General features: G+C 38.0%; 5 protein-coding genes across 5 annotated transcripts; 3 read left to right on the top strand and 2 right to left on the bottom strand.

Moving 5' to 3' along the window:
• Positions 1 to 1,806: 1,806 nt before the first annotated feature.
• LOC139712895 (protein-serine O-palmitoleoyltransferase porcupine-like) lies at positions 1,807 to 7,710 on the bottom strand. Its single transcript, XM_071624673.1, has 6 exons — positions 7,580 to 7,710; positions 6,485 to 6,828; positions 5,414 to 5,612; positions 4,945 to 4,988; positions 2,677 to 2,858; positions 1,807 to 1,917 (listed from the first exon to the last, which is right to left on the bottom strand). The coding sequence occupies exons 2-6, from the start codon at positions 6,804 to 6,806 to the stop codon at positions 1,807 to 1,809; spliced, it is 858 nt and encodes a 285-aa protein (XP_071480774.1). The 5' UTR covers positions 6,807 to 6,828; positions 7,580 to 7,710.
• A 913-nt stretch (positions 7,711 to 8,623) lies between these two features.
• LOC139712893 (pre-rRNA-processing protein TSR1 homolog) lies at positions 8,624 to 27,151 on the top strand. The gene is made up of 22 exons (XM_071624671.1): positions 8,624 to 8,820; positions 9,270 to 9,340; positions 10,780 to 10,863; positions 11,639 to 11,754; positions 12,269 to 12,461; positions 13,141 to 13,211; positions 13,823 to 13,979; positions 14,353 to 14,499; positions 15,315 to 15,468; positions 16,095 to 16,231; positions 16,780 to 16,887; positions 17,499 to 17,566; positions 17,749 to 17,841; positions 18,594 to 18,738; positions 21,258 to 21,309; positions 21,980 to 22,038; positions 22,603 to 22,665; positions 23,345 to 23,428; positions 24,163 to 24,268; positions 24,894 to 25,034; positions 25,891 to 25,965; positions 26,979 to 27,151. The coding sequence occupies exons 1-22, from the start codon at positions 8,718 to 8,720 to the stop codon at positions 27,149 to 27,151; spliced, it is 2,400 nt and encodes a 799-aa protein (XP_071480772.1). The 5' UTR covers positions 8,624 to 8,717.
• A 6,509-nt stretch (positions 27,152 to 33,660) lies between these two features.
• On the bottom strand, positions 33,661 to 37,060 carry LOC139712883 (uncharacterized). The gene is made up of 3 exons (XM_071624662.1): positions 36,944 to 37,060; positions 35,379 to 35,816; positions 33,661 to 34,320 (listed from the first exon to the last, which is right to left on the bottom strand). The coding sequence occupies exons 2-3, from the start codon at positions 35,806 to 35,808 to the stop codon at positions 33,899 to 33,901; spliced, it is 852 nt and encodes a 283-aa protein (XP_071480763.1). The 5' UTR covers positions 35,809 to 35,816; positions 36,944 to 37,060; the 3' UTR covers positions 33,661 to 33,898.
• A 5,928-nt stretch (positions 37,061 to 42,988) lies between these two features.
• On the top strand, positions 42,989 to 44,119 carry LOC139712892 (uncharacterized). Its single transcript, XM_071624670.1, has one exon. It carries the CDS (start codon positions 42,989 to 42,991, stop codon positions 44,117 to 44,119), a length of 1,131 nt encoding a protein of 376 aa, XP_071480771.1.
• A 5,909-nt stretch (positions 44,120 to 50,028) lies between these two features.
• LOC139712896 (LHFPL tetraspan subfamily member 3 protein-like) lies at positions 50,029 to 61,612 on the top strand. The gene is made up of 3 exons (XM_071624674.1): positions 50,029 to 50,780; positions 59,203 to 59,448; positions 60,006 to 61,612. The coding sequence occupies exons 1-3, from the start codon at positions 50,336 to 50,338 to the stop codon at positions 60,308 to 60,310; spliced, it is 996 nt and encodes a 331-aa protein (XP_071480775.1). The 5' UTR covers positions 50,029 to 50,335; the 3' UTR covers positions 60,311 to 61,612.
• The last annotated feature ends 791 nt before the right edge of the window (positions 61,613 to 62,403 follow it).

Raw genomic sequence — 62,403 nt, 5'->3', positions numbered from 1 at the left:
GTATGTAGCTCTCCCAAGGTCCTCTCGACCGAGTCACATTCAGTCATCAATTCGAACAGAAAGGGACTATTGGCAGAACCAAACGTTGTTCGAAGTCTGTTTTCAATACTTCAACTTAATTGGTAAGTCTTCAAATCGAAGAAATTTTTGGATTTAAGTTGACATTTACCCGCGATACTAATTCTGTCATGATCCTGAATGCTACAATGCGAAGCCCCATTACGCTATGCGTATGGGGCTGCTGGTCGCAGTTAGCTATGCGTACAATGGGCTGCACGCTGCTGGTCGCAGTCAGAGGTTTCGTACAATATTTATCGACGCTGTACAGCGTCGGCTCTGGTACGAAACCATTATTGCATGATTACTAAGACATGAGAGCACTTTGGGGCGAGTAATTCTCACAGACAACGTACTTTAACCTGAAACACAAACCAAGACAAGGAAATTCAGGGAAGCTTTTGAGGTACCAAAACTTTTTATTATCTTTAATTTCCAAAGCGAAAAAAAAAAATATAGCTACAAACGACCGCTTTTGGACTGTACAATGTCAAAATTCATGATCGCGTTCATGATCTTCAGTGTAAGAATTAAGACAAGAAGTTTCTCTAAATGATACCATTTATAGGCAAAATTGTTCAATAATAATCTACATAAAATGTACTGCTGCCTTAAACATGTTGGACTGTTTCACGTCGATAGAACACGCAAAAAAAAATGAATCAAATTGCACCATTTACAACATCAATATGCAAAAAGTATTCACTGTGGGAGGGGGAAACCCCCCCCCTCCCACACCCTCCCCCCTCGCTCGCATCTCTCCCTCGCATCTAACCGCTCCCCCTAAGATCAAATCCTTGCTACGCTGGTGATAGGCCCCGCTATTTAGGCCTTCACAGTGATGTCGCACAGGCGGAGCAAGAGATGAAATACCATGATGTAGTCATTCAATTATCTATGAATATTTCTTTTTCTTACTTGTTTTTTTTTATAGGAAAAAATCCCAAATTTTACCAAAAGTGTGCACCAGATCGCTGAATTTGAGGTCTGAAAATGCCAAATTTTCCTCATGTGGGAGGGGGATACCCCCCATCATTAAAACGGAACGATGCCCCTGTGATGATTGCTTCACTGACTTAAATCAAGAAAATTGAAGAATACAATTAATAGCTACAGGAAAATATCTACTACGTTATTCAAGAAATGGATATCCTTATTAGCATTTCATCGAATTTATTTGGCCATTATTCAGGGCTGCGCTACGTTTTTGAAAGGGGGGGGGGGCAAAATCGCCTGTCAGTCAAGAAGAAAGAACATCAAAAGACAAGAGAAACAACAACAAAAAAGTCTTCATACTTTTAAGGTCTGATTTTCCGCCGAAAGTTGGCTGACAAGAAAAAAACAAACAAACAAAAACAAGAACAAAAAGTCGTCATATTTTTGCTGCCACTTTCCTCCCACTTTGCATGGAAAAGAGTGAGACATTCGCTGATCCCTGTAAAGTGTGTGTGTGTGGGGGGGGGGCAAGCTTCCATCCCCCCCTCCCCCCCCCCCCCCCCCCCCCCCCCCCCAGGGCTGCGCCGGTCCGGTTATGGGCTTGTAATCGTGGTGATGGTGACTATCGCCAATCATCCCCCCCACTCCTCAGTACGGATTTACGCCGTTGGATATATCACTGTATAAAATCTTCTGCCTGAATCTTGCACACAGTCAAGTGGTACCAATATGAATGGTTTCTCTACACCTTTTTTTTTTAGCCAAGAAAACATGAGAAATTATTTCTTATTTTGGTAAGTTTGTATTGCATACTCACTTAGATTTAAACTGGACAAAGAGAAATGGGGCTATGCAGACTGAGACATTCAGGCACACGAGAGCCAGAAAAAAGTTGACAATAACACGGAGAATCCACATGAAACTCTGCATGGATTTACAAGAATGAAAATAGACAGAATACAAATTACAAATTCAGTCAGTCATGGCATAAAAAAAATATTAAAAAAAAAACCTCACCCTGTATATTACTCTTAACTGCTGCAAATCACATCATTATTATATATACAATATCACAATAGTCACTAATTCACTAATTCACTAACATGTGTGATCAGTCAATAATTATTTCATGTACTCATACATCTTTCTTTTCCTGGCTCATAAAATACATTACAATATGGGTCATATCTTTGTGACTGGTGTAGTCTTGTTCCTATGGCACAGCTGTATCTAACGTGTCATCACTTTAACTGACTTTATGCATAATACATGGCACACAGCACAGACAATAACTGAGAGAATGATCTCACTGATATACTGGGTGTTGTTTCTACAAGTAAGTAAATGCCTTTGGAGGAAACGACAGACAAAGAAAAAGCATGCTGAAACCTATGTAGACTGAGACAGTTTGTCCAACAACATTCACAAACAATGTATCAACCTCCAAACATAACATACATAACAACAACAAAAAGCATTTACAAAACACACACATAAACAAAATAAATTGATTGATTGATCTAAGAATCAATCAATCAATCATTCAATCAATCAATCAATCAATCAATCAATCAATCAATCAATCAATCAATCAATCAATCAATCAATCAATCAATCAATCAATCAATCAATCAATCAATCCACAAGAAAAACAAAGGAACATGTGACAAAGTGATCACGTACCAGAGGGTTTGGTTGCAGCATGGACTTGTAGCTGTTGAAACTGACCCACGGCCCAAAGAGAACTGTCCCTACACAGAAGGTGTAGCCTAGGTATTCTTGAAGGCCAATCATAGCAGGCACAACCCCATGGTCTAGGTCGAATCCCAGAGATATTACTTTCATTACAAGAATCATTTGAGCACCTATACAAGATAGAAAGAAAGAAGAGGACAAACAAAATGCTCAATACCTATTGCCAGATCGGAAGTACCAAGATTATATTTCAACATAAATGCAATGTTTTTTACATTTAGAAAGATTAACAGATGGACAATAGAACCCTTGGTAATAACAAATAAATGATACCAAACTGAGAGGAATTGAGTAAGAACAATTTTCCTTTATATTCACTAACATTCAAAGAATAATCTAGGTATATCTTTTCTTTGTTTCACTATCATGAAGGCAGAACATGAAGAAAGTTATGCATAATATACACCAAAGAATGAAGGCAAGAAATAACTACCACACAAACTACAGTGTATTTATTTCCATTTTTTAACCCGTTGAGGATGAGTCCCGAGTATACTCGGGCAAGTGTCTATGGGAAATGCGTGTTGTAGCAAAATCAAACCATCCTTAACAAGTTAATACTTGTAAAATTATGTGGGTTGACTGATATTTGCAAAACTCGCCAAAGTATTGCCTCCTGTAACAGATAGATCTCCACTGTAGAAAATTGCTGATTTTACTCATATAAAGATCATGAAAGCTTGTATTTACTTTTCTTTCCACTGCCATTGTTCAAATGGCAAATTCAGTCTTGATTCTATTTTTTTTCCACAAAGTGCAAATCACAGAATATATGGCTTTGAATGCAATATCTAAAAATAATCTTTAAAAATAGAATAACCTCATGTACACTCTGAGCTATCAAGAATGATCATTTCCTATTTTGAAAACTCACGGGTCCCCTTTGCAAATTTTCAAATGTCACCCAAAGTCCCATTTCTATTTGACACACACTTGGAAGGATTACTCTTTGCTTGAAACTAGCAAATTGTCTGTCAAACTAGTATCCACTGTGATCCACTTAATAGAGAGTGAATAGTTTTACACATTGTACTGAAGCTCATCAAATGCAATACAATAAGAGGATTTAGAGACTACAGATTAATCAGGTGCACAGCTTGCCCGATTGCAAAGTCACATCAAAGGGTGCATGAAAAAACGCCATTGCAAGAGGTATGTGACTTTGGTATCAGATTGAAGTAAAAACATGGCACAATGACTGAACAATGTGGACTTGTGATTGATAATAACTTGTTGCATTTAGCAGCCTCATGACAAGCTGGAGAGGAAGAGAAAGAACGACAAGACTACTGTAAATGAATACAGAGAATGGCTTTTATAGCCAATGTCAGGACTGCAGTATCATATTGTGAGAATATTTTGATTTCCCCTTTTCACTTGGATATGTACCTAGTGTTTTCATGTTTTCTTCTCAACAGAGCCAATTTTACTATTTATAATATCACTTGCTGCTATCGTTGCTGTTTTTTCTACAAAAAAAAAAAATGAATCGCTGGAGAGAAAAGACTCCTATGTATCTTAAAAACCAGCTGTTTGAGATGACTGTGAATATCAGGTCATTAGGCTTTTGATACTGACATGGACACAGTCCTTACAGTATAAGTTTTAATTTCACACAACTCTTGAATTGAGAAGAGCAGGTCATTTACAGGCATTATTTCCCATTTGCAGATGAAACAAAAACCCTGCTTTAGTGCTTCAAAATACTTCTAATATGGAAATTAGGGATAGAAACAACCAATGTAAAAATTGTAATCCTTATAATCATGTTAAGAATTGCTTAAATATAAAAAATGTGAACTGATAGTTATAATAAAATTGTTCTCAACCAAACCGTCCCCAGTTCTGGTTTATTGAGAAAAAGAATAACTCCTTATACTAAATGATGTAGGCTTTTATGTTGCAAAATTTTTATCTGTAGGATGTTTTGTGATACAACTGACCTACACATATGCATCAAATGTGATAACTTGGAACATTTTTTTAATCACTGTTCCTGATGGTAAAAGTACCTTTAACTGCTTCATTCAAAATGCAATCCTCACATGGCTCATATAGATAACATAAATTCTCCTCTGATTATATCTTTTTCAAGGGTATCGCTACTCTTCTACTTCTCTGCATAAGAGAAAGAGTGCAAACACTTTCCTAATTCATAAATCACAGCATGGTGTTTCAAATAAGCAATATTCTCACCTCTGATTCTATGCCAGTCCCTGGGGTCAGCCAGGCACAATTCCCTGGTAGATAACAGAGAGACAAGTTGTATCTGATTTCAATACCACATTGCTGGAAATTTTCTTACACGCATTCTCTGGCAATGATTGAAGGGTTTGCCGGTAACATACCAGCCTGGTATTAATACCGCTTACACAAAGATTTCAAAAGTAAAATATAATGGCAACAATTTAACTATCTGACTTCACTGATTTTTGGCTTGGATGAGCTAAAATATAATTACATACCTTGCAATCCTCAGCTACAAAATTGCTTGCATTTTATTTTACAAGCCATTTCTCTTAGAACAGACCCTCTATTAATGGGAATTCATGCAATTCCAATGCCCATATCAGAAATAGATTGGTATGATTACTTTCAATGTGATACATGATGCTGTATTCGATTCAATGACAGGAAATAAACAAAACCACAACCATGCTCTTACCATAAAATGAGTGTTGCAATGCACGCCACACCTGTTATCGGCCCTTTATGTTTCAGCCCTTTGTAGCTCAGCCACAAGAGCAGGATGTACGACAGAAGTGAGACGCCCACAATGTAAGCCGTGAGAACCCCAAAGGTATTCCAGAGCAAGAACAGTCCGGAGGCAGCGCAGACAATATGGAGAAGACTCATCGGAATATCTGGCAGAGAATAAGAATAACAACCATTCATATTTCATTACAACGTACGTACAAATACTTGTCCCATACAACTGATGACATTAAGTGTGTTGACAAGTTTTAGTGGACATGGTATTCAGCAAGTTCCTATCCTTTTGTTTGACTTTGCTCTTCATTTCCCATTTATATTGATTTAATAAAAAAACTAAATCAATTATTGTAATCAATTAAATGCTTAACACGGGTGCTGGTCCAATGGTCCCACATCCGCAAAAATCATTGTCAGGCCAGTAACTGTTCAGGAAGTGCCAAATATACTGGTCCGACATGACTGGTATTAGTGGGTTTTTTTAAGAAAAAGAAGGAAATTGTATAGGCCAGTCGGAAAGAACAGGACCAGTAAAATATGGGAACTATCTACTGGTCCAACAGAAATAGGTTGGACCAGTAGAAAAAAAATGAGCTAGTGTGCAGCCATGCTGTAATAGTGGGAAATTTTTGCGTATTTTGCATGACCAGAAACGAGCACAAAACTAGAAGAACACAAATTTGTATGCTTGCTACACATATGTATACCACTAAGTCTATGTAATGTCTTGATTCCATGGAAATAAAAACATACAAAATTCATCTTACTCGGTCAAGTACAAAAAAATTACTCGAGCACAAATTTTTAAAGCATGGAGTGTAAGAAAATTCCATTTATTATCCACAATGTGTTATCAATCTTCTGGAAAACAAACTGATTCAAGCACGCAAATGTATAGCGTAATGAAGACGATGTTAAGTGCCTAATTTTTCCATGACATTCTTTTACATGCTATCCTCTATCTCTCCTTGTCTCACAGGTCTCAAATTTCTTATTAAAGCTTCCTTCACTTGCTAATCCTTACCCAGCAAGGCCGACACTCTGAGACTACCACACAGGAGCAGTAATGGTACCATCATATCTAGCCCCTGGCGGGCCACGGGCCAGCTGCACTCCTGGATGTGTTGTGCGAGGGAGAATTCGTCGTCGAGCGGCGCCTCCATGCCAGCCCTGTAGTCGGCCTCATACTCCCCCATCATGTACTCCTGAAGGAGCTGGTAGAGATCCTCGTCCGGCAGATCCTGCAGGTCCTCAGGATCCAGACCCATGGCCTGCAGGTCCTCCAGGGTGGGCAAGTAGTCCTCCATCACTTCGTCGTAGTCCTCCCAGAACATATCTCCCTCCATTTTTGGGCAAACCTTCTCTGCTCTATGAAACAAGACGATTTCACAATGATGTGTGACTGTGAGGGGAGAACATGGATGAACAATCATAATACTTACACTATATATGCATGGAACCACCAGGTTGACGATGTGGAGACATTCAAACCATTGAGTAAACCCAAAGATCAAACACTTAAGTCCCCTAAATCATACATAACAACTAAAATTTATAACATTTCATTTACATGCAAGTCTCAAACTGGTAACAGTGGATGAGTGGTTATTCATTATTTTTGCGTGCATTTGGCAATGGCAATTTAGTACACACATCATGCATCACATTACTTATTTTACTTGAGGTAGGCTAAACGTTAAATAGTCTGCAGCATGCAGTTTAATGCCAGTCCTGTAGCTGTACTGTAGTGTCGGCGTTGTTCATGTTGTTGAGCCGCAATCACTAACTTCGTTAATGGGTCAACCACTATTAAAATTTAACATCATGACCATGACAAGTTATCGACTTGTAGTTTTTAGCCTGTACGTATGTACAACTGTGAATGTTGACTGTTGTGACTGTAATGTAGTACTAGTAGTATTAGATACATTACATTAAACATAGAATCTATAATTGGTCCTAACGTTACATGTCATTGGACATTGATTGGGTAAATTGTCTCAAACACTCTCTGATCTGTCTCAACAACGTGCTGGATGAAGAACTTTGATTATCAAGTGCCGTTACCATAAAATGAAACTTCTAAGTTCTATTCAGTAAAATCTAATTTTTTCCTCACCTTATTCCGTGTGTATGATCATCCTATGTAGGTCGATCTAGACCTGCATAATTGTGAATTGGTTCCTCCACAAACACCCTTGGCTTTAATGAACAAATTCGGTTTTTGTGTAGGCACTGCACTCTAGATCTCTCCCTCTGCTAAGTACAATTGTGTACTAAGGAGGTAATAGTACGTGTACCTAGCAGGCAGGCCGGTTGCGTGTCAAATGCAATGCAAAAGAGTGTTGAGCGGAGCGTGCGTAGAAGAACCTAGTCTTTGATCAGAGCGTTCTTGACTAACAACTCCACTGCATGTAGTTTCAAGAAAATCGGGAGAAATTTTAAAAAAAAAATGTTGATCTCCTAATTACATTAATCGAATACCCATACAAATAAGTTGCCACGTTGTCAGGCAAGGATTTTCTTAAGTCAACATTCAGCTTTGTTTTGTTTTTTTAGATCTTTATTGACTCTTTCGACCCAATCTCGGGGCCTATACAAACATAGGTGCAAAAATAACAAGAAAACAACATACAACATGCATTGATAGATATATGGATACAGTCTATTTACATATCTAAACGGGATGGTTGTGCCACTACCCATTACTACAGTCAATATGAGAAACGTACTTCTTTCAGATAAATTAATTTACGCTTAGGCCCCTCCTTGATTTTGAGGAGGAAAATGAAGTTTTTAAGATTGATGGGAATAGGGTCTAATCTTCTTTTTCCTACTGGTTATTTAATAATTTGACCTTTCCGATTTATAGTTACATGTTATCATTGATTAAAGGCTCATCATATAATATTTGTGAAATCATCGTCACAGAAATATTGAAGAGGTTTTGGGGGCCTAGAAAATATTTTTCATCTCAAGGCCACTGTCCTCTAAATTCACAATTTCTCTTTTCGCTTGCCATACAAAGTGCACACGGCAGTGCTATGGACACGTGCGTGAGCCACACACTGGAGCCACATCACACTGGATAAAAAACGAGATGCGATTACTAGTACATTGTATTTTGGCAATCAGTGCAGTTGTGCAATACATGTGGTGTTTAGACACGCATTTTCAGCCAGTGTATAACCCTGCCCTACACATGTGTTTAGTTTCCAAGTGCAAAGCAAGTCACCCGCTGTACCCGTCAAATTAAAATGGCGAAAACATCACACAGAGCAGGCCCTTTAAAGCAACAAAATAAAGGACACAAGACAGGACGTCACCGTAGCAAGGGGAAAATAGATGTGCAACTAAAAGGTAGGTACATTGTACCAAGCATAATCACTGATAACATGTAACCAGTTAATTTGCACATAATTTACACCACCACTAGATCTACCAGTAATAATATAGACTATGCAGTAAAACTTCAGCATTCAACATCTAAACATTTTCAATATCAGAATATCTGAATATCTGAATATTATTCAGAGAATCAGTCTCCTCTTTCAATGTTTCACTTTCAAATTTAAATCCATAAATTCTATTCTACCCTGAGTTGTGTGAGCATGGCAAGTGTTTCTACTGTTGAGTGTTGACATTGTTTCATTCATTTCTTTAGAATAAGTGAAAATTTACTTTCATACTTATCGTCAGTGGTAGAAATTCAGTCAGTTAAAAATTTTGTACAGTGATATCCTCATACTTGTTAGTGTAATAGTGTTGGATGACATGGCATGCCGCATTTGCTGATTTGTTTTTTGTAGGAAAAGTAAATGCCACGACCATATCGAGGAAATGGAAGAGAGAACTAAGCAAAGCTGATCGCAGGAATAAGGTAAATATGGAGCAGTCTTGGTAATAATGACTGTGCCTGAGGTTACTGTGTGGTTTGAATTGTATTCGAGAAGAAACTAGAGTAAATCCCTAGTTTTCGGCCAGCCTCCAAAATGCGGACACCTTTCACTTATCACAAGCCAGCGAATTCTATTGTCACAAAACACACATCGTATCGTTTCACATACTGGCACCGGTACTGTTGTTCACAACAGGAGAGTGCCTTAGTCACCTCCAAAAATCCATCTGAAATCCCAGATTTTGCTGTCAAAAGCGCAGAATCGGCGCAATTTTTCCATATAGATCTAGTTCGAGCGAAAATAAGTCCTGTGTTTAGAATCGGGGTCACCATGGTCACCGAAAAGTGCTAAAAAAGAGGAAATACGCCAATCTCTTGTGAGATTTTTTTCGCTCATCACAAGCTCAGAGTTTGATGGTATCCTCAAAAACACAATTTAAGAAAAACAAAATCTCTGTATTTGCTGATGCAGTGACTTTTAATGTACAGTCAGGGGTTGAATGCAAGTGCTGACTCATCAGAATTCGCAGACACTAACGGATGCCACCACGTCCCCAATGCAACCTTGCACCAACAAGGTATATGGCATGGCACATTTTCAGCAGTCTTGTACACGCATTGACATTGAACGCGTATAGCATGTGTCCGAATTCTGGAGAGGCCGGATGGGTTCTGGGGGATTATCAAGGTGATAGGCTACTATAGTATAAATTTTATGATGTATTTTACATAAATCAACATTGAGAAAAAGTAGTTAGATATATTTAACATACATTTTGGTAGATATTGAATGTTGTATGTATTATTTGAGTTGAACAAATATTGCAGAAAAGCTTCAATGTCCGAAAACTGGTGTTTTTACTCTACAACTATTTCAATTTTCAGTAGTAAGTACTCGACTTAAAATATATGCTGATAAATTATCTTTTCTCAAGAGAAGAAGTTCAATGTGGGAAGTTTTGTGGACAGTCAGTTTTGGATGAGAGAAATGAGTGTACGTAATGCACAGAATTCACAAGCTTTCCTCTCCCCCCCCCCCTCCCATTATATTGAATAACATTCTTGTATGGCTGTTCCACTTAAAAGAAGATAAAGCCACTTTTACTTGCTCTATTTCTGTAATTCGTAACTCAAAAGTGGAATTTAACAGTTTCGAACAGCTAGCTTTCTGAAGAGTATTTTCTGAAGAAAAAAAAAAAATAATTTTCTCTTTGTCTTCCAGTAATGTTTAAGTGACAGTATTAGCGTGTTCTCTGATTATAGAGTGATTCATATCAGGTGTAGAGAAATGAGAAAGTAGGGCCTACTCACATATCACGTTACATTTACATCTACCGGTGTGATGTCTTCACAAGTGACCCTGTGAAATGAAGGTAACCAACAAACAAACATGGTTTCATGGTTTCTTCCACACTGTGCAGGCCTTACAGCTACGGAAACAAAAGCGAGATGAGCTGCTGAGCCAAAAGAGAATGGGCGGTGTTGATGCACCCCCAAACTTGGTGGTAAGAAACTTACGAGGCTACAGTGGACTCCCGTTATAACAAAGTCCTTGGGACCGGCAGTTTTCTTTCGTTATATTGACATTTCATTACCACTGAACAAATAAACGTAGGGCCGATTATATTGCTGAATATGTATTACTTCGTTTTTACTGGAATTTCATTTTAACCATGTTCGTTATAACGGGAGTGCACTGAACTTCATTTTGCACCATGCAATCTCATGTATTGTTCATTGCCTCTGTTACTATTTGATTCACAACACTCAGTGTTTTTTCAAAGCAGGGTTTGAGGAGTACCGGTATTACAAACTGTGTTTATGGAAATAGTTCTGGTGACTAAACTCACTGTTTCAATTTTATTTGTATGCAGTTTTATTAGTCTGTGTAGAGTTGTATTGTCTAACATTGTGAAGCAGGTAAAATATATTTGTGTGAAAAGCAACCAGTTTACTGACTTATGATTCAGGTTAATTCTTTGTTGCATTAACCATGTCAAATGATGGATATGAGCATATGTGCAGAACTGTATGATTGCTCTAAAAAAAGATAACTCCCAGAGGAAATAAAGGATTACTTGGTGGTGGCATCTTTTCCTATATCTGTGCTTAGAATGATGTTGCAACACAAGCTGAAATTGGTAATTGGAAAGTCCGCTGTAAGTAGTTTGGCAATAGCTACATATGACTGTGCAAGATACACATGTTCATTCCTTTACATGTACAATTGTACATCACCAGATATGTTTCCCCTCCTTCTGTTTGATTCTATATTTCTAGATGGTCCTACCCCTCCACGGTGCTGTGGATGTGGACCGTGTCGTTGGCTGTCTGAGGGCAGCAGACAGTGATGCCGTGGAGTATCCTAACAGCAACAGTAATTTGCTTCATATCTGGTATGATCTGTTGTTTTCATATTTCTCTTTGTAGGATTTAAATTCCCTTTCTTACAGAATCTTTCCAAAATCTTAACAATAATACTGTGTTGTGCGTTGATGAAATTTTACTTTTTTTGTGTGATTATGGAATGTAAACATGATATCTTAATATGTTCCTACTGTCTTGATCAATGGATAAAACTTTTGAGAATGGCTATTAGTGCTATCGTATTTGTTGTCAATCAAATCAAATCAGCAGTTATATCATAATGTGAGCTGATCTGGTTCAATTCCAGGTGATTTTCAATGATCAGCAATTGTGTCATGTATGTAAAGAAGAAGAAAAAAATCATTAAAAAATATGTCATGTAACTTTAGGCCTCTCTATTGAACATTGTTGTATTTAGTGAATCAGTTATTGCTGTATTGAGTTGCACTGCAACCATGCAAATTATTAATTTCTCAGGTCCAGTGCATGCTCATAAATAAGTACTTAGTGACATTTCAATGATTTGATTAAATTTATTTCCAGCCTTCCCCGATTCAAGAGGAGATTCAGCATTGTCGTGCCTTCCAGCAACCTGTCGGCCATTCTCGATACGGCGAAGGCGGCGGACACCGTGCTGTGCCTGGTCGACCCCAACGCCTGCTGGGATGACTGGGGCGACCTTTGCCTGTCCTGTCTCTTTGCCCAGGGCTTGCCGTCCGTCACATTTGCCACCCAGGTAGGCATTGTTAGGCTATTGCAAAATCAAAATCAAGTGTGACTGTTCAGTTTCACACATAAAATTTGATGTCATCATTTTCTTTGAATTGTAATGAAAATTTCACAGTGGAGACAGTGTCAGAATTGCCAATTTACACATATCAGTGTCAAAATTCCTATGGTAATTTACACATATCAGTGTTATAATTGCTAATTTACACATCAGTGTTGAATAGAAAAAAAAATTAACTTTGTACTTTTTTGAAAATGATTTGAAAAACAGATGAAATGTCAGATACGGATAAGTTCAAAGTGGACAGTTCTCATTACTGGCTTCAAATGCCAAGCCAAATCCCCAACCAAATTGAGACCTGTGAAACCCTGTTGACTGAGCATTCATGATGGTGGTCTTGGAGATGTTCTCACAGGCAAATAAAAACCAGTGATAATATTGTAGTTGATATGAAATCTTTCATGGGTCTATGGGCTGGTGGTTAGACTGAACATATTAAATGTGTTGTCGGTTTTTGTGCATAGTGATCTCAGCCTGGTTTTGATTGTGTATAATATGCACATTGTGTGCCTTGTCATCATATATATAGCAGGTTCATATTCTGTGGAGGAATCAAGGTATTACTATTCATGTATTGTTCTGTTAATGATTCCAGTACCACTTGTCCTCATTCCTCTGCCAACAGGGACTGAAAGATGTTCCGCTAAAGAAACGGACTGAAGTCAAAAAGTCCCTGCAGAAACAAATTGAGAGAAGGTAATTGAATTGTGCGCTAAAATTTGGAATGTTGGATTAAACATTGATCTTGTTCTTAACAGATTTTACTTTATTTATTCTCCACATACCCCTTGAAACACATTCACACTCTTGGCTTCTCTGAACTCTTGTTTTGAGCTGTGGGAAGCAATGTGCAGTCCGACTGCGCTGAGAAGTTGCACTGAAAAATGGGAGATAAAAATTGCACTTGTAAACTCAGAACTGATTGATAAATTCATGCTGCAATTCGAAGCGATGATGTTCAGAATTGTCTCGCCTCTCTTCCTGCAATCACGAGAATCATACTCGGTATGTTATTTTAGTGCAATAAGATGATTTAATCTGATATCTCAGTATAGGATAGGCTTTATATATGTATCTCGGCTCTATCAAGATGACACCGTCAGTATACACTTTTTGGGGCCACAGAACTATTATGCAGTTTATTTGTGTGTCTCTGTGTGTGTCTGTGTGTATGCATTCTTGTATTTGCTTTTATGCTTGAATAAAATTGTAGTGCCACTATATTGGTATTCTAAGTTCATAGAAACAAACTGAGTAAATCTTGTAAAGTGTGTCTGACAAATTAATTGTCATTCACTGCTTCTCAGGTTTGCAGATGGCAAGTTGTATGCCCTCGACAGTGACCAGGACAATGTGCTTCTCTTGCGACACTTGGCAGAGCAGAAACTGAACCGGGTCAAGTGGCGCGACATTCGACCCCACGTGTTGGCGGATGATGTGACTTTTGAACCCAGCGAAACGCAGGTATGCTTGTAGTGTACCGACTCATTTGTGATAATCGAAAAGCAAAAACCAAAAACACTGTTATTACTGAGTGTATAAAGGTTTAAAAATTATTTGTTTGGTTAATAAATGATATAATAAATTATGAATGATACATGAAATTTATGAATTCATTCTCATCATATGAACTTTTAATGTACCAGTATATTTACTAAGTGCTCTTGTTTTTGTGGATTCCTGTTTAAAAAATCACAGTGTGTAAAGGAAAGAGGGTGCATTGCTTAAACTAGAGCAGTAGTTTGTTTTTGCAATATAATTTCAAGCACTTTCCCTCACAGCACTTCAAAAGAAATATGTTCACTTTCATTAGCTAGTCTTTGTGTTTTCACTGCAGGAAGGGAGGGGAACCCTGAAGGTTACAGGTTTCGTGAGAGGAGCATCCCTCTCTGTGAATGGACTGGTCCACCTGCCTGGGTATGGCGACTTCCAAATGGCACAAATTGATGCCCCCGCTGACCCTTGCCCTTTGAACCCCAGGAAGGTCAAGAGGAAAGCCAAGAAAGATGGCGATGATATGGCTGTTGTGAGTGTGAACTTTGTTGCTTTTTTGCCCCAAGTGCAAATGTTTATTGTGGGCATTGTTACCATGTTTTGTTTTTTGTTTTGTTTTGTTTTAACTTATATTGCATAAATTCATTTGCAAAGTCACTGATGCTATTTACAATATTATTCACCAATATTATATGAGATTTTTTAATGTCATATGCATGTAATTCAATGCCTATGTAGTTTTGGGTCAGCTGTTACAGATTGACCAGTATGTGTATGCCATTATGAAGACATAGTATCGCAGTTTTTAAATCCAAGTTACGGAAATGATCTATATTTGGTCTTCTATGAGATGTGCTTGTTAACTCTCCGCCAAGGGATTATTGTTGGTCTTGCCAGAAATTATTATTTGAGGATGTGCAGGACTCTTCAGTTGCTCAATGAAAGCCTGCCTGCCAGTGGGTGTAATATGTGGCAAGGGAGGACAAAAGCTTGAGCTGCAAATGTTCTGCCCCTTCCACTCCCCCCCCCCCACCCCCTCATCAGTGCAATATGTAAGAGTGCACTCCCTTTATAACAAACACGGTTATAACGAAATTCTGGTTACAACGAAGTAAATATTCAGGCCACAAAATTACCCACTCTTTGTGTTTTATTGTTTATTTGTTCGGTTATAACGAAATTTTGATATTGTTTATAACAAAAGAAAATTGCCAGTCCCGAGGATTTCGTTATATAGCAGGAGTTCACTGTACTAACTTCTCGATGCTCAGTTGATGACTGATGTGGTCCCATCCCAAATCACAGGATGATGATGAGACGGAGACCATGGAAGAAGGTTCCAGGATACTGGAGGTGGCGGACAGCCAGAACCAGGAGTCCCTGCAAGCAGAGGCCGAACCAGACCCCATGGCTGGGGAGCAAACGTGGCCGACAGAGGAAGAACTCGCTGAGGCTGAAGGTGAGAAAGGATGTGGTGTTTCCTCTGTTGTGTGTGTGGGTTTGTGTAGAAATGCCATCAAAAGTTCAAAGTGCCTGTCAAAATGACCCATCTCAGAAGTGCCCATTTGTCAACTGAGGACAGACAGTCCCCAAAGATGTTGTGGCATTTGAATGGGTGCAATAGGCTATTGATCACATCAAAGTGTGCTTCAAATTGGTCCGTAATACATCTGTTGGATGTATTGGTGTATGAGTCCTGAGGTATTTTGAAAGAGTCAAGCGATGAAACTATGCTTAGATTTTAAGAACTCACCATTGGAACCTGTGTATAAGTGTGTCTGTTCTCGTATGTAAGTGTTTGTGTTTGTGTGTGTGTGTGCTGGTATGATAGTGTGGTGTGGATTTTTTTCCCTTATATGTGTAATTTGTGTATGTGTGTCTGTCTGTCTGTCTGTCTGTTTATGCTCATGTTTGTGGAGGTGCACGGGGTTATGACAGGGTGCAAAGAACTTTCCAAAAGAAGATGTGTCAATATTGTGCAGTTTCTGTATTGTTCGTAAGAAGATATATTCACAAGAGTAATTTCATTCTTATCTTAGGTGAACTACGCATTGATGTCTATTTTTCTCTTCCTCCATGATGTAGGTGCCCTACAAGAGGAAAATAAGAAACAGATTATGAAGAGAGTACCAAAGGGCACGTCGGACTACCAGGCGACTTGGATCGTTGAGAGCGATGATGATGAGGAAGATGATGAGGATGACGATACTGGAGATGAGGAGGTAAAATGGCTGCATTTCTCTATCTAAATGTCATCTACATGATATCACATTGCTCCATTGAATTCCATAGGAATTCAACTTGAGTATTGCACCACAACTCTGTGGCATTGTAACAAAGGGTATAAAAAGTTCTGTAATATTGTAAAAGTTATGTAATATTGCAGAAGACATGATTTATATGTGCAAAGTTGATTGTTCTCCACAGTCTTTGTGCAGTTCAAGACAGGATACATATTGGACTTCAAACATATCCTGAGTTATGAATAGCATCATTCTATAAACATACCAGTCCTAATCTTTTTTTCAGGCTGGGGTTGGAAGTTATTCCGGATTAGGTCGATTGTATTTGTGCATTCACCAGCTTTCAATCTCTGTTTACCAACAAGTATCTGTGAATATCAATGCCAGGTAAGAAGTCATTGATACCAGTGACATATGATCCTCCGAATCTCAAGAATTTGATGTTATCATTCTTGACATTGTTTTTTTTTTTCTATTTGGTGTGATTATTTTGTAATATGGTCTCCATCTATTTACAAACCTCATAGGACAGTGAAGCTGAGGATGATGACGATGATGTTCCTATACCAGATTCAGCAGACTCGGAGTCAGTGGTTGGAGGTGGGACGGAGGCAGATGATATGGAGTTTGACACAGTGAGTGGGGACATTTACAGAGTTACATCTATGTGTGCACATATCCTTGTGTGTATATTATGTATCTTTGTTTTGATAAAGGTAGGGAATAGGTAGGTAATATGTAGGTGGGTATGGACAAGCATAAAATCTATTTTTGTGTAAGTCTGAGAGAGAGATAAAAAGTATAAATGATGGATATGTACTTTTTCTTTTCAAGTTTTGTTTTCGTTCATTCTCTTTCATTGAGGCTCATGGAAGCTTCTGTTATGTTACATCTTGGCATCCATTATACTGTGAGTTATAGGTAGAGGGCCTGCCTGACAACTGCCATTGAGGTCCATATCTAAATCACTTCACAAAGTAATCCTAATATATTGTTACCTCTAACATAGTTGGCCATGGTTATATTCCCTGCATTTTCATACATGTAACTGAAATGCTGTGTTGTAAAATGAGACTTTAAAAAAGAGTTATAAAAAGTGTTGGTGTGTTGTGAAAATGAAGACAGTTCACAATTCGCAACTATGCAGCACTGTTATCCTTTACTGGTGATAAATGTTGCTGCTGACAACTGACACATGTGCATGAATAGCCAAATATTTTGCCTCTTGGTGCATTTTGTTTGATAGGTCAGCATCAGTGGCGGGAGCAAGGAGAACTACGATGTCCATTTTGACGAGGAAGCGGAGCGGAAAATGTAAGCATCGATGCTTCAAGTGTAGTCATTATCATTTGTGTTTAGTCATGACTTTGGAGATTTTTGTGCTTTTCTAGTCCATTAAGAGTAGGACTATAATTTTGTCGTGCACCTCGCAAGTTGAAGACATTTGATGGGGAAATAATGGTTTTTGTGTTTTTCTTGGTCCCCTTCTCTGATAGGCTCGAGAAGTACAGAGAAGAACGGATGAATGAAATGTTCCCAGACGAGATAGACACTCCAATGCACACAAATGCCAGGGTGAGATTTGCAAGGTAAGAACAAGCATTTTTTATATAATGACAGAGAAAAAAAAAAATCAGTGTGGTACTTACCTATGGCTTACTGGAACTCCATGTGCCATGTATCAAATCTACAATAAATGATTTATTGTCAGAGGCAATGAGTTAATGCTCTTGCTAAACAGTAAGTATGTATAGATACTTTCATCATGTCAGTTTGTCATTTTATGGCTTTACTTGTAAGGGTGGTGGTGACTGGACTGTTGATTTGATGTGATCATTTAAAAGTGTTCAGTCAAAGGAATTTTAGATTTCAATGAAAAAGACAAAGTATTTGTGTTTTGGAATGAACTGCAATATTTCAAAAGTAGTGTCAGTTTCACTCATTTCTATGATTGTGGGCAAGTAATTGCAAAATTGTGTAAAAGCTTGTAGCCTCATGTGTCTTGTGGATGTCCCAGATATTTTTGCTAATACATACCACCTCCAGTAGCATTTATGCTCTCTGATTTCTATGCTTTCATAAATTATTAGTATTTATGAATCTAAACCAACTTTCAGAAGAGTATTCATGGTTTTGATTCTGCCAGGAACTTATTAATGTGCAATAAACACTTGATTTTAGAGAGACACTGTGCGGTGGTTTTTACTTTGAAATACAACGTCTGTGGTGTGCATGGTAGAACATTTATCGGGATACGGTGTCAGAGATTTCAGTTCACTTTAGCCTCTTCCAAATACCCTCCCCTTCCTTAATGCATTTTTCCTCCTCCCTTCGGTACCAGGTATCGGGGGTTGAAGAGCTTCCGCACGTCGCCATGGGACCCGAAGGAAAACCTCCCCCATGACTACGCCCGGATCTTCCAGTTTGAGAGCTTTGACAGGACCAAGAAGAGGGTGCTAGCCACCAAGAGTGACAGTTTGGCCGAGGTGAGTCCGCAGACGACAGCACCGTCACTTGTGTTCCTGTAGTAATTGGTGATTAATTGTTACACCTCTGACTAGTGTAGGAAGGTGGCAAATTACATATTTGTGTGCATTGATCAGCCACAATTGCAATATTCTGTTGGCCTAAATTCAAAAACTACCTGCAGATGTTTCATACTGACATTGCAACAATGTGTGACCATGGTATCAGCTTGTATACGTACGTAGAAAAGATAATGTCTGTTTTATGACACAATATGTAGGGATCGCTGTGTACAGAAGTTGCATATATCCATTCGTCTTCTGATGAGACTTACTGTAAAACCTGACATGTTTGCTTGCATGAAACTTTTGCAATTTTCGCAAGGAGCCAAGATTCACGAAAGATTCGGTATGTACACAATGCATTGAATGCCAGTCACCAATTCATGAAAGTTACATGCCACGAAAAAGGGCGTCGGCCCACATCCGCAAAAGTTTCATGCCGCAAATGTTTCTGGTTTTACAGTATTGTTTGTGGGATAACCTGTGACCATCAGGCAGGTATTAGAAACTGTCATCCATGATCAAAAGTCACTCTCTACCATGCTTTATGCAACTAGCAGACCGGTGTAATTGCCATGAAGATGCTATAGCTGTTGTTGAATCTGCAGTCGATAACCACTGTGGCAGCATGAGGAATAAGAATTATTTGTATTCGAGAGAATATTAAGAGATTTCCCACCTAAGAGATGATGTGCACGACATTTCTGTTAAGGCAGTCAATATTTCCATGACTTGTTTATCTCACATATATTGATGAACTATTGAAATTCACAAAAACAAATAGACTGTGAAATGTATGGCATATGCAGTAGACAGCTATGTACATTTCACCTCAAACCATGATATGACGGTATGCACCCCTCCCTGCTTGCTGGTATGTCAGGATGTGACAGTGGTTTAGTTAGATGTTCTTGTGACATCGTGTACAAGTCATTCTTGTTTCGACCACAGATGCATTATATTCTAGTGAAAGCACTACATTTTTTTATACCCCCGCCAAACGAAGTTTGAAGGGGGTGTATAGGAATCAGCGGACGGTCGGGCGGTCGGGCGGTCGGGCGGTCGGTCGGGCGGTCGGTCGGGCGGTCGGGTGGTCGGGCGGTCGGGTGGTCGGGCGGTCGGTCCGTTGCAAATCTTGCATCGCGAACTACTTCCTCAGTTTTCAACCGATTCCCATAAAACTTGGCACAGATGTGTGCCTTGGGTTGTAGATGTGCAAGACGTATTTTTTTACAGTACCCAAAAGTACGTTGCCATGGTAACGGCATATTATGGGCAAAAATGGGTACAAATCTTGCGTCGCGAACTCCTCCCACAGTTTTTGATCAATTTTTATGAAATTAGGTACAGATGTTCATCTGAATATGTTAATGTGCAAGACACATATTTCCGCAGTGGCAAAAAGTGCGTTGCCATGGTAACGGCATGTTATTGGTAAAATATAGGGCAAAATGCTTCATGGCAAAACTGCTTCATCAGTGTTCTTCCAATTCTCATGGAATTCATATTGAATGTTTGTCTTAGGATATAGGTCAGCATGACTTATTTCTTGACAGTGACAAAAAGTATGTTGCCATGGTAGCAGCTCACATATTATGAGCCAAAATGATGGAAAACTTTGTGTTGCAAACTACTTCCTCAGTTTTTGCCCAATTTCCATGAAACTTGGTACAGATGTGTGCCTTTGGTTGTAGATGTGCAAGACGCATTTTTTGACAGTACCCGAAAGTACGTTGCCATGGTAACGGCATATTAATGGCAGAAGATCAAGGAAAGATCTTGCGGATTTAACTACTTCCTCAGTTTTTTGACCAAAGCTTATGAAATGTGGCACACACCTTGATCTTGGTGGGAAGATGTGGAAGACATATTTTTCGGACGTGTCGGAAGCTGCGTTGCCATGGTAACGGCATATAAATGGCAGAAGATCAAGGAAAGATCTTGCGGATTGAACTACTTCCTCTGTATTCGACTGAAGCTCATGAAATGTGGCACACACATTGGTCTTGGTGGGAAGATGTGCAAGACATATTTTTTGGACGTGTCGGAAGCTGCGTTGCCATGGTAACGGCATATTAATGGCGGAAGATCAAGGAAAGATCTTGTGGATTGAACTACTTCCTCAGTTTTTGACAAAAGCTTATGAAATGTGGCACACACAATAGTCTTGGTGGGAAGATGTGCAAGACATATTTTTCGGACATGTCGGAAGCTGCGTTGCCATGGTAACGGCATTTAAATGGCAGAAGATCAAGGAAAAATCATTCCTTGGGTAAGACTGTCGTCACGGGGCGGGGGTATTAATCACCTTAAGTGATATTTCTAGTTTTTTTTTGCTGCCATGGATTGTGAAGTTGCTTTTGTTATATATGCTCGTATTCTCTATTGCTGTTTCTTTATTGATGGGAATCAACATATTTGTGAATTTATTCACTTTTATTCACTTGTTTAGTAATATATTTGTCTTTGCTTTCCAGGTTGGCAACTATGTCACTATCCACATATCAGATGTGCCTAGAAGTGTCTTTGGTGAGTATAAACATAATCTGTTGTATGAAATTAATGAATTCTTGCATTTGAGTTGGTTTTATTGCAACTGATTAACAAATTAACCTTACAGTAGACCGCTGGTTTGAATCCGACACGAGTATATATTCCCATAATTTTTAATCACGGCTACTAATAAAAAACTGAAAAATCGATGGATAGTTACGTCGATAACGGCAATTTGCCAATCAGTTGCAATAAAATGTATTGTTTACCTTCTTGAATGTTATCATGAAAGGATATTTTGATGTGCAGCTAAATATGCTAAACACTTTCTTGAGTTTTCTTTGCAGTAGGATATTTAAATTTGCAGCTAATAAAGCTGAACAGAATTAACAAGTGTTCTGTGAGGTGAGTGATGGACAGTGCATTGAAATTTCACAGGAGTGGACTTTAGTGTTTGCATTGCTTTACAGTCTGTCTTCTGCTACACTTTGCACTTAGTAGTCAGGGTGTGTAATATGCTCTTTATATCTAGATGTACTCTAGAATGCTCAGTACTGTCCTCTGTTCATCATTTTCATTATCAATCCTATGGAGTGACTGTATTATCTTATTTGTGATCTCTCTCATTTCAATATTGCTCATTTTGATGTACCCAGTAAAGATTAATGCTCTTGGTCTCTTTTGTTTGTGACGATTGTATTTGCAGATGACTATGATCCATCACATCCCCTGGTGGTGTTTGGCTTGCTGGCTCATGAACAGAAGGTGTCTATTTTATTATCTGCAGTATATATCTTTGTCATTATCTCAGTATAGCCCTTGAATTTTATTATATCTCTTTCATTTTCTTCAGTATATCTCTTTCATTCTTTTAATTATGTTTCTTGTGTATTTGCTGTGGTATATCTCTTTTATATGTGTAAATATATCTCTTTTGTTCTCTTTGGTGTATATCCCCAGCCATGTTTATGTCCAATGTCTCATAAAAACGTCGGTTCGGTTGTGGTTTGTACCATTTGTTTATTTCAGCTCTAACCCTCTGTAGTCGGAAAAACTTCCCTTTGCCTGAATTGTAACAAATTTGAAAGGCATGGCAATTTATCCATCTTTCACAGTCACATACACACCTGTTCATCAAATTAAAATATGAAGAAGTGCATTCAAATGCCAATTAATAAGTGTGCCTTAAAGATATTGCTCTAATCATCAAAAGTATGAACATTTTATTTTCTTCTTTTTTTTGTCACTGCCTTACCACCAACATATGCAAAGTTGAGAAACATTCATGGAAGTTGTAACCCATGTCTGCACCATGACTTTAATTTGCAGATGTCTGTACTTCACTTCACCATCAGAAGGCATCCAGATTTCACCGATCCCATCAAGTCAAAGGTGAGTGACAAAGTGTGCTTACATTGTTGGAGGTCGAGATGAGGCACAATGGATTTAAAAGCTGTACTGAAAGTTTACTAAAAAGTCACAGAAAGGAGGAAAACTTGAAATGCTGTTCCTCTCCCCCATAACATTCTGCCCCTCTGTCAAAAGAAACCCAAACCCACAGAGAAATGTGGATTTAGTGAAAGCAGTAACATTAGTAGAACACATCAGTGAAAGTTTGAGGAAAATGGGACTATCGATGCAAAAGTTATGGATTTTTGAAATTTTGGTGTTGGAACCACTGGACAAGGAGACTACTAATGTAAAGAAAATATAAAGGGAATTCCACAAAAATTCATTTTTCATGAAAATTACAAATTCTGTCTACTTGATACTGACATATGTTAAGGGTAGCAATTATTCCCCCTCCTTTCTGAAAGCGGTTAGTCAAGTGCTCTTTCATCGTGCTAGAAAAGTGAATTTACTTTTTGGAATTCACCCTTACTGAATCATAGGTATACTTTTAAAAAAGTTTTTTCTTTAACCTGTTAGACCATAAAAATTATGTTGCCGTTACTTATGGGTGACATGCAGATTTGGCTCTATACTTGGTGAAGGAAATTTGTGAAACTAAGTTTGTGGAAGTCCGAGTATAGTATATGTTTTGTACATGATATTTAAATATGCATTGCAGGAGCCGCTGATCTTTCAGGTTGGGTATCGGCGATTCAGGGCAGGACCCATTTTCTCCCAGCACACGTCTGGAGGCAAGCACAAGGTAGGAAGAGCACAGCTGCCACGTCAGTAAATTACATAGATTTCTCCCTTTTTCCTTGTGTCTATCTACTGCAGTATTCCACAGTGTTATGTTTGTGTCAAACAAACACTTCCGCTCTCGGCACCTGCATAATCATCTCTCCTTTTTTAATCCCACAGCTGTGTTCAATGTAGGTTTGATGTAGGTTCCTTCATGAATTCTGGTGCTTTTGCTTGGTTGGTTATCACATGATGCTGATATAGCACAATTGTATGATTATGTTCATGTGTTTCTTTTCCTTTCTAGCACAATGTCATATTTGTACCATAATAAGTGTGCATACACCTCATTCCGTTTTGCAGTTGCTGGGAAAGAAAAAAAAGAAAGAAAAATAAGCACCCTATCAGCAGTGCTGATGGGCACCAAAATTGCTGACATATTGAATGAATTAATTGTAATGTTTTGGAAAGAAAATTTGCTGATTTCTTTACAGATTTAAAAAAAAGAGAGAAGAAGATGACAAATACACAGTAAAGTCCCTGGTAGAAAGGCAAAAAAATGGTAACAGCTGAAGAAACTGTTTGCTGTTTTCTGCTCTAATTTGTACTTCTTGTACATGTACGTGCACTGATGCCAGGATACGACATGGGAGGACACAATAGTGGGTGATGTTAATGCCTGCAGCGCTAGGTATACAAAGGTATAGTGGCTTTTTTGATATAACTTTCTTGTCTTTGCTTTTGATCTCGCCACAGTATGAAAGGTTTCTACCCAAGGACTCTGCTGTCACAGTGGCCAGTGTGTTTGCCCCCATCATGTTCCCACCTTCCACCGTCCTGGTCTTCAAAGAGCTCCCAGATGGTGAGTGCAGAGTATCAAATTTCTGCCAAAAAAAAAAGAGAAATTCACTCCTGCATCTTACTGGCTTCATGGGTAGATTTGCTCATTTCACAAACAAGAGCCCAAAACAAGGAAACATGCTTTCTATGAAAAACAAAACAAAACAAAAGATTGTCTTAGATTTTGTGAGCATGATTCATGTTTAAAATTTTCCCACTTTTTACCAGAATATGATCATTACCTTGGAAATGACTTCTTTTTTCTATGGCGGGGGTCTTGTTGTTTTCACTGTGTAGCTGTATGTGTTTTGATATGCAGAAGTATGCAGCCATGGCTCGAGGTGTGCTCTTCATGTGCTTAAAGAAAGTTAATCAGTATCCTCACATGGCCACACATGTGTATGTTTCTAGATTCTCCATGATTATCCCACCTTCAAAGTTTCCTGAAATATCTGCTGTAGAGATGTAGTTAGATTTGGCCTATAATAATGGCCTTAATGTAACTTAATGTACACTGGAATGAATGGATGAATACCATCAAATCCCAATAAATCATTTAAAAAGCATCACGTGATGTGTACACCATCGTGTTTTCTCTTCCTGATGTGAGTGTTAAAATGCAGCTGTTCTCATCCTTCCACATTCAGGTACGCACAACCTGGTTGCCACGGGAACCTTGCTGGGGGTCAATCCGGACAGGATAGTGGTCAAGAGGGTCGTCCTCAGTGGTCATCCCTTCAAGATCATCAACAGACAGGCTGTGGTCAGATACATGTTCTTCAACAGAGGTTAGAGAGGAAGAACATGTTCATTAAAAAGATCTTTTGACATAAATGTATGTAGAAATGGAGACAATGATGAAATTTCTCTTTTCATATAATGCTCTTGAAAATTTTGCATCAGTTTCCCTATATTGTCTGGCTGCATAATTATGCTAGGATGACTTCCTTAATTGGCTTCTAGGTGTGTGTGCATTTGGTAGGGTTTCCTACAATAGCCAAGTTTCATAATGCAGGCTATTGTCCATTTACAGCTCACTAGTATAGGAAAGCATTCAATGTGTATGTGTTATAGTAGTGTCAGTCCATCACTCCTCTATCCTTCTTTCAAGGAAGCCAAATTTACCTTGTACATTTGAAATCAACAAGCCTGTATTGAAGGTCTATCACACAGGACACATTGACCATGTTTTGTTATCATTCAGACCTCTTTGATCTGAATGTGTTTGCCTTCAGTGGTGTACGTACCAAGTTGAGTGTGCGTCAGTTTTTCTGTGGTTGTTCATATCCTCTTGTGTGATTTGTGTTTGCATTCAGTGTTGTATGTACGAAGTTGGATGTTGTCTGTTTGTCTGTTTGTTTGTGATTGTTCATATCCCTGTCTGGCAGGGACGTGCTAGTAAAGATTTCTAATCTCTCATTGCAGGATAATTACCGATATGCTTATCACAGCAACCTTGCTGTGCAGTTATCATTCTGATACCTTTCCACCTAACGTGTATACATTAGGGTGTATGTACCAAGTATATAGGTGTGTGTCTGTGTGTTGTGATTGTGTGTGTGTGTTTGTGTGTGCCCATGTCTCCTTCTGCAAGGGACCTATCTCTCATTCATCACTGATTTCTAATCTTCCACTTCTTTACAGAGGACATCATGTGGTTCAAGCCCATTGAGCTGCGCACCAAGTGGGGCAGGAGGGGCCACATCAGAGAGCCACTGGGTAAGATTTATCACCCTCCCCTCCCCCTCCCCCCTTGTCGTCCATATCCAAAGACATTTCCCCCACTTAGCTCGCCAAGAGGGGCATTTTCATAGGGGCATCATACTTGTGATAGGCAAGCACATTATCACCTTATTTGTCAGACATTGAATTGTTTTGCTAGGCAAGAAGGCAGGTGGGTTCATAGCACCTTAAAAAACTGGCTGAAAGAATGTGGCAATTATTCTTCATTAATCATTCCCTCTGGAATTTTCACCATATTTCATGCTAGAGTTAAATTTGCTGTCAGAAGAAAGTGTGGCTGAGTTTAGCTCAAACTGCTGCAGTCTTTTAAAGAATTGGAAGTGTTTACTGAATTTCCTGTGAACTTCTCTGAATGTTTGCGGACATCTGCTTATTTCACTCTTATCTATCTTTAGTATGGAAGGCTAACAGTGAATACTAAGCATTGTGATAAAAACATACAGTGCCATACCATGGAAATGTGGTTACTGATACATACTGTATTTACCATGTATTTAGCAAGTCTAATTTTTCATGAATCGATACTTCCAGACATTTTCTTGAGTGGTTAAATTCGCGATCTTGTAGTGCAGTACTGAATGGAAAAAATGTGTGTGGGCTGTCCCACTCATGTCAATATCAAGAGTTCATATTTTCGTGTGTTTTTAATTTGCAAATAGCGCCTTACTCGCGAAAAATGACACACACTAGTCATAATACAAAGAGTCGGTTTTTATTAGGGACACCTGTATAAAACATTGGCCTGTGAGGTGAAGGTGTTGGGTGCTACAAAACGTGTGACCCTTCTTAGTTCTAATTGGAGTCCAAGAATAGCTCATAAGGTATGTTTTCTCCACAGAGTGCTCGAATGTTCCCAATCTGGCATGGCATGGTATGGTATGGTACACTAAGGTATGGTTTGGTTTAGTCAAGTTCACTTCTGAGCACTTGAACAGGACCAATGTCACTTGTTTCTACTCTGACTCCCCCTCTCCCACTTCTCCCTCCAGGCACCCACGGCCACATGAAGTGCATCTTTGACGGCAAGATGAAGTCTCAGGACACGGTACTGATGAACCTCTACAAGCGCATGTACCCCAAGTGGACCTACGACCCGGTGGGGTGGCGCTCACTGAATGTGACAGCCCCTGTCCCCATGACGACGGAGGATGAGATGGAATAGCAGCTGCCCGAGTCTCAACTCCTTTCCCAGCCACACTTGCTTTTGCTTCCAGGAATTCCCCCTTTCATCATGCATATCCCAGCAACTGCAACCTTGGAATATTGGAATATTACCATTCACTGTGGACATAGACAGGCAACGTCCGTTCACTACGGAGCATTTGAAGTGTTGCCATGGGAACTGCATTGATTGTAATGGAGATCAAGTCCTATAAGTAGTGAAACTTGACTCAGAATTTGTGGATTTTTTTCCTCCTTTTTTTTTTTAAGAGCCAGGTATCTGTGTGCATGATTAGGCTTGGTATCATTTTGTATCTTTTATTCACACTTCATCATGCATGCGAAACTTGAAAGGCCATTGCACAATTTAGACAAAGGACTGGGTGACTGTGTCTACATTGTAACCAAATGATATATATTTATATGTATATAATGTATTTTTTTTTAATCACCTCTTTTGATAGAGATTGTTGTATTAACTGACACTGTAGCAATATGCTTTAAGATGATGACAAAGAATTGCCATATTCTTCATGTTGCTGCTGCTGCTACTGATGATAGAGAAACTGCTGTACAAGCTGCTACACCATACTTGTTGCGTAATTGATTTTAAGGTACCAATACCTACGTTCCATTGCCACATAGGAATATCTTTCTGGAATTTAATAGAGTTTATGTCATGATGTAGCATTCAATAATTGTGGAAAGAAAACTATTTTTATCCAAAATCACTTTGTGGATAAATTGTTGAGATTTTCAGTAGACAGTTCTGTGCATGTGCAGGGAGATTTGACGGCTTTTTAAAATAAACACGAATGGTTCAAACATAGCTATTTGTGAGCAATTTTTAGCATTATTGAAGGAGACTGGCTGTCACAGAGCAGTTGATGTCTTTTTTATGTATATTTTTTCTTCTTGCAATAGTAGCTCATACCATGGCCAAGATTTACATCTACCTATAATCAGCAAGAACTGGGAGTAGATCTTGCTTTACATTGTTGTAAAATTTGTGAACAAACTTAAAAAATAAATAAGAACTTTACCAGTTTGGAGATTCCGATATAAAACAAAGAGTTATGATGCAGTCACAGACGTAGCCTGCAAAGTGTCTTGATATGTATGCCCAAGGTGTCAGCAAACTTGGTCAATAAACTCATGAATATACAATTTACCTCATGAAATTAGAAGAATTCAGATGGTGAAGGTGTGTGAATTTCTGTGTCTTGTGTGAGCATATAATTTTCTACTCACTCTGGTTACTTTTGTGCTCATATTCGTTTTTAAAGCGTGTGCTGTGGACTGATTGCATTATAAATCTTAACTTTTGCTTGTGTGCCAGTCAATGTAATGTTCAGGACATGCCATCTGCTATCCACAAGACTGTTTCTCAGAAAAATCTAAGCATGAATTTGCATTATACAGTGGAACCTGTTACAATAGCAAGATGCTGATGTCACAAGATAAAATATAGATTCTTCATTTTTATCTCTGATAAAACAAGATACCAGATGCGATGTGGAAATTTCATTGGTCCCAAGCTGCCTGTTTATAACAACCGTCCCTGTATATCCAAGTTTAGTTATATTTGTACACTCAGTGATGCTATACATTCTGTCATGAATCAGATGTCTTCAGCAAAAATATCAAAATAGAGTGGGTGATATTACAGGCCTAGCCGCATACCTTGCATATTTTGAGTTCAGTCTGTGATGTCTGTGGTCTCGATTCTCTTTTTATCAGCACCCCTGTACCTTCAGGGAAAAGAGAAGTCCAGACAGCACATAGACACAGCATAGTGGATACTGCCACTCTGCCCGTGTTTTAACTTGTTTAAGTGTTTTGGAGGTATTTGGATGATATTTAAGAACATTTTTTCCCAACAAATCCACCAAGAAATTTTGGCTATCAGAATTTCATTTGTTGCCAATTTAAGAATCAGAGATCGGAAATTTATACAAATACAATGAATAATATGCATTGTCTTTATTTGCTCACAGGGAAAAACAACAACAACAACAAACATGTTAGTAAGTGTTTTCCGGTTTTCCACATCATTTTATTGCGAGGATGCAACAATTAATTGAAAAGTCAACTTGACCTATATTGTATAATAGGAGAAAAACAAAACCAACAAAGAGCAGTAACAGCTGTACGTCTAGAGAAATATGATCACAGGTTGGTAAAGTGTGCGATTCTTGCCTTGAAAATCAAATGCAGTCATCTTTGTGTCGGGTGCAAAAAAGAAGTTTCATGTACCTGTGAATTCTGCATCAGAATGCGCAAAAATGGTGTACTGGAAAGTGTGAACATCAAAAAATCAACATGGCAACTATGGCAAGTTACAGCTTACAAAGATGATTTTGCTGGATGGAAATACATCATAGATATATACTGTGCATGTCTTAAACTACATATAATATAGAGTATGAAAAAAAAAATCACTTTAATGATAAATCACAACCAAATTAATTGGGTAGAGAATAGAGATGAAAACATCAGACGATACTGCTTAGTCCCTTTTTCATATAATACTGAAAATTCAAAGAAAAACTAGAAATGTCGCTATGGCGACTGGTATGCCTCCGCCATAATGCATGATTTTCCTAATAGGTCTAGATAGTACATGTGGACAATGTGTGATTACATTTTCACAAAACTGGCAAAATATTGAAATGACAACTTTGTCACAAATGTGTTGAATGTTCACCTTCCTTGACTTTGGTTTAATTGGATGAATAGGAGAGCATGTATTTGGGGATTTAGGACTTTAACTTGACTTTGACCCATTCATACATTTATGCATTGAGTAATTTTCATGGTACCGGTATGGAGAAAAAGTGCAATTTCTGTGCTGGATAGTAAATTGTTACCATGTTCATCTGGCCTTTGACCCTAAAATTCAGACGATACTAGTAATCACTTTCAGGTAGAACATGCATAAATATGCAGTAAGTTTCACAATAAATTGAGCCACTTCTGAGATATGGAGGAAAAGTTAGTTCAGCACTTTCACTTGATCTTTGACCTTTGAGGCAAAAAAAAAGAAAAAGAAAAAAAAATTATATTAGGTTACACATGCATACACCAAGTGTAAAAAAAAAAATAATAATCCTGCTGGCATTGCATGAACATGAGGGAAATAGTAAAATTTTGAAGTGCTGCACTTGACCTTTGACCCCTGACCTTTGACCCCATGAACCCTACATTCTCTAGATAATCACTGCCAGTCAGTACATGTATATACTATGTTCCATGAAGATACCTTGAACAATTTTCCAATTTACAGAGAAAAAAAAAGAAGTTTTAATACTTTTACTCGACCTTTTGACCTTTGACCTTTGACCTCATGACCCAAACTTTCACCAGAGAAACTAAATTGGGTAATACATGTATACACTAAGTTTCAAGAAAATATCTTCTGGCATTGCATAGATATGGTGGAAATAGTGAAATTTTATGTATTTGACCTTGACCTTTTGACCTTTGACCTTGAGCACATGCACCCAAAAGTTGATAGGCACAACTTCACCCCCTAATACACATACATGCCAAGTTTCATTAGGATACCTCAACAGGTTTTGATAGTTACCTTGTCCACAAAATTCATTACGGACGGACGGACGGAAGGACGGACGGACAGACGGACGGACGGACAACCCGAAAACATAATGCCTCCGGCACCACTTCGTGGCGGAGGCATAAAAAAATGATACAAGAGTTAAAGCTTTTATCACCATTATGCAACATTCACCTAGCTGCAATCAGCTGCCATTCTAAAACCAACAAATTTCTTACAATGTAACACAAAATATTTGCTGCTAAACACTTGAGGGGATTTCTGATTTCCATTTCGAGCCACAACCATCAACCATCAAGTAAAGTGTGCTCCTGCCAGCAAAAGGGTCATAACACAGGGCACACACAGATTCATGAATACCAGTAACACTGTTTGAAAGGTATAACATAGTTCTCAGAAGGGTTCAAAGTTTATCTTCCACCATTTGAAATTTGCTTGCAATATACAGCAAAAGGGTCTAGATACCAAGAAACTTGTCTGGCTGACGGGATTTGCCAGGATAATGAGCCATCTAAGAGTATCTTGAGATCAAAAGTGTCAAATACTTACACAGGAGTACCCAACTTTTATTCATGAAGCACCCTCTCCCTGTTCAGTAGTGAGTAGGTAGAACTTCACGTGACCATAGACCATGCCCTAGCAGTAGTATTTCCCAACAAGTCACATGCAATTCACTCGTGCTTTGAGGATCGAACGAAACTGCTATTGCCCAATTTGTCATCAATTATGAAACATTATGTTGCAACCACAATCGGGCATGTTCTCCGAATGCAATACTGTCAGCATACTTTTTGGGTAATATTTCACATTTTTGTCATTACCCAACTGAAATCACATGCTAGTAAGTACTGCATTATTTCACACATTTTATATGTGTCAATTTTAGAGCAAAAATCAACAGCTTCTGTAGCCATATGGAAACTGTGTTTTACTTTTAACCTGTGCCTCATCAGACTTTGAAAATCCTAAATGGCTTTGTGCATATGGCAGTGTCAATATACTACATATATAACCAAGGAGGTTCAAGAGAGGGAGCCATAACGGTCTTATTTCCTTTGACCCATGTTTGATGTTGCCACTCAAAAATATTTGAAGTATGTGCCACACTGGATCTGCTCCACACATAGGAAGATAATTGATTTATATCTCATTGCATAATGGCCAGCCACTCTCTAAAGAAAGATATGTCTTTATGACAGCAATTACTTTTTGTCATCCCTACTTATAAAATATGAGCAGTACATAGCAGTAAAGACACAGGGACGCAAGAAGAACAGAAATTGCACAAATAGTGCTGAAAACAGGTCATTTCATGTTAAAGTTGACTAACCTTTGACCTCACAGGATTTTGCCCAAAAGCTCTACATCTACACCTCATGTGGCACACACAGGTCAGGTTCCAAGAAAATTATCCAGTGTTTTTTCTTGAGATGCCATACAGTACAATGTAGCACTATGTGTGAAGAATGAATGGACTACCAAAAAACATCAAGACTCAGACACCCTCTAGCAGAGACAGAATTATAATGACTACCTCTACAGGGGCTTCACAACTTTACTACTTTAGAAGACTTGGAGATTTATGTCATCTAGAATCGGTGCTTCAAATTTTCTGGCATTGTTATAGGAGGCACAGATCCTGCAACCACTGCTATTGTCATGAACAACTTGTATTCTTCACCTGTGAGAGTATCCACTGGTACTGGAACTAGAGAGGATCCTTGGAGAGTTACCAGGTACAGTTGAACCTCTCGTATCCGGACAAGTCGGGACCGGGGCTCAATCGGATAAGGGATTTGGCCTGATACAGGAGACTCAATGCTTTATACATGTACATGTACATACACATGTACTGATGTAGCCCATTGTAGTACCACATGTAGTAATGTGTATACTGCAACCTTTTCATTGTTACACTCAGTAACAGACCCCAAAATAGAGGTTCGTGTTTGCAAGAATGAAATCATTTTCTTTTATAAATTCTTGCGATGATTTACCTAAATAATCATTAAGAAATGCATCAAGTAGATCTTGAAAATAAACAGTACGAGTCGACGAAACTACGCTTCAAAATTCGATCATCACGGCTCGGCAAAGTCGACTGTAGGTCGCCATTGTTAGATGGTCTCCCTCTCTCTCTTTGCGTGTGTACTGTGTGTGAACAATTTTTGAGTGTTCAATATCATTCGTTGCTCAGCCAATGACTCGAAACAATGCATGTCTATCTAGTCATATCGACGGCTGTGTATGGACCTATATGTGGCAATGCGATATGAGAGGACTCGAGCGCATAATCTGTCCATGTTCTTGCAATGATTTGGGGATGTTTGGGGATGTTAAAATGTCTGAAGGTAAGCAATTTGGAAGGAAATTTGATGTAATGTATGTTAATCATGTTGGAAGTAATATGTAATTCATGTGTGTTTGTGTAGGAGATCTCAAGGAGTTGGGAATCCCCCTTTCCTCCCGTAATTATTTTTTAAAAAAATCACGGCGAGATTGCGTCCGTATAATAGAGAGATCCGGATAAAGGGAGGCCGGATAAGAGAGGTTCAACTGTACTCACTTTGCAGACTTTTCAAACCCAACCTGGGCCCCAATGGGGGCCACCCGAACAGCTTAATTAATAAACAAAATTGTATCCCTCGGCCCTACGAATGATATCATCCGAATTTGATTAAAATGGGACCATGTATTTTACAAAAAGAAAGTAAAGATGTCAAATGGTCAAGGAGAGATCCCATTGCATGAAGAACATCACACGGTGGTTGACAGATAAGGCATGGCAAACAACAAGTGACAACAAGAGCTCACTTTATCCCTTCGCTCAGAGGAGACAAAATGATTGTACTACATGTACTTAAAAGTCGTATATATCCATATCCCTGTTAATGCATTATTATAATTTATTTTGTCTTTTGCAAAATAAGCACTTTTTAAATTTGGTTTATAGCCTGCTAGTCCTGACCCTCATTGAGTATATGGTCATTTGTTTAATCAAACATTTCAACCAAAATGTTTATAGCATCAAACAGAGTAATCTGCAATCATCAAAAACATACGGTACTCAGACATTTAATATCACAACCAGTCGAACTCTGCAAATGCTTTGTCAGTATAGTATCGGATGCGCTTATACCTCTATTTTCCCTGTTTGCTTCCGGGAAATAGCTACATCTCTGTTCCTTCCTTTGATGCAGATGCCAATTCAGCTTCAATGTCATTGCACTCTGTTTGTAGTCCCGTCTTTTCACGAACAGCCGATCGTTGGTGACCTTCCGAGAAAGCTCTCACATAATCTATCAGTGAGAGAATCCAGTCCTTAATAGAGATGAAGTAATCTAAGCACCTTTGGGCGAAAGATGGAGACTGATCCAGTGCTGGCTGAGTGTGTACGAATCTGATGGCATCAAGAAAAGCCTGGGCATCGTCTACCGACATCTCAATCGAGTTGTCCAGTTTGCCGCAAACGTAGACCCATTTTGCATTCTCAAATGTGGCGGGCTGTGCCTTTTTGAAAGTATCGTAAAATGCTTCTTGGTTACTCACTGGCCAGTGAAAGTCATGAACTATGACAAACACCTTTAGTGGACCTGCAAGGCAATGAGACAACAATAAAGACAAAAAGGCACAATATTTCAATCTGCATTTCTTATTCACCTGAGGTCCAACAACAAAGGCACAATCAATCAAAATTCCCCTCAAATCCCATCCCAGCACAACAAGAATAAAACATACTGGCATGATATTCTGTAGATTTAAATCTAAATTCAGATTTTTTTTTCTCATGTTTATATACACATTTTTGCTTTTTCCATGTATAAAAAACACCTGAAAATTTTGATTTTCGATTTGTTCAACAAACCTCTATATTATCCCTGAAACATACTAAATCAATGTACTGGACACAATTTGTTATAAAGCAGAGAGTATTTCCATAAATCAACCTCTTGCTATCACTGAACAGATTGTTCACAAGTTAAAATCAGCAATCTCTGCTACTGAACAGAATCCTAAGCAATGCAAGAGCCAAGGATCCTGCAAGTTATGTTAAAGAAGAGCATCAGAATTATTTTTATAGTTACAGCATAACTTGCATGTTCCCTCGCCATGTCTTTTGTTAGTCACATTAATATTACAGAAATATGCAAGTTATGCTGAGTCGAAGGGAAGGTGCATTCCAATGTCTTTTTTTAAACATATGAGTACTTCAGCAATGATTGACAGATTAGGTCACAACAGGAATATTGGTTTGGAAGGATTTTTTGTGGGCGTATCCAAGCAATCTGAAGAAAAATTACTTAAAAATATACGGAATGTTTCTAGATATTCATTTCACTGCAAAAGTGATGTTGAGGGTATCATCCCTGACATAAACCAACACAAAAATCAACATGCATCGATTTGTATTTCAGAGAACCTTTAAGTCTGATTTTAGTCTTTTTATCTACTAGGTTGATCAAAAACTAACGTACAGTAAACTGCACTTTAAGTATGGATTCAGACATGATTCTGGGGTTGGGTTTGGCGAGTGTGTGCGTGTGAGTGCGGGTGTGCATGTGTATAATAAAAAAAAAATTGTCAAATTTCTATTCAGGAATTATATGTAGAGTTTGTTGCTCTGGAAAAATCTCACTGGATATCTACTCACCAAAGTGATTTCTGGCCTTTGGTAGGAACTTGTCATAGAGAGCATCCACAACATTCGTAATAGCAAAACGTCTGTTGTGGATGGAGTGGCAGAGAATGACAGCATTGTAGTCTTTCCAGTCTGGGCGGAACGAGTCAAGGTCGTTGTACGGCAGACGCACGAACTCTACCCTCCCCACGTAGGGCTTCATCTTCCCGTCAGTCTGGAGGTACGTCAAGAGTGCTTGAACTGAGTTCTGACCGGATCCGCTGCAGACACACAGAGAGATGCGCTCCGCCACCACCTCCTCTGGTTCCTGCACCTCCCCCTTCTCTAGATCTTCCTCCTCCTCCTTCTTTGGTCTGTTGTTCTCCTCTGGTGGTAATGATGCATTTTCATCCCCAGAGAAAGTGGTATTGGTCTCCATGGCAGCCCTTGTCCCTGTGTTCATGTAGCAGTCTGTTTTTATGGAGAGAAAAAAATCATCAGAGCATGATGCTAAAGATTACAGTATTTTGATTACCATGCTTAGTAATGAGTACACCTATGGGTGTATCATTAACATTCAATTGTTACGACTACTACCACCCCTGTAATTATCTTCTTTCTTTTTTTAGTAAGTGTTATTTTGGCTGTGAAGATTACATATCTTTATTACTATTACTCAGTAGGTCTACAGGTCAGCAATTTACAACGATCTTTGAAATCACAACCTGTAATGAAGAGGAAAAATAATGTGTACATGATATAGACATGTTGATAGAAATATCCGTCTACTCCAGACAAGTTTTTTAAAACAATGTTTTAACGTTTACTTTTACAGCTCTACTCTGTAGACATAGGAGGGAAGTCCGTGAAGCCAGACGTCTACGCAGAACATATCCCTGAATTTAAGATACACATCGATCATTCGGTCAAGCAAGCATGGTATCTTGCACAAAGCAAAGGCACATTTAACAAACAATGCGCCGCATTTATCATCAGAACAAGAGGGTGAGATGAGACCTCCTTGCTCATGTCATATGAATCAATGGTCCCGTCAGCTCAGCTGGTCGCAGTTCACTTAGGGTCACCGTCAGGGTACGTACCATCTCTCATGGCCATGCCAGTTGGTGCAAAATGCACCATGCAATATCTGATATTTCAAAGTAACAACTAAACTTTTACCTTTCTTTCATTCAGACTGCATTAGCGAATCTTCAAAGACTGTTTTTTTTCTTTAACCACTTTTAATTATTGAAGATGAATTGGGTAATTTGCTTCTATTGGTGAACACAAACTTCACAAAGACACGAAAAGGATAGCGATAGATCTAGTGATTCTGCATACGCCCCAGCATGCAGCAGCGCGTTTCTTATTAAAATCCTCTGGGCTCTTGCTACTGGTCACTAAATCACTGCTGAAACGGCAATATTTTCCAGTCATTGTCAGATTGACGGAAGAGACTTGACCTTCACGGTCTTGCTTCCTAACTCAGTAAAATTTAACTACGTATTTAGCTACAAACCTAGTCTATTAATCGTACAAAGAAAGATCAAAAGGCCAGGTCAGGATGAGGTTAAACATTAGTAATTATACCTACTTACCATTAAGATTAATATCATAGCAGGGGTACGGTAGATTAGCAGTCGAAGTCCAAGTCAAACCGGTAAATCATCTCATTCGGAGTCATACGCTATATGTTCACTTGCTGTGCCCACTGCACTGCACTGGCGATGTTTTGGCTGTGGCGTAGGTGTGAGTGGTGTATGGTACGACGTAGAGGGGGCAGCAGACACCCGGGGAATCCCCACAGAATCTATGGGAATCCCCACTAATCTCCAACTACCGTAGTTACATAGAGATCATGAGAGGCCGGGAATAAAGCAATATCCCTGATAGTCCAGTCAAAATACGACAAAAAGTGGGTTAACCCACAACTAATTGCAACAGAAATGATTCCACTTGCATTTGACCCGGAAGAGCTATCAAAATAACATATTAAAAGTTCCCTAAAATTCGAGTGGTGGATCAGTGTCTAATTTGCATAAATTCAAAATGGCCGCCATACAACCTGTTTATGCCTATATCTCGGGATACGTAACCAATAGAAAGTAATTTCCGGTGTCTAAACCTATGTTTTTTAGGTCAAGGAATACAATTATGTTATCTGTAGCAACTTTCAAGCATCCCTTTATATAGTTTTTGCATATATTTGCATATAATTACATGCAAAATGGCCGCCATATTGCCTGTGCAAGCCCGTATCTTCATACCATTAATGTAGTACACTCAGGAATAAGTCGCTATATATCTGGACATAAAACCCACAAAAAATATATTCTGGTGTCTAAACCTATGTTTTTTTTTAGGTCAGGGAATACAATTATGATATTAGCAGTAACTTTCAAGCTTCCCTTTATACATTTTTTTTTTTTGCATATATTTGCATTCAATAAATGCAAAATGGCCGCCATAATTCCTCTACGGGCTTATATCTCTATCTGGAAGTAGTGTTGGTGCTGAGTGTGGTCTTGTAGTGTTGTCTGTGTACAGACAACACTTAGAAGACCACACTCAGCACCAACACAATCCTGAAGAAGGGCTTTTCGCCCGAAAGCTCGATGATTAAAGGGGTGCTACCCAACACCAGCCACGTCTATATGTGCAAGATTTGCTGTCAATATATATATATATATATATATATATATATATATATATATATATATATATATATATAATGTGTAATATTTCGAAAACAAGTTAAATTGTGAAAGTAAACTTAAATCTATATGCAATCTCCAAGATATTCAACTTTGTACATTATCCCTAGATCTGTTACCCTTGGTTCTACTTGTGTGTGTGTGTGTGTGTGTGTGTGTGTGTGTGTGAGGGTGTGTGTGTGTGACGGGAGTTTTTTTTTTATAATAGATTCCTTAATTTCGGGGTTCTGGGACCTTTCGGAATATGGTGTCTATTTGAACACCTTGAAAGTCTATCATCCTTGGAATGGCATTTGCCTAGTTTGTTGAAAATCTGTCAGTACATGGGTTTTTTTAAAGAGAACCTGGAAATGGTTTTTGAAAATGTATGCATGACCGACGACCGGAAAGTAGAATATAAATGATGGCTATTTGCAATATTAGCTTGAATCTTTTTTGCTGTCTTGAACCTTTGGCTAAGATGAGTTTAAAATCTAATGGATCAAAGTCACTAGATTTCAAGAAATCGTTTCCTGTACATCATTTTCATTTTCTAGCTTGTGATAATACAGATACTAAGGTATGTAATGTGATCTCTCAAAACAGAGATCAATGATAAAAGTGAAACACGAGTATACAAAACTATAGCTTACACTCACAGTGTTTTATGTGTTTACCACAAATTCTGGACTAGGATGGTGTGAAATTGCAGTTGATTGATTTAAAGCAAACAGGATCTCGGCTCCATTTCATACTGAAGCGTGGTAAGTCTCACGTTTGTTGTAAACTGTGTCGATGTCTTTCAAGAATGCTTCTTATTCCTAGTCACCAATTAGAACAGCATAATCTCACTCCTCACATATTTTAGAAATACAACATTACAAGTGTCTGATATAATTATAATGGCCCGCATCTGACACTGGTATGGGTTGTGTGCAGTCAAATCTGCTTGCCCTGCAACTATACACTGCCAGTTGCTAACATCCTGTCTTGCAGTTGCATCAGACTTTCTTCAGGAGTTCTTAATAGCTGCACTTTGTCTGTAGTGATCAGAACATATTTTTGATTAAACATCTTCCTCAAATCGTCCCAATTCCAATGATTGTATGTCATTTCCCTTCCACTGTTTAACTTGAAGAAAAGCTGGAGGGAAGGGACCTTTTGGAAGGGTTAGGAACAGAAAATGATGTTATGTATTTTGTTTTTTATCTGACTTAAGACTGCTTTTTCGCCAGCAAAATTGAATTCAGCCTTCATGCTGCTCGCATTTCTAAAAAACAACAACTGTGTGTTGGTGAAAATGTTATTAGTGCGAAGCCTCAATGCAATAGGAAACATTTCTTTTAATAAAGCTGCAGATACAATACGAAAAATGGTGAAAGTAAGACTTATAAGAATTTATATGTGTTGTATGAGCTTGAAGCCAATGAGAAGGATGCTGTTTGTATTGATCGACTGATGAATCCAGAGTACTAGTAATAGAAATGTTAAGGCATTTCCTTTTTTTTTTCCTTTGTATCTGGCTGTAAATCACAATGTTTTACATTTTCAGTGAGTCACTGGGTGAAACCGTGCAAAAATATGACAAAATCCACTTCCATACAAATCATCATGGTCATATGTTGCTCATTGATAAACATGCCTTTACCAAAAGTTTTGCAACAAAGGACACAAGTATCAACTAAACATGGATGTAAATCATCGCAGGTAAGAAAAAAGATGTTTGAAAAAAAAAAAAACCTGCTGAATGATTTAAGACCAATTTTTGTGTACCGTAAGCACACTTTGAAAGCTATATGAGATATGTCCAAACTCATTAAACTTTTGTAGAGTAGCTTATGGATAATCATGAACTTGATGACATGCCCCCCCCCCCTTTGGCAAAAAAAGAGAGAAGAAATAAAGAATTGCAACATAGACACAAGTAATAAGCAGTAAACATGAGGGCAAATTACAAAACATAATACATTAGATATCATGCAATCATTAAATATTTTAACGATTCCTACTACCTAATTTTAGACTTTAATATTTGTGTACCTATTGAGCACACTTTGGAAGATAAGTTGAATTTATAGTTAATAAAGATATGTTCTATTCGATGCTACTTACAGTTGTTTTCTGTTTTGAGGCTGTATCTCAAGAAAATGTGAGTACAATGTAATACAATACTTTTAATAAATGCAAGAATATACACATTAGGTGTAGGATAATCATCAATGTTTTAAATGGTATTATAACAATTTTCCCCTGATATCTTGGATGAGACATTACAGTACAATTAACGTTCTGCAGCTTGTATTCGTATATCTGAAATCATATTCACGGTAGTAATTTGAATAGATTTATGTATAAATATATGCAAATTTTTAGTGAAATATAGGTAACTATTGCTGAGTGGAACGTATTCTACATCAGTGATTCTCAGTAGTAAAATTAAGACCACAGACACCATCACTAGGTACCTTTTACAGATAGAAATATAAGCCTGTAGTGGCACTACGGCGGTCATTTTGCATTTAATTGAATGCAAATACATGTATATGCAAAAAAAATGTATAAAGGGAAGTTTGAAAGTTACTGCTTATATCATAATTGTATTCCCTGACCTAAAAAAACATCTATAGGTTTAGACACCAGAATCTATTTTCTGCGGTTTTATGTCCAGATATATAGCGACTTATTCCTGAGTGTACTACATTAATGATATACGAAGATACGGGCTTGCGCAGGCAATATGGCGGCCATTTTGCATGTAATTATATGCAAATATATGCAAAAACTATATAAAAGGATGTTTGAAAGTTGCTATACATAACATAATTGTATTCCTTGACCTAAAAAACATAGGATTAGACACCGGAATTTACTTTCTGTGGGTTACATATCCCCAGATATAGGCATAAATAGGTTGTATGGCGGCCATTTTGAATTTATGCAAATTAGACACTGATCCACCACTCGAATTTTAGGGAACTTTTAATATGTTATTTTGATAGCTCTTCCGGGTCAAATGCAAGTGGAATCGTTTCTGTTGCAATTAGTTGTGGGTCATTTCATATTTTGACTGGACTATGACAAACACTGAACTCTTTGTAAAATGAAAAAAAAAAAATGACCTTCCATTATGATCATCGAAGTCTATAGAAGCAAGCGACTTAAATAGCGCCGCCATGCATCACCTGTTTGAAGATCACGTCTTCTATCGGTGAAACTCACTGATCTGTACCTAACTATCGATACAGATACGAGCAATGATTTATCTTTAAAGGTGATTTCTTCTTCTTCCTGTTATTCTCTTCCTCGTTCTCCTTTGTGTTACATTCAAAAGTCACACGTTACACTCACTCACACACACACACACACACACACACACACACACACACACACACACACACACACACACACACACACACATATACATACACAGGAGAATGATGTGTCTTTTTGAACTTTGTGTGTGTGTTTTTTTTTAACCAACCTTACGTATAAAGTAGAGTCAATAAATACATATTAATAACTTCAGGAATAAAATTGTCTTTACAAAATTAACAAGACGTATCAAAGTTGAAGAAAATAATGATGGTGTGTAGTTAATAAATTACCTCACCAAACTCCCCAAACAGGTCTATATAGACACTATTCGATTGGCATGTTGAGAGGTAGGCCTACTTTCCCCGGTTAGGTAACACTCCGAATATCACTCGACGTTTAAAACAATTTGAATAGCTGAATGAATAGGAGCATAGTAGGGATGAAGATATTGAAAAGAAAAAATAACAGCACGAAGGAGGATCAATTTAATGCAGCAATAGGGAATTAAACTCACAGAACAGCGAACGAATTGCCATGAGGATGAAATCTTCGACGGCATGGAATTACTTCGCCTTTAACCATGATAATTGCCGTAATACGCCGGTGCCGGTGCGCATTTTAAACCAGCAGAATCCCCCCCCCCCCCCCCCATTCGAGAAACTTTGCGCTGTTGTCGTCGCTTTCAAGTAGTTTCTCAGTTTTGATGTAGTACACGTCTCAATCAATAAATACTGTTGGACGTTTTTCTCTTTCGCAAGAGTTCATACAACTTCATAGAATTTCTACCGGTTCACGTGCCGATACAGGCATTGCGCACTTTTCTTCTCTGTTTGCATGTGTTTGCATTGAACGCGGAAAAGTTCACTGACGTTGTCTGGCTAATGTCCCATGTATTATATGCTGTATACACTAGCCTACATATCCCTCGAAGAGACGGAATGGCCGGTGACTTGGAATCAAGAAACGCGATTGATAATGACAACGACCCCTGACTACTTTACGATGCTCTAGACCTCTCGATGATTATGTCTAGAAAAACATATGTGAGTAATAATATAGCAAGGTATAACTATATTATCACGCCGACACTCGGGACATTCGGATCGTGATTCGCAAAGCTGACCGGACTGACTGTACAGGCCTACATGTCAGGAAGGGGTACCGACAGAGCAAGACTTTGGGCTCCTTTTTTCACTGCTAAGAAGTTGTTTTCTATGTAAGTTTAGAATTCATTGCTGAGGCATAAAGACAAGGGCTGTCTTACTTGAACAATATCCATGCGGCAATCTTTTCGTACCGTGCTTCTTTTGAATTGTCTGAAAGTTGCATCCTTTGCACATCTTCATGATCAGTCGGAACTTCCATGATCAAACCAAAATGGCAAGCAAGCGACTTTCTCAGGCTGGTACTGCTACGTCTGCTCCCATTTGCAATTCGTGTGACCATCACAGTGCCATATCTTGGATTAAACGAGTTATCACGAAGCAAGAAGGATGTGTCGCCATAGATACCATTTGTGAAGAGAAAGTGAAAATGAAGCAGAAATATGACATGTGTGAATGTGACTTGAGCATAGTTTTGTGCCATTCGGCCGTGAAAGCGTTATTTCACGTGCAAGATGGTATGCTTTACTTCATGTCAACATACACGTCTGCACTCAACAAAGTCATCCAGATCCTGAGGGAAAATGGTCCGCAACCTGTCGGAATATTGCTGGATATGATACAGAGACAGCGAACATTAGTCGCTGCCGAGAAGAGAGTCATAGGGACGAACAAGAGAGAATTTACAAATTTCGTCATCAAAGAACCAAACACATTTCGTTTTCTTTCCCCTCCGGGGTTGGTGATGCTATGCGATGCCCGACAAGAGACCAATAACCAAGTCACACAGGCGCTGAATTTGATGGAGCGATACCTCCGAACGAAAGGGTTGTGTTCGGCGCAAGAATTGCTCACACAAGTGGTTCGACATCAATCTGTGAGCACTGGCTGTATCGCCGGAAAGAAAACTCTGAGGAAACTTCTTTCCTCCCACCCAGACCGTTTCCAGATTTACGGAAGCTCCATGATTTCTTTGACCAAGTCTCGTCTTCGCGCTCTGAATGAAAATCTTCATACAGGCGGAGGCCACTACAAACATTCTGAGACTTCCGTGTCACCGTCATCAGGTGTGACAATATCAGATCTGACTACCAGACACGGCCATTCTTCCACCAATCTCGGAAGTTCGGGAAGGTCCGTCGGAGGAGGAGAAGGCTCACCAAGTAGCCTGGTCACTGGTCTGAGATTTGTGCAGAGGCTGATCCAGAGGAAGGGACCGATGCTTATACAAGATGCCCACCTGCTCTTCATGGCCAACCCTCGAGTCAGCGACATGCAGCGCAGGGCTGTCGGGAGAACGCCAGAAGCCATGCTGGTCCACATCCTGCAGAGACGGTGCACCTATCACGTCATCCCTCCACTCAACCTGATTACTCTCGCCCATACCAAACAGGTGAAATGCAACCAACTGACAACCGCACTCAGAAAGATAAAGAGTCGCCTGAAGGATTGTCATCCTGGGGAAAGTCTCCTGGACCTCATGCAAACAGTACCCCTGACAGCCTCCGAGAGAAGGTCGCTGGGAATAAACAACCGTGCTCTGCGATTAACCGTAAAACACTATAGAAGCATCTTTTCCAATGTTGACGTGGACTGTTTGACCGTCACAAAAAAGCCACGAAATAAAAGAGAGAAACACAAGCACGGAAGGGAGAGGCGCTGACGTCTGTATGGCTACCGATTGTCTAAAGAAAGAGAAAGAATTTGTACTTGCAGCGTGGCGTAGTCTATGGTAAAATCATGAATAATGAAAATTTGAATGATACATAATGATCCTTTTATTGAGTGTACAAAGTTCAACTATTACGGAATAACAAGCTCCGGAGTCTTTTGATTGGATTAAATTCGTAAAGCAAACGAACATTACCAACACAATAATCACTTTAATTGGCAATGGTAGTACAAGTGACAGTAAATGTAATGGTGCATGTTCTTGTTATCGTGGTAAACAGTATATCGTGTGTGGTTTTGGCTCAATACAGTATCGCAGGTCACTTTTATCCACACAGGGATTATCTCGCACTTGCTATTTTTAACTTGTTAAACAAAACACAATGGAATGAATAAGCTTGATATTTACTACACCTACCATATTGTGATGTCTCGATACATTATGTGTAGGTCATGTGTATTCATCTAACATTTAAAGTCTGACTTTCAACGAGAAAATGGACGACAGCTGTTGTTTTTCTAATTCAAGGTAGAAGATTTGGTTAAACTAGCAGTCAAGACACGAGGCCTCAGTATGTTATTATAGCTTATGGTCATTATGCTAAGTAAAAGGCTTTTGATAAAGACCCATATGTCTTGTACGTGTATTCATATGAATGAGATGAAATAATTTGTGAAAGAACTTTCTGAAGTGATCTAAATCGAGCACACCCTTGTTGGACCTAATAGTTGTTTGGCCCATCATGTCCCGCTCGACAAAGATGTGAAAGCTAGCATCTGATGGTGATGCTATGGAATAGTGATAATGGATGGGCTATCCGACAGAGCAGCGGTGACACTGCTGAACACAATAACTAGTAATCGGAACATTATAATCGTTTTATTTTAGAAAATGATAAAAGTATAACATATCAACGATAATGCAAATAACAATGATGATGACTTGTTGATATAATTAGAAGTAATGCCAATATATGGTATCATCTTTTCATTATCATTATCATTATTATGACCTTTATTGTATCATCATCGTCATCATTGCTATTCCAGTTGTTTTTGTGGTTTATGATCTTTATCATCATGTGTTTTTTTTCCGGAAAGTACAAGGTCATGACGATTATTTCAGAAGCATTTATTGGTCATCAAATATCCCATTGAAATTTGTTCAGGGCCTATTTTGTTTTACAAAATACCACTCGATAACTTAGGAAAGACAAGCATTCATTCCCTGTATTTTATAGCAACTCTATCTATACTGTACTCTGAACGTGACTCATGCAGAACATAACATCTGTGGTTTCCTGTCCCAGGGGATATTAAGAGCATCCTGTTATCGGCATGTTTTGGAAAAAAAAAATGTTACTTTTTTCTCTTTTTCTTAGCACAACATTGAGATTATCTCATTGTGTGCTCACGTATAATGCCCGCGCACTACTATATTCGTTGTATTGTGTGTGCCATGTTCATCCATAGCACGGAACATTGAATATTGTCATGAGAAGTTATATCATAATCCCGCTAGTTCAGCAAAAGATTTATGTGAGTCGTGACAAGAATGAGGGCCACGTCATTCCTTCATTTTCTTTATGGTTGTTATTCGTTGGCGAGTGAGCAGGCAAATGTCTATAGAAGAAGATTTGTATAATATTGTTTCACATCATTTTCTTCATTTGCAAAACATAAGGGCAGGATCATTAACGATATGGGCTCACCATAGCTTTGGATAGCAACCAATATAGGTAATGTGTGACTAACGTGACTTCATAATAACATAATGTTCTCAAACGCGGTGACGCTTCTTGCAAGCAACTAGCCACTATACAAAGACTGCTCACAAAAGGGATTTCAATACAACAGTGGTGCCAAGTATAGAAGTCCTCTGCCAAATTCAGGCCCGCTATACTTTATCGAAGGACTGCACTATCACGTCATCCTTAAATGGGTAATCGGGATTCGCCACTACACCTCATAGAATCAGATCACCTGGCAACTATAATAGACACTTAAAGTCTATGTTAAAATGATGAAAGAAATATTCTAATGATGCTTCCATCTTAGTTATTATTCCATCTATATTGCTAAATCAAGGAAGATTGCTGCGTACTTTTCCATTCCCGAAATGTGTTCTTTCCACGAAAGCTGATGGAGGAAATTTAAAAATGGAGGACAAATAGCTTCTGCCTTTCCTTGATTGAATGACACTCGGGACTATTATTGTGTTTGAGTTCTGACTAATTTTAACTGCTTAAAGTGCCACTATAGAAAAGAAAGCAGTTAAAATTCTTTCGAGTGAGTTGCTATTATTCCACGTCACGTCCTTTTAAGCGATGTTATAAATGCACAATGCCCTGTGTCTACTGTGAAAAATTCAAATGGTTTGGCCAAGGTTTGTTTGCTTGAGTGCATGATTTCCGTCTTTATAGATGTGATTATGTCTTCGCACGTTGAAATAAAGGAATCGAAATACCGTATAGTTCTAACAGAATATAGTCTCATGAGGTTCTTATCATAAAATTAACTTCTTATATCGCAATATTTCACCGAGTACTATCATGATGATAGGCAACAGTGTATACAGACGCCACTTACAATAGATAGACTAAGTGAGCTGTCAGTAAAAGTGCCACATTTGTTTCAATTTCATGCTCAATTTTTGGTTTTGCGTGCGATTTATAGATAACAAATATTAAGAGTAATGATAACAGTATACTGATGATAATGGCCATCTGTGAATGTAATAATAGTGATAATACAATTATTATCATCATGTAGGCATTATCTCCATCATTATCATAATTACTTAACAGCAAGTCATTATTGTTCGTGTCATATTTGGTATCATAGAGAGAGAGAAAAAAAATCACTCTTCCTGCACGCGCAAGGGGTAAAGAGCAAATAGGCCTACGTGCTGTTCGAATAATGAACTACTAGTATATGACACCTCCTGATGTAACCTTTGATTCTGAAAAGCACAGCACGACTTGCACTTTATGCAGCCGATACAATTGAAGTGAGACCGCCCTCTCGGCTGAACCTCGCAGACAGTCCCTTGTGGCAAAATGCTGAAGTCTGATATTAAATCCCTGATGCAAAAGACTATACATTGTACGCCAATATAACAGTAACTCTAGTGATGTTGCATAGAACATGGAGGTCTTTTCTACCTTCATGCAGAGAATAACCAGTAAGACCTGACATCCCGAAGATTATGTTTAAGAAACAAGACCTTTCCTTTCGATGCTACTGGTATAATATACTCGTTTGTATTCTATGACAACAGCCCTGAATAAGTTGATCGCGAATGTTGATGGTCACCAACGGTTAAACAGCATAGTTCCTCTACGCAGCCGACGGGGTGAGGCCGCCATCTGTCCGTCGTCCTTCGCAACTCGTGACAAGTGAAAATAAAGTTGCTTTGTGCATATTCTTCGCCATCAGCCTCAAGTGTCAGAATGTTTGATGGTGTTGTGTGTGTGTGTGTGTGTGTGTGTGTGTGTGTGTGTGTGTGCGTGTGTGTGTGTGTGTGTGTGTGTGTGTGTGTCCATAACAGTGATGATAAACTAAAGTCATGAGTATAAGTCCTACCATGATCCGTGATCTTTTTCGTGATGAAGACTAAAAAATAGGTAAAAACAATCATCCCGCAATTGAAAAAAAAAGGCTGGAGAGCCTTACTTTAGTTACGATATTGTGAAATAATGTTCTGACTTATAATGATATAAAGAATTGCCTTTCCACATTCAAGTTGACTGCATTAAAGAAAACATAATTGGGTTAGTAGAAGTTTCATTAAGCTTTTACACGAAACAAAAAAGTTTTGAAACATAATTATGAGATATTTCAAATTGATATCTGCAAGATGAGTTGAAGACAATGTTGAGCTGGTTTCGTCGTCCAATTGCAATGGTCTTTTGAATATAAGACCTTCGATCTTCTGTCCCTCTACCGTTGAGACATAAGACAAGCCCTTCAAATGAAGAGCTCATTTGCAAAAGGGGATAGATCCATTTTTGATGAAAATTGAGTTATTAGCATCATTGCACAGAATTCCATTTGAGTTAGTTACAGTGTAAATTTCACCGCCAGACAACCATTTGAATAGAAATTATCGCAAAATTAGAATTTGATTTTCCATACACTTCTGTACAAATTCTCTTAAACAAACCAATTTTTCTCTAAAGTACTAAAAGTGGATCTAGCCCCTTTTGCAAATAAACCCTTCAAATACAGACTACAATGGATGACTGTTTCCTACTTTCTCTCATCTAACCTCATACCAAGCATGATGACACCGACACTTTTCCAGTATGAAAATGAATAAAAATTATTTGGAACGAAATTATTACGGTAACGTTATTATGTGAATTCTATTACCACATAGACTCTTTTTACATCGTTCGAATCACTTATTTTGTTCGCATAATATATGTTCCTACACTGCAATGTGATCCCTCTCCTGTGTTTTAGAAGGTGTAGAAATGAACCAAAATCGGTCTCCAATGAAAAACAAGCATGCGTTATCTTAATTGTTCTTTTTGTTTTAATATTGTTTTATAATTAATTCAACATAAATATGATCTGCTCGTGTATCTCGCTTTCTTGTCCCTTACTTCTGTTCACCTTGTCTGAGGTCGGGTCAAACTAACCTCACCTTTGTCACCCAGTAGGTCAATTTTTTACAATATCCAATTTGGATAGTGTCGCTCAGTCTCCTGGACTATGTCCATTTTGATGAGAATCGTTACGTCATCAGTTCGGCTTATCGTCCAAATCAACAAATTAATCTGTCTAGCGGATCCGGGTTACTTTACACCTAATCGGTATTTTTCTTATGCGTTTTCCTCCTTTTCCTATTTTGTCGTCTTCTTTTGTATCTCCTCGTCTCGGCTGCACTTTGCAGTTTCGTTGTGCGATTGGGTTAAATGCACAAGGGTTACACACTGTTATTTTGCTATTCATGTGACATGTTTTCGTCGATTTTATTGCAAAAGAAATAAACCAAAAAAAAAAAAACAACAACAACAACACCGTAGATAATTGGGTAGAATGCACAAGGGTTGCACACTGTTATTTTGCTATTCATGTGACATGTTTTCGTCGATTTTATTGCAAAAAAAGTAGCACGATTTGCTTACAATTGATTCTGAAGAACAAATCACCACGTAGGATGGGTTGAAAAATTGTTACATATCGTACGAATGTTTGAAATATTTTGCGATGTCTATCATTTTCATTTTCCTTGTAAGATCTGATATGCATATATCTGCTGATGATGCAATGAGGCAAGAAAAAAAAAAACACCAAAACAAGTAGACCCAAACGATAGAGATTCTTTTTTTCAATCTTATTCGGTGTTTTTTCTTCTAGTTCACATGGGGGTGATTTAAATAACATAGTAGCGCAGTATTTAGAAGGGGTAAATTTCTAATAATATTCAACAGTTGTAGGGCCTACAATTATGAATTTCTTTCTAGGAAAGTGGTTCTTATGGGTAATAATATATGTTACATGGATTTCAGTTGCCGTCATCTTGATACTGTACATTGTACTACGTTCAATCTTCAAGTAAGTGTGTGCATGTGTGGGTGTGTGTGTGTTTCGATTTTTTATGTCAGGTTTTTTCTTTTCTTTTTTTTTCAATTGTCACGAGATTACAATCACGCATCTTGACCCCTATAGAGCATGCATGGGGAAGCTTTGGCCAGGAATTGTGTTCTGGTACACACCGCTATATGCACCCTCCTCCCTCTTACAGGGGGCCTTACCCACCTACTTAGCATGACAATAGATCCAAAGAATGCAATACTAACTGTTCTCACGCACGAAGGCCTGCCAAACTTTGAAGGCTGTACAATATATGGCAGCTGACTATGGTCACACAGCTTGCTAAGTAAACACAGACACCTTCTGCGCACCGTTCATACAGTTTGAGCGATGCATGCACTGGGTGTTTGTTCTCTCCTGATAGCTGAATCACCTGTCTGCAGTTCCTTTTTTGGAGCAGATGGAGTACAGTATACAGCACAGGTTTGCAGCATAGCGCAGGAAGCACCGTGAGAGTCTGTGGCGGTATACATTCATGAACGTGTGAGATTGTAATGAAAACTGGCGGATCGCGGATTCTTCGAACTTCATTCATAACACTAATAACGAGAAGCCTTCCTTGAATTGTTGCCGAGAATAGGAGCACGGTACCAAACTGTTGAAAATGGCGAACGAACAAACGAAAGAAGAAACCTATGCTTATTATTATCACACAAACTACATCCGAAATGCCCGGGCTATCGCGATTGCTTGGGCCATCTTCACCCTGTGTTTTTTCATCATCATGCTGGTTGTGTTTTTCCAGCCCTACTGGCTGGGGGACGGACCCAATGCCCGGGGTGTAGGCTATTTTGGCCTCTACCAGTACTGCGTTAGTTACAGTACCACTGGGGAGCTCTCTTGCGTCGGAGGAGTGGTGGATTACAGCGGGATTGGCCAGGGGCCCGATAATGACACCGTGCCCGCGATGGCGGCTGCGACTTTCTTCGTCGGATTCGCCGCCTTGTTCGTGGCTTTATCCATCGTAGCGATGCTCCTCTTCCTATGTAAATCGCCATGCAAGACAGGCACCGTTTTCTTCATCTGCGGCACACTGCAGCTATGTGCAGGTATGTCAACACCTCTCTACTGACTCTACTTGATCATCAAAGTGTCATCTATGTGGGCTTTATCTCACTTTACTCAAGTTCAAGGATTTTTTTTTTTTTAGTTACAAAAAATATTTATATCTACCTTAGATGTGCAGTATGTCCAGGGAGCAGATCTGTTAAATGATTCAAGTACAAAAGAGAGTGTTTAAAATGATATGTAATGCAGGGGCATATCCAGGTATTCCATAAAGGGGAAGCACCTTTACAAAATTAAAGGGGGTGCACACTCCCCCCCCCCCACATTTTTCTTTTTATTTCTTTTGTTTTAACAAGAAAATAAAGAGCAGGAGCGATGTGCCTCACTCTGGATCCGCCAGTGTAATGGGCCATTTCATAGACAATTAAAATATTTTGTATGTACTTGAATAAACATATGATATATGCATACTTACAATGTAGTATATACATGTATACTGTATATAGTCTGAAGCTCTACATATACAATGTAAACACATATGTTATGTGTGTGTGTATCTGTGAATATAACATAGACTCTAAAAGTGCAATATCAGACCTGTTAAAAGTACAATGTATCATCAAACCACCACTACCAGTACATTGCATTTCCATACATTTACAGTGAGAATGAGGTCTTATATTCTGTTTTAATTGTATTCAAAGGAATAGATGGTGAAAAAAAACCCTTTAATTTCAGGAATTGAACAGGCAAGAAAATTGTAATGTCTCGCTTAAAAAGTAAACATTATAATACAAAAATGTACATGTAAGCATTTACCTGATGATAATGCATATTTCTTATCCACATCATTATACAAATTGTATGTACAGTATGTACAGTTGACTCCCATGATAATAAAATCCTTAGGACTCCCAGTTTTCTTTCATTATATTGAAATTTCATTATTAACCCCCCAAAAAGATAAAACTAGAGAGCTAGAAATGTAGGGGCGAAATCTTACTTTGGTATTTTACTATTATACAATGTATTTCTATACCATGAATCTCATAAATCACCACTTCATTGCGTTAGTACAATTAGATACAATGCATTGTGGGGCATCCAGTTCTTTTGATTTTTAATGTTTTTACTTTTCAAAAACCTCTTAATGGGTACTAATGACAACTGAAAAACTCCAAAACACCCTCCTGGAGGTTTGTGTGTGTGTGTGTGTGTTTGTGTGTGTGTTTGTGTTTATGCATGGCAAAATAATAAAATAGTGAAGTTCATGCTTGGCATGTATACACAATGTACTGTACATTAAAATAAAAAACTAAAATTTCAATATTCCTATTAGTCAAGGGGAGTTGTAAATTACAGCTGTACATGTAGTATACCACACATTTATAGACACAACAGTTGAGTCTTATGTGTAGATTATACATGGTAGTACCAGTTACGCATGTTTAAAGGGATGGTATAATAATGGTGGAGACGAGGATTTTGTGATACACCAAACCACTTATGACATCATACCATTCTAAGGAGACTTTCAAAGTTTATTTGATGGAAATTGGTTTTGGAATGGCTGAAACATCCAGAAACAAAGTTAAACAAAGCAATCTTAATAGACCCACCTTTTATTAGGATCGCTCTTTTTGGACATCTCAGCCATTTCTAAACTGATTCTCATCATATAAACGTTGAATTCCTTGTGAAATTACATACTCTTTCATATTTTATAAGAGGTTTCTCATTATCTCACCGAAAAATGACAGAAACCTCATGTTACATAGTTTGTAGGTCTCAACCAAAACTTTACGATCCCTTTAACTCTTTTAAGCACACAAACAAAATGACGTTGATGTGCATGCAGGCAGATACAGTGTTTTTTTATTTTGTTCCTAAACACATGCTGATGGGACTGGGGATCACCTGTCTCTATCCTTTTCTGTTGGTCCTACATTAACAAACAAGGTCAATCAGGACAATTAATCATTTAACGTCTGTCCTTGCAAGTTAAAGAGTGAAAACATAGAGAACCTTGCATTCTGAAAGCTGACTGTACATCATGCACAATTGGGCAGGCTGGAATTGGACGGGCCAGTCCTACTCCAAGCTCATTCAGGGGCGTGTAGAGGTTTGCAGGTACACATCATACATCATACTTATTGAAATCTTGTCATGTGGGTAATTCAAAGGTCAAATGGAAGCAGGAGAAAGGCATTATACTTCCTACTGTACCAGACATCAGTCATTCTAGGTATAAATTTAGCAACAGTGCACTTTGACTGAGAGCAACTTGAGATGAGATCACCTGTACCTGTTACAGAAATAAAGGTAGCTCCGTGCTCCATGATTTGAAAATAGTTACATGTTGACAGCGCTTCATTTTCTCCATCTATATACAATTGTACCTATACCATTATTATATCATTTCAAATCATGAAATAATATTTTAATTCTCATTTTATATAGTTGCTAATGTATAGTTTGACCTGTAAAGAAAAGCAGTGTTGTATATATCTAGAGAAAAAGACTTACAAAAATTGGCTCTTATTTGTTAAGAGGCACAGTACATGTGGATATGATTTATCCTTCCCCTCTTTGATCATACCAAGGAGGTTCAAGAGATGGAGTAACAACAGTGTTATTCCCTTTGATCCCATGTTTGATGCCGCCACTAAGAAATATTTGAAGTACATGTACTGTAAAACGAGGAATGTTCACGTGCATTTTAATTTCGCGAATTTCGCGAGCGCAAAGATTCGCGAAATTAAAATGCATGCGAAATTTCTTAAAAGGCCGTCGGCTCCAATTCGCGAAAATTTCGTGCCGCGAATATACATGTATCATGTTTTACAGTATGTGCTAAACTGGAACTGCCTTAAAGATAGGAAGACAATTGATTCATGTGGCATTGCATCATGACTCGTCACTCTCAATGGAAGATATGTCTTTATGATGGTAATTACTTTTCGCTGTCCCTTCTTATGAAACATGAGCAGTACATAAAGGTACATGTACAGACAGGGATATGCAGATAATAATTCCACAAAAATTGATGAAATAAGAATTAAAATTACCCAACTTTATATGTTTTTACATTAATCTAACATATAAATGAGCAAAGAACTACACTTGAAGATTATACCATATCAGTTTCATTTGTCGGAAGTGATCGGAAAAATGATAAAATCGACTTTCCAGTAAAGGTGCAGTTCAATTATTTTCACAACGTACGGCTCAGATTTACACTTTTTGACATAATCCTCGACAGGAGTCACTTTCTTTTTCATATGCCTTATCATTGCCTGAAATTTAATTTCCTTTAATACAAAAACAAACAAAATATAGCCGACATTATGTTAGCGTTCCAAATGAATCATCTCTTTGCTCGGAAAGATGGCGGCATCGAACCCCGATCATCAAAGTCACAAATGCACCTGTGGAATTCTTTTGTACGTCAAAAGAAAACTGACAGCTGTTTGAATAGGCGTTTCACATCAGCCCGATGTTTCGAAATAGCGCGCTATTTTCTGACTTGGGAAATGGAAAATATCTCGAGCTTGGATTTTTATCGGGCTGATGTGAAAACGCCTATTGTTTACAGCCAGTTGGAACTCCATTTCTCATCCCTCCTTGATCATACTCACTAGCTCTAAATCATTATAATGAGAACAGTGTGATTATACCACTAACATTCCCTTGATCATAAACTGTGATTATATGACAATGTCCTTAGATGGATGTTGTATTGATGCAGATCTTTTTTATTTGTGAGCAGATGAAAGATATTTTCTTTTCTTTTTCCATACATACATGTGTAAAATGTGAACTGGCAGCCAAATTTGAATGTTGTGATACAATTAACAGTTCAAGTGCAGTCATCATTTCACAATCATAACAAAGATCCTCAATGTTGTGTAGAACAGAGGAGTTCTGCAGTTTTGATGGCTCAGTGATTTGAGAATCATCATACAATATGGCATAGCTGAATAAGCAGATGATTTCAAAATGCATGGTGGAAGTAAACCATGAATGCAGGCACACATACAATATACATTGTTTAGCAACCATACAAAGAGTTTCATTGCATAAACAGATACTGGAAAATGTCATTTTCAAAGTGTTTCTGTAAGGTCATCAAATAAATAAAAGAATTTCCTTGGTACTGCACTAGAAAATTGTAGAACACACTTGTACATACATAATGCAGGGCTGCACACTAACCCATTTTCAATACTGGTCCAAACCTTAAATTTGCTGGTCCTGTACTTTTTTTCAACAAGCCCCGACAATGTTATTTTTGTTAATTTTACCCCTGTCATGTTGGACTAATAAATTTAGAAATCCCTGAAAAGTTGCTGGTCAGACAGTGATATTTACTGGCCTGGGACTGGGCCTGGGACCAGTGCCAGTGTTCAGCGTTGCATGACAAGAAACATTTTTGAAGGTATTGTTAATACAATCATTTTTATATTTCAATTATTTTCTTTGTTTTTCAGCACCTTCAATCTCAAGTCCCAAGTTGATAATAAATGATTATATCATTTTGTGCATTTAAACTATATTATACAGTATGTGTGTACGTGTACCAGTTTTATATGCATTATTATAAACATATACATTTGTACATGTACACCTGTAGCACATAATACAATATCACCACAAACGATTACATTCATTGTGTGTGTATATTTTGGGTGAATTTCATATATTATATTATTTTTGCACATATTGTACAATCATACATAGATCTACATACATACATGTACATTTATAATACCTACCAGTTATGATTGTAGTGTCTGTAATGTGATAATAGTGTACATGTACATAGCTGATCATGAAAATCTTAGTTGCTTTGCATACATGTATCAACATACAAACATAATGGCAGATGGAGATAGGGAGGGAACAAGAGAGAAAAAGAGAAAAAGGAGGGGGATGAGGAGAAGCATGTGTAAATTGCATTTCCTCTCTCACCAAAAGCAGAAATTAGAAAAGTAATTTGAAAGGTACTGGAGTGAAAGGTATTCTGTTGAGTAAGGCAAGAACAGCTTTAGATTTATAATGACCGTGAGAATTTTCTCTTTTATTTTCATATCCATTTCTTATCAAATTAAAGTAATGTGTAGTTCATTCATGTTTAACTTCAGTTACATGTATATTGATAACATGCCTCTAGCACAGTTTTAGATGGTATATTTGTTTTTCCTCACACTTGGATGTCCATGTACAATGTATGACATCTGTCACCATGAATTCGAAAAGCCTCCTCCAGAGGGGAAGCCACACAAATCCATGCATGAATTTCTCTTTCAAGATTATAGTTGGCAAGGGTGAAACTGTTGGTTTGCACAGTTTGACTCCGGTAGTATCAGTATAGTGTAAAGGTTACACTCAATTGCTGTGGATTGTGAGTGAGGCTATATTGCTGTGAAAAAGAAAAAAAACTCGCAAGTGCGTTCAGGCAGAAATTTGCAATTCGATGAATAGTCTCCAAAAGGTGTGGGCAATCAGTCTCCTTTGTTCAACAGCTACTGGGTTCAAAGGGCAGTACGTGGCATTCTGAAGTCAGATAAACTTTCAATGCATTGCTATACAGTACACAATGCTCAATCCATTTACGTTGTATGTATACGTATGTCATTGCGAATGACAGAGTGTATGTTTGTTTGAGTCATTAGCAAACCTACTTGATTTCATGAAGTATACCTATTGTCAGAAAGCAAGTTTTAACTCTCTGCAAACTTTGTGACTTGTATTAGGCTGATGGAATGTTTAAAGTCTAGATACACTGTACATTGTAGATACAATTGCATAGTGAGAACATATTTTCTTCAGGAAGTTTCCATTTTTGTGAAAGTTTTAAATTGCTCAAGTACATGTACATATTTTTTTTAACTTTGCAGCCATGCTGATTTACAAGGAATATAAAGACATTTCAATGTTCCAATGTACATGTCCATACAAGAAAGAAAAGGAAATATTTTCACCAAAAGCTATTGCCTAATCAAAATTTAACTTCATCATTGTGCACAGAGAAATGGTCATAATCTTCCAAAGTCAGTATCAATACCATAGTAAGCATAACTTGAATGATGTACATTGTACTTATTCATTGCACATCTTTCATATAATGTGAGTTGAGGAAAAGATAGCTGTACATTGAAGTAATACATATTTATTACCTCACTTGACAAAACTTTTCATGTTAGGCCTATGCATAAAAAACAAAGTTATGTCCAGAATTGATTTGAGAGTAAGTACTGTTATCTTTTTTATAACATGTAGGCAAATTATATATTAACTGGCAACATGGAGATGTTTGTATTCAAAATAGTGTGAAGTCATTAAATGTGCTTATCTTATTTTTACTACATTTCTATGTGAACATTTACAGACAGATACTTCCTAATTTCATATGCCATCATAACCTTAAACAAACAAGTCTATTTGGCTGAACTGATTTATTTTGTCCAGTTATTTACATGCACTGTATGTCTATAGAGTCATTTGAATCATGGAGATACTTTAATTAAACAAAACAAGTGCCACTGTTGTCTAAACACAACATAAATCCACAATGCTGGACTCTGATCTTTGAAGAGCCAAGTTTGATTTAAAACTTGTCCATTTTTGTACCATATACAAAGCATTTACGTGCAATTTTCATTGCCACTTGCTTAGAACTTTATGATTGTAACACCTACAGGGTACATGTAGTCCTCTGCATTACAAAAAGTATGCCACAAATCATCAAAGATCAAGTATGGTGAATTAACAAGGTTGATCCTTTGAATTATATCTCACTTATAGTAGGGGTGAAGTCCAATATTTGCTGAAATCATCGTACCATAGACTTCTCCCTCTGGCACTGCACACAGTAGCTCTTAATGGATCATTCAACATTGATATGGAATATTAATCACACCCACTATAATAATGTACAGAGCTGCTATTGGTATTCACACAAATGAAGTGCTGTGGCAAGTCTTGGATGTAGTGTTTGTATATCATATGTGCTATGGGATGTTTGATATGCCTGTTATGATGTATTCCCGGTAACTGTGTATACAGTATCCATCATACAAATGGCATTATGATTGTGACTGTATAACATAAAATGTATGAAACATATAATATCATATATTTAAACAACATATGCAACTGTAACATATAAAAAATGGTTACCGGTATTTAAATTTTTCCGTACCTACATGTATGTTTGTTCTGAAGCAAAGGCCTATTGTGTAACATACAAGCTTTGTATTGATCACTTGATGATGTTTCATTCTAAGATAAAAGCAACAATCTTATTTTGCATTACTGGGTACTCGCTGGTCCTGAGGGATACTGGCTGCAGTGCATTAAAATGAAAAAAAAGACAAAAAACCTGGGCTATACATTTGTTCTTGTTATGTTTTTTCTGTTTCAGGTTTCTTACGTGTATGTTTTTGTTTTTCTTGAAATGACATGACAGGTAAAATAAATGAAGGTATTTATTGTTTTTTGATTTTTTTTTTAATGTTTCTACAAAGTAATATTCCTAAAGCAGGTATAGTATGCAAGAAAAATATACTTGACTTCTTCAAAAACAACTGCTCAATTGGTTTTGAAGAATTACAGTACACGGTATGTTGTAAACCTTAATAATATGCATTGTGATACAATGATAGCTTTCTATTGCCTTTCATTTTCCCTTTCAATCACCTGTAGACATGTGATTTCTTTATTCAGGGCTCAATATTAGCGGCAGCCAAGTGCACCAATCAGGCAACTAAGATTCAAAGTTGATTATTATGCTTCCTCCACCAAACTTTCAGATTGAAAGTTAGTGTCAAGTCCTGCTTTACCATTTTTACCTCATTTTTTTTTCTGACTTGATTTTACAACAGATGTTTTGTTAGAAATATATTTAATCATTACGTGCATCAAAGATTAAAGGGGCATTCCAGATGATTTTCATATTTTCACATCATGTAGTTCATAAATCAACAGCTCCATGTATAGATTTGTGGAATTTATTGTGGTTCTTTAGCAGAGAATCAATACTTTGAAAAACCTTTAACAAGTTACACTGAACAAGGATGATGACATACAGTAGGAGGCTCACATACTCCAGAAATGTAGTTCAGTGTAATTCCATTACAATACTACTTGCTTGTGTATAATCTATGCATGCCTTCTTCTTTTCTTCTGCTTCCTTGAGCCCCAACTCATGCATTCTTATGGTGACCGGGCCTAGTGCCATGTCATCATCCTTGTTCATTGCAATTTGTCATGAATTTCGAGAATTTTCTTATTTTTCATCCCAATTATTATAAATTCTGAAACTCTGTCCTCAGTATTACTAATTTATAGTTGTTCAAATGTTAAAATCTGAAAATCATCCGGAGGTCTCTAATTTGCGTTTGCACACATCTCGTTAATTGCATTCAATTTTGCACCTCTTTCCTTTTGGTCTTTTCTCAGGTATCTTTCTTCTCCTTGGAATCCTCATCTACCCAAGTGGCTGGGATGACCACTCTGCATACCGGGCCCTGTGTGGGGAAGAAATCTCCTACACTAACACCGCAGGCTGTGAGCTGAGATGGGTGTTCTACCTCGCCATCATCGCCGTCTTCGATGCCTTCATCCTGGCTGTTCTTGCCTACATCCTGGCCAGCAAGCAGGGGAAGCTCTACATGGACATGCACTTTTCTGATTACTACAAGAACAGTAAGAAATCTTTAATTCTTGTCCATTCCATTTGACACACAGCTCACTTTTGGGATTCTTTCAACAAGTAACAAGTAACTACATTCAGCAAGTGCTGTATGTACATGTATGTTGACTTTAAAAACTTCTTGATTAAGGAGAACAGAGTGCCCATGCACTTTTGATACATATCTTAATTTCAGAGATTTATGTTTTCTTAAGTTTTATGTTAAGCTGTAATGATGTACCAATGTGACCATCACTGGGGGGGGGGGGGGGGGGGGGGGCGGGGACTGGCGTGCTTATTTGCATCACAGCACCTTTAATCTTACATCTTGAATCAGCCAAGTTCTTTCTGTTTTGCCAATCCGATATCTTTTCACTTTAACTACAGAACGTCAAGTGCAAATCTGTATGAGGCTGTATATAAGGAACACTCAGGGGATTACTCTCACTGAAGATAATCAGATGTGTTATGTACCAATCTTTATATTTCTACCCAATATCTTTATCATGTGCAACATAAAGTGAGAGTTGAAACTAATAGTTCATCTTTTGGTATTTTGCTGTTCTTATAGGCAACGGTGTTCATGCTAAGCCCAAGAAGCACGGTACTGTTAACTCTACAATCTTCAACACTTACCCCGCTGTCCGCGAGAGCAACCGGCCCCGCATCAATGGGTCTCTCGGCAAAGATGAAGCCGATGTTGGCGGCATACCCATGGTAGAGGACGGAACGTACGCCAAGGTAAGGCCGCGCTCCCTGCGTGACGGCAACAGCGCCGGTGCCGCGGACGATGAGATGTCGAGCACGACACGTAGTTCGAAAAGCGGAGGAAAGTCGACGAAGAAGTCCAACAGGGAACACGACCTCACAATTTAGATTCTGATGGGAGTGCTGCTTGTAGGAGGCACCATGGATATATTTGTGTCTCTACAGACTCTTGTTGGCGTGAATACTTCGATTTAATAGTTTCAAGTTTATATGCAGCCTACACTTCTGTAGGAGATGCCAATTATTCTTCCAAAGTGAACGACATATCTGTATTTTTAGGAGGAAGACAAAAGTTTATGTAAAATTATGTAACTTTGCACTTCATACACCTATATTGTCAGATAAAGTGTCATGGTCTTCTTCCAGAAAGCTTTTGAAGTGAGGAGCAGTGTTGTTGGTTGTGTATTTTACTCATGTCTCAACCTTGTTTCAGATATCCATATCAAAAATTTGATTAGCGGCCTTCTACAAGATAATTTGATTGACCAGAACTATACTGTAGTCAGAAAATGATGCTGAACCTACTGTACCTACGGTATAAGTTGGAGGAGTTTTGACAGCGGTATACTTGGCAAGTATTAGTCTGCATTGAATTTACACAACAATCATATTTGCAAACTGCGCTGTATGGCTGACAAGAACACATGTAGGTGGTTCTTGTAGGAACTCAATATGATTGAACATTATGACATTGATCATAGCTAACCTGAAAACTGCTAGGGATTGCTTCAGTGACCATTTCAAAGAAATTGTGTGTCACTGCTCCTTGAATTTCATAGTGAGAAGTGAAATATGAAATTGATTATGCCTTGTACACAATATTTCACATAGCCAGTGCGTGACTTAACAACTCATGTGTGAATGCATCTAGGGACTCCAAGTACTGGTTTACTTTCCTTGACAGATTGACATCTGCATATCTTTGTTGTATAAATAGTAACTGACTCCACTTTATTTTTCTTATTTTCTGTGTACCGGTAACTACAGAACAAATTGAGATATGGCTGTAGGAGAAGGGATAAGTGTGTTTTCACAGATAAAGCATACTTCAACCTTTACAAGTACAAATAAACCTTCCGATACAGATGTTGTTCAGACAGTACACACCCATTAACTACGAACATTTCTTCATTAGTTTGAAGCATGCAAATTGACACTTGTTGCAAATCATGAACTGTATAATGCACATCTACAAATACATTAAATCACACCAAAACATGTTTTCTTTGTCTTTATGAATAATGCCGTAGTGTTTATTTTTTTTTTGCAATGTTCTTAAGAGTTACAGTAAGATCAGCGCCTTGATTCTGAAAAGTGATTGATTGTTTAAGAATGTGTTTATAGCACTTTAGTTCCCCAAAGCAGTGGGTAAACCTGATACATTGTGTATGAATTTAAAAATACAAGAGATGTGTGTGAGGCAGGAACACATTTATTTGTAATTGACATTGATATATTCTGACGAAAGGAGCTGACTTTATTCATACATCAAAATTGACTCTTACTGTAGAGCGAGTTGAATAAAAGATTGAAATTAGAATTGACATGAAATGTGACTATAGGCAAATATGAATGATTTATAAATCTTGAGTGTTACGATAATGTACAGTACTTCTTCCACAAAAATGTACAATTTGTATGTGTATTCTTATAGAAATAATGTGTCACACACAGACAACGAAAGTTACTAGGTACATGACTTACAGAGGTACATGTATACAGTAAGAGATGATGTTACTGCTGATTGTACAGTTTATTTAAAGAGCAGAGGTAGTGATGGCCAAGCTAAGTCTTGAATATTCATTTTCTTATTCTACATGTAGATAGAAGAAAATAATCTGTACCAAAGAAGGCATTTTCTTTCATTCATGTCAGTTGTACTTGGGATACACTATGGTTATTTCATATCATATGTACTACATACATTGTACCGTGTATGCTGTTACTCTCACAAAGACACACAATCACACCTGAGTAATTGATATATTTTGGGAACTACATGTACAAATTGTATCAACTTTAGACATATTGACATATAATGTCACAGATAAGATTTCTTTCAATATTTTAATGTTATAATGGTCTATGAATAGTTTGAATACTGTTTTTTCTGCAGTGCTTACTCAAACGCTTTAATAAAGTGGGTATTTGCATTGTTACATGACATTGTAGATCATAATGCCTACATTAACTGTTTTGTG

Source organism: Diadema antillarum, unplaced genomic scaffold (assembly GCF_040938485.1).
Source record: "Diadema antillarum isolate AM-2024a unplaced genomic scaffold, OU_Dant_1.0 seq00001871_RagTag, whole genome shotgun sequence".
NCBI classification, from domain to species: domain Eukaryota; kingdom Metazoa; phylum Echinodermata; class Echinoidea; order Diadematoida; family Diadematidae; genus Diadema; species Diadema antillarum.
This window is presented reverse-complemented; position numbering and strand designations above follow the sequence as displayed.

Excerpts from the sequence above, each read along its gene's own strand:
- LOC139712893 (XM_071624671.1), top strand. The coding sequence starts at position 8,718 with ATGGCGAAAACATCACACAGAGCAGGCCCTTTAAAGCAACAAAATAAA. Across the intron at positions 22,039-22,602 it reads TGCTGGCTCATGAACAGAAG|ATGTCTGTACTTCACTTCAC; the intron begins GTGTCTATTTTA and ends TTTAATTTGCAG. Across the intron at positions 23,429-24,162 it reads CGTCTGGAGGCAAGCACAAG|TATGAAAGGTTTCTACCCAA; the intron begins GTAGGAAGAGCA and ends ATCTCGCCACAG.
- LOC139712883 (XM_071624662.1), bottom strand. The coding sequence starts at position 35,808 with ATGAACACAGGGACAAGGGCTGCCATGGAGACCAATACCACTTTCTCT. Across the intron at positions 34,321-35,378 it reads AAAGGCCAGAAATCACTTTG|GTCCACTAAAGGTGTTTGTC; the intron begins GTGAGTAGATAT and ends ATTGCCTTGCAG.
- LOC139712892 (XM_071624670.1), top strand. The coding sequence starts at position 42,989 with ATGTCAACATACACGTCTGCACTCAACAAAGTCATCCAGATCCTGAGG.
- LOC139712895 (XM_071624673.1), bottom strand. The coding sequence starts at position 6,806 with ATGGAGGGAGATATGTTCTGGGAGGACTACGACGAAGTGATGGAGGAC. Across the intron at positions 5,613-6,484 it reads CAGAGTGTCGGCCTTGCTGG|ATATTCCGATGAGTCTTCTC; the intron begins GTAAGGATTAGC and ends ATTCTCTGCCAG. Across the intron at positions 4,989-5,413 it reads ATTGCAACACTCATTTTATG|GGAATTGTGCCTGGCTGACC; the intron begins GTAAGAGCATGG and ends GTTATCTACCAG.
- LOC139712896 (XM_071624674.1), top strand. The coding sequence starts at position 50,336 with ATGGCGAACGAACAAACGAAAGAAGAAACCTATGCTTATTATTATCAC. Across the intron at positions 50,781-59,202 it reads CACACTGCAGCTATGTGCAG|GTATCTTTCTTCTCCTTGGA; the intron begins GTATGTCAACAC and ends GTCTTTTCTCAG. Across the intron at positions 59,449-60,005 it reads TTCTGATTACTACAAGAACA|GCAACGGTGTTCATGCTAAG; the intron begins GTAAGAAATCTT and ends CTGTTCTTATAG.